The sequence below is a fragment of the Saimiri boliviensis genome, chromosome 1 (assembly GCF_048565385.1).
Source record: "Saimiri boliviensis isolate mSaiBol1 chromosome 1, mSaiBol1.pri, whole genome shotgun sequence".
NCBI classification, from domain to species: Eukaryota; Metazoa; Chordata; class Mammalia; order Primates; family Cebidae; genus Saimiri; species Saimiri boliviensis.
Window position 1 is genome coordinate 241,212,469 of NC_133449.1, and position 72,089 is coordinate 241,284,557.

Sequence of the window (72,089 nt, forward strand, 5' to 3'; positions counted from 1 at the left end):
CCACATACACAAACCCAAACTCACCACCAGCAAGGGGTGCACTTTAAAGGCCTCTGGCATCCCACCGCTACACATGCAGTTTAACATACCTGAAAACCAAAATGACACCTGGGCACGGTGGCTCACACATGTAATCTCAGCACTTTGGGAGGCCAAGGCGGGCAGCTCACTTGAGGCCAGAATTTCAAGACTTAACCTGGCCAACATGGTGAAAACCCATCTCTACTAAAACTACAAAAATTAGCTGGGCATCGTGGCGGGTGCCTGCAGTTCCAGCTATCGGGAGGCTGAGAAACAAGAATCGCTTGAGCCTGGAAGGCGGAGGTTGCAGTGAGCCGAGATAGCGCCACTGCATTCCAGCCTGGGTGACAGAGTAAGATTCTGTCTCTATAGAAAATACAAAGGAAAAAATCAAAATGGCTCATGGCCATTAGCCAAAGGCGGCAGCTAAAACAGCTTGCCTATAAAGATAAATCAATATACATAGCCTCAACATCTCTAGACAAGCTAAGCCATCAGGTCATGCAGGATTCTAAATTTATCTAACACTAATAGGCTAATAGGCTGTCTTACCGAAATGACCACTCTGAGCACACAGCTTATTCACCAAATGGGGAGTTAACCCTCTTATAAATGGGAGAAGGCATTCTACCTGCTGTTGAAAGACAAAGTGACAGTTTTCATTGTACAAAATATCCTAGTAAAAAGCTGAGTTTGTGGGGGCTGGGGGCAAGGCAGAGCAGCTATGACTTACTTGGATACTGCAAAATGTTTAATATGAAAAGCCTTGACTAGAGTTAGTGCCACAAGACACAAAGATTACCCAGTATACAAAACCTTCCCTTTTTTGGTAGTAATCTTGAACCCTGGAAAAGCCAACTAACACCTTTCGGTTATAGAATTAAGGTGTAAATACACAGATAACTGTTCCAGAAATAGTTGAAATTACTACTCAACAGTGGCAAGATTTTAAGGTTTTTATTTTATTAAAAATATAGCAACATAATAGCAGCATCATTTGATAAATCTTTACTAGTACCATTTAAGACTAGTCCTACTCACAAATAAACACCACCTATGCAGCATGTTTATGTTTACATTTCAAACTCTTCCCTTGATAATCTAACACTGTTCTATTAATCTAATCAATATTAAGGAGGTAATTTAAGCATTAAGTTGATCTACACAGCTACACAGTATACTCAAATTTCATACTTGAATCTACCGTAGAAATCAGGAATTCTTTATTCCCCAACAGTGTGTTACCTACCAGTACCCTCAAAATGGTGGAAATCAACCTCTTCTTTCAGTATTTTCATGAATTTAACTTACACATATGCTTAAGAAATTATCTGTCTAGCAAATAAAAATAAACCAAGAATGGGACTCCTACTCCATACCAATCCTGGAAAAATAAAATTTAGAGGTAAAATATGTGAAATCTCCCAAAAGCTGGTAATTTTCAAAATTAAAATGTTAACTAGATATAAATTTAAAAATCAGGTAACAGACTTAAAACCTTTTATAAACATTGTATTAAGAAATGCTGTATCTGATATAAACTAATTGTAACAAACTAATTGCTAGAAACTATAAAAGTACCTTAGAATGGAAGAGAGCTAGTTATTAGTTACTAAATCCAACTGACCGAATATAATCAAAGTCATAAATGGCTTTAGCTTTTATTTTTAAAATAATGCATTGCCAGGTGCAGTGGCTCACGCCTGTAATCTCAGCACTTTAGAAGGCTGAGGCAGGTGGATTGTTTGAGCCCAGGGGTTTAAGACCAGTCTAGGTAACATGGCAAGACCCTGTCTCTACAAAAAAAAACTTAATTAGCTGGGCATGGTGGCACACGTCTGTGGTCCCAGCTATGGGAGAGGCTGAAGTGAGAGGACCAACCATGCCAGAAAAGGTCAAGACTGCAATGAGTTGTGATCAAGTCACTGCACTCCAGCCTAGCTGTCTCAAAAGAAAAGTAATAATAATACTGTATTACTCTTCAGGCAAAACCACCAATAAAAGTGTACTAAAAACAAACTCACCCACAAACCCAAGATTAAGTAGGGAAGTCAATTTTATTTTAAAATTTTATTACATTTATACTAAACTCCTGCTTCCAGAAATATAATTTAGCTCTTTTAAGAGCACTAGCTTTTAAAATTTGAAAATAATCTAATTTTAAGTGAAAATTACATTAGTAAATAAACATGAGAAAATAATATATATGTAGTGAAAATAAAAAATATTTAAACACAAGAAACACATGTGCACTGCACTGCACATTTACTTTGTGGGAATGGCTCTACATTGTAACACACCCAGTTAATATCAGATACTGTCTTCCAATGAAAACATAAGAAATGATTCACTGAAATTTTAAGTTATTCAGTGGCATCCCTCCAAAGGGATTAATTTTAATTGCTAATTCAACAATAATTAAATCATGCTCTTTATTTCTAATAGATTGAAAAAAAACTTAGAGGCCTATTACTCTACATTATAATTCTTGAATTTACATAGTATATCTTTCACTTGAGAGGGGAGTTAGATCAGGGTTCTAAGTTTTAAAATAAAGATAGCAACATATACATAGGAATTACTGAAGGTCTTGAAAATTATTACTATCACAAAATAAATTCTCTTGACCCCTCCCCCCAAAAAAACCTTTTCATTATAAATGCCAGTGTTTATTTTTAATTGAGCATGTCAAAATTTAAGCCTCTGGCACTGCCGAAGATCAACGTAGCAGGTATTGAACCTCTTTGAAGAAAAGAACTTGAAACACAGGGAAGATCACAAGCTGACTAGTGTTTGCAATTATAAGCTAATTAGATTAAATAGAAAATAAGACGATAACCGCAGAACTTCAGGATTTAAGTTTTGACACAAAACTGAGGCACTAGCTTATGAACTAATGCACCATCTTATGTTACTAGTTCAGTGTGTGTTGCTGAAAAGCAAGAAAAAGAGTACCAACAGAATTTGTCTACAATGATAAATAGCAACTACAACTTAAGGAACAGAGTGTACTCTGTCTAATCAAGCTAAAAAAGATAAAATTACAGAAAGTATCAAGCATGAAATAGCTGTCTTCTTGGCCTTACCTCAAGTTTACCTGACAACAACTACCTGGGATTTATTTAAAAAAAAAAAAAAAAAAAAAAAAAAAAAAAAAAAAAGTCTTAAAGAAAAAAAAATACCCTGAAATAATAAACAAATGAAAACATATGAGCTCTTATAAGTGAACAGAGAAAGTTATGTCTCACACACACGTGCACATGCACACACACACACACACCCTCTAGACCCCAGAATGCCTTGCTTCCATAAGCCCATGTAAGAAAATGTCAAACCCCAATAACAATCTGATTTCCCCTTCTCCAGATCTCTTGTATCTCAGATCTCCCTCTTAGCTTTTACAAATCAGTGTTTCAAGATTATAGTTAAGATTACTTTAAAGCTGAGTAAGTATCAGCAAGGAAAATAGCAGCAGGAACCAAATTAAATGTTAATTACCAACATAAAAAACATGTAAGAGAGTCCAGAGTACAAGAAAACACACATAATTTAAATGACTTGTTTTATAGACACCACACAAACACACACTCTCCATGTCACAACCATCTCTATACCAACTAAAACGAGAGCAGGATAAAACTAAAATGCTTTTTTGAAATGCATAAACAAATATTTTCCTCTAAAATACTTAGCTTTATTAGAGAAATGGTACTAAAAATAACAGATTCCAACATTTGCTCTATTTCTACTTATATATCATAAATAAGACAGCTGTTGATGCAAGACACACTCACAATCTTTCCATATGCACCCAAGCATTCTTTTATCAGAATAAGCTGTTTACCAGCCAACCGTATGTGGTTGAATGATTAAAATGACCATCTATCCTTTACATAGTAAAGCATCTTCCAAAATTTTAATGTACACAGTGACAAAAAGGAAAAACAAATAAAAAATAAAAAACAGTCATTCTGAACACATGAAGAGTGATTAAGCAGCTTCATAATCGAATCAGGCATCATTACTTGCAATAAGGGCAACTCTTTCCATTCCCCACCAAATACTAGTTTCAATCTTATTAACATTAAAAGAAAACGCAAATTGAAACCAAGTAACTAACATGCTACTCAGGTTTTTAGATCTAAAAAAGTAACTCTTCCCATGAGGTAAGGCAACTGAGTAATCTGATTGTATTAGATTGCATTAAAATAATTATACTTAATTTTTTAATAACTAATTAAAACGTATTACTTTTTTGGAAATACAACAATGAGGGGTTCAGAAACCACAAGTTATAAGCACTGGGGGAAAACATAAGCAGTGTTGTCACTTTACTATGTGCATACTTTCTGTAAAAAAGTGGGCCTAAAAATGATGGATGACCTTTATCTTAAACTCAAGTACACATATCCTTAAACATAAAACAATAACCTCCCAAATATTCCTAAGTCCTTCTTTTAAGTACAATTTCTGCACATCATTTATGAAAAGATGATTGAGAGGTAATAAGGCCATCCACTGTAGACAACTAAAGAGTTTTCTTCGATTTAAGGAAAATAAGAAAATGTTTCATTTTCAATTATTACAGTATAAAACTGATGGTCCCAAAGCTGCATGACTCTAAAGTCATTCTTGAAAACAGGACTTCCTTCTCATATTAGGTGAAATAAGCAGCTCTTCTGACATCCACTTACACACTTCTCTATGGGTATGAATGAAATATCCATCTAGATTCCGTATGAATTGAGAATGACTAGCACATATAAAATTCTAGAAAACAGTATACCACATTGTAGAAGGCACTAAAGCTTCAGCTTGTGCTCCCATAGCCCATTTTCAAAAGCCAGTTTCCTTTTTATAAGGGCACCTTTGCCACCTACAGCTGACAAGACACACTGCAATATTATTCATAATAAGCTTGGAAATGTCAAGAAAATTTAGAAAGAAATGCTCACTTTGCGGGTAGACCCAATTATTCTAAACACTGAATACTAATTCATCATTATTAGTATTCAACATAGTTGCTCTTCCTTTTGAAAGAGAACAGTAGCATGCATTGTCAGTTTTTTAATCCACTTATTTAAGCAATTTTAATCTGCAAAACTATTTTAATGAAAAATTGTCCTAAACAGTGAGCAAAAGAAAACACAATAGTGAGAATTTAACACAATCACTGTAAGTCCTGTGAAGTAAATGTTAAAACTTCTTACATACTTTGCACTTACAAGGGTGTGTATATATTTGCACCAATTTCAAGCACATCATCAAACTGTGTATACTGAAATTAAAAAAAAGAGTAAAACAATACAAAATTCAGTAACTAGCATTTTTTTTTAAAGAGCCTCCAATGCTTATCTCCAGTCTTTAGGGATAGTACAAACTTGGTTCTTTGATGTTCAATATATTTGCAATGGTTCTTGGCAAACACTAACAAACCACACGACAAGTGTGTCGGCCACCATGGAAATGCACAGATTTTAGAAGATGAGTTTGGGTAACATCTGTTATTTTCATGATGTCCATGCTTTATTTTCTTACTCAATAACAAGATGGTCACAAAGTCATCTAACAACTGGAAGAGCTGTTAGATCCTATCCTTACGCTTAACTAGACTTCTTTCCTGTTTACATCTTGTTGAGAGAATTAAAAGCTTTGGATTTGATTCCAGCATTGAGTGCAGAGGTACACTTGTCGGTCCTATACTGCTTCTGTTTTGGTAGAGAGGTTTTCTTCATTCAGCTGACAATTCCCATTGTGCTGTACTTTGTTTTCTTCAGTCCTTGGTGCATCCTTGTCATCTACTTCTTTGCTCACACCTGAATCTGGTTCTTTATTGTGCTCCTTCTCCTACAATGAGTAATTAAGGTATGCATTTAATAGTTTCCTCAAGAACTGCCTGCTATTATGACAAAAATGTGAAACTTTATCTTTTGTGAATTAAAAAACTGGGTATCATTTTCTCCCATTATGTTTTCACATAAAAGGAATATGCAAACACCATCAATCTGCCCTCTGTATTCTCATGAAAGATCGACAATCCATGGAAATTAAATTAGAATAGGTGAACAGAAATTTTAAGCAAGTGCTCAATACATGCTGCTACAGGACTTGAAAAAGTGGGACAGATCTGCTGAAAGAGTGAAATAATTTCCAAGGATACCAGGATAGATTTTCAATCTGGAAACCAATGCAGCAAAAATAAGGAAATGTAGAAAAGGAAGTCATATCCCTCCTGGAAAAGACTGTTCAAGAACACCCCAATTTCTATCCTCAATTTAAAAGAGAATTAAATGAGAACAAACAGTGCCTGGCACATAGTTAATGCTTAATAAGTGTTATCAATGTTATTGATGATGATCATAAACCTCTATCAGTATGACAGTACATAAATCTGTAAGATAGATGCTCCAAAATTCATAATTTCCAAATACAAATATACTTTACCAGTGTTAAGTAATTTAACATAATTCACAACTACTTAAAATATTTATCCTAACATAATTCACACAACTACTTATTCATCCAAATGACAAAAAAGCTAACTTGGTAGAATTTGGTTTTCCATTAGGTATTCTAACCCAACAAACCTAATGTTAACTATGTATTATAAAACCAGTAACAGAAAGTCTTTTTAAATTTGCTGAAACATAAATTGAGGAAAATGGCATCAGGCAGAAATCCCAGCATCAAATAAATTTGTTACTGTTGATTCCTTAAATTTTTCTTATTGCATGCCATGCTATGATTCTCTAAAATAAGGAATGCAATTGTTATACTTTTAACTGGCTCTTATCTCTTCAACATTTATTTTAAATGACCAATTAAATATTTTTAAATGCTAACAATGTACAAGACACTGTTCCCCAAAGAGCTTTCAGTCTAAAACCATTTGTATGCAATAAAGAACAATCTCCAGTGCCAGACACTGAATGACTGCTGCTTACTTTAAGAGAAGTACTGTTCTTCTCCAACTTCTCCTTCCCATCTCTGTCATTAGAACTCTTCCTTGTAGACGTTGAACGTTCTCTCTCTCGTCTTTCATTGATGTGGTCCCTTTCTTTTTCTCTCTTTTTATCCTTCTTATTTCTGCTGTAAGAATATTGATATGTCAGTTAAATCCTAAGAAATTGAAGCTCTATTATATTCTTGACAAAACATCCTTTTCTAACACTGGATATCTAAAATAATACACTGTTAATAAGCATTAACAACAAACTGGTTTGCAAAGTAACATAAATGAGTCCTACAACCTGACCTACTCCACCCTTAGCCCAATTAGTTTTTTAAGGATACACAAGTCATTTTGTCAGAAGCCACCGTATATTCTCATAAAACACTGTTTGGTATTGCCTATTTAATAGTTTTCAAATATTCCAAGATTTATGTTCTGAAATAAGGAGAAAAAAGAAACAAATGAATATGTATCTGCCTCATTTTGCAAAGAGAAACAGGAAAGACAATCAAATGACTGGTCAATCACACAGGGTGAATCGGAACAAGGTAGAAGGAATGGAAACAGGAGTGACATTTTCTGAATGTATCTTTTTGTCTAATTTTAGTTCATAAGAGAAAAGTTTTTACTCTCCCGTATAACACATTTGTTCCAAAAATACAAATATGGCCTTCATCTTCAGTATCCTAAGCCTTCCATCATTTTCACAAAAAACAAAAACCTATAAGCAAATAAACAAAAGACCCCTCTGCTAGAAAATCAACTAAAAAGCTATAACCAATTAGTAAGGCAGTGAATTAAAAAAAATATATAGAAATAAGTAACTTTCCTATGTACAAACCTAACCTCCAATTAAACATAAGGAAAAAAAGACCTGATTTCCAACAGCAACAATAAAAATTCCTAGGAATTAGGAAATGCATAAAACCTATTCGAAACAAACACTGAAACATTCCTGAAAACACTAAAAATGGCCTGAATAAGATGTGCCACATTACTTGTCTATGGCCATACCACCCTGAACATTCCTAATCTCATCAGATACACCACATTCCTGGACAGAAAAGACTTGTCATCATAAATCTTGATTTATTAATAAACCTGTTTATCACTTTTCCCTAAGTTAATTTATTAATCTAATGCAATTGTAACACAAATCATCAATAGGTTTTATTTCTGGAACACAGGCAATGGACTCATGTACGAATGGAAAAATAACCACGAAAGGAAAGCTGACCATCCTCAAAAAAGCAATGATGGATACAGAGAGGAGGCCTTATCAAATACTTAAAAATACTGTATAATCTCAGTAATTACAAGTGTGGGACACTGGCACACGACTGGCCAAACCAATCCATCCAAAACAAACAAACACAGAAAAATATAGCACATGACAAAGGCAACATATCATATTAATGTCACAAAAATGAGTTTTTAACAAACAGGTATTGCAACAACAGGAACACATTTGTAAAATAAAACTGAAACCATATTTCACATTGTAATAAGACTTTAACCAAAGATTTAAATGCAAAATATAAAACTACAAAAGTACAAGAATAGGAACGTTCTATTATAATCTTAGAATAGGAAAAGCTTTTTATCATTTTTTGACTCACATAAGAAGTCATAAAAAAGTTATTTTAAAAATGAAAAATCTTTGGCCGGGCATGGTAGCTCATGCCCATAATCCCAGCACTTTGAGAGGCCGAGGCAAGCAGATCATGAGGTCAAGAGATGGAGACCAACCTGGCCAACATGGTGAAACCCTGTCACTACTAAAAATGCAAAAAAAAATTAGCCAGGAGTGGTGGCACGTGCCTGTGGTCCCAGCTATTCAGCAGGCTGAGGTGGAAGAATCGCTTGAACCCAGGAGGCAGAGGTTGCAGTGAGCCAAGATTGCGCCACTGCACTCCAGCCTGGCGACAGAACAAGACTACTTCTCAAAAACAAACAAACAAACAAACAAACAAACGAGAAAAATCTTTGTAAAAATCGAGTCTCACGAACAATTTTTTAAAAGAAACATTACTTCCCCAACCTAGCAAGACAGGCCAATACTCAAGTCCAGGAAATACAGCGAACACCGTAAAGATACTCCTCAAGAAGAGCAACCCCAAGGAATGTAACTGTCAGATTCACCAGGGTTGAAATGAACGAGAAAATGCTAAGGGCAGCCAGAGAGAAAGGTCGGGTTACACACAAAGGGAAGCCCATCAGACTCACAGCAGATCTCTCAGCAGAAACCCTACAAGCCAGAAGAGAGTGGGGGCCAATATTCAACATCCTTAAAGAAAAGAACTTTCAACCCAGAATCTCCTATCCAGCCAAACTAAGCTTCTTAAGTGAAGGAAAAATTAAATCCTTTGTGAACAAGCAAGTACTCAAGAGATTTCATCACTACCAGGCCTGCTTTACAAGAGCTCCTGAAAGAGGCTCTACACATATAAAGGAACCAGTACCAGCGACTCCAAAAACATACCAAATGGTAAAGAGCATCCACACAATCAAGAATCTGCATAAACTAACACGCAAAACAGTGGGCCAGCATCAAAATGGCAGTATCAAATTCACACATAACAATATTAACCCTAAATGTAAATGGACTAAATGCCCCAATTAAAAGACACAGACTGGTAAATTGGATAAAAAGCCAAAACCCATTGGTGTGCTGTATCCAGGAAACCCATCTCACATGCACGGATACACAAAGGCTCAAAATAAGGGGATGGAAGAAGATTTACCAAGCAAATGGAGAGCAAAAAAAAGGAGGAGTTGCAATTCTTGTCTCTGATAAAATAGACTTTAAAGCAACAAAGATCAGAAGAGACAAAGAAGGACATTATATAATGGTAAAAGGATCAATGCAACGAGAAGAGCTAACCATCCTAAATATATATACACCCAATACAGGAGCACCCAGATACATCAGGCAAGTTCTTAATGACTTACAAAGAGACTTAGACTCCTACACAATAACAGTGGGAGACTTTAACACCCCATTGTCAATATTAGACAGATCAACAAGACAGAAAATTAACAAGGATATCCAGGACTTGAACTCAGACATGGACCAAGCAAACCTAATAGACATTTACAGAACTCTCCACCCCAAATCCACAGAATATACATTCTTCTCAGCACCACATCACACCTACTCTAAAATTGACCATGTAACTGGAAGCAAATCACTCCTCAGCAAATGCAAAAGAATGGAAATCATAATAGTCTCTCAGACCACAGTGCAATCAAGTTAGAACTCAGAATGCAAAAACTAACTCAGAACTGCACAGCTTCATGGAAACTGAACAACTGGCTCTTGAAGTTGACTGGATAAACAATGAAATGAAGGCAGAAATAAAGATGTTCTTTGAAACCAACGAGAATGAAGACACAACATACCAGAATCTCTGGGACACATTTAAAGCAATCTCTAGAAGAAAACACATAGCAGTAAGTGCCCACATGCGAAGCAAGAAGAGATCTAAAATTGACACCCTACCATCAAAATTGAAAGAGGTAGAGGAGCAAGATCAAAAAAACTCAAAACCTAGCAGAAGAAAAGAAATAACTAAGATCAGAGCAGAACTGAAGGAGATAAGAGACACAAAAAACCCTTCAAAAAAATCAATAAATCCAGGAGCTGGTTTTTCGAAAAGATAAACAAAATAGACCACTAGCCAGATTAATAAAAAAGAAAAGAGAGAATAACCAAATTGATGCAGTAAAAAAAGGTAAATGGGATATCACCACAAATGCCACAGAAATTCAAACCATCATCAGAGATTATTACAAACAACTCTATGCACATAAACTAGTAAACCTGGAAGAAATGGATTAATTCCTGGACACTTGCCTCCTCCCAAGCCTAAACCAGGAAGAAGTTGAAACCCTGAATAGACCAGTAACAAGGTCTGAAGTTGAGGCAGCAATTAAGAACCTACACCTAAAAAAAGCCCAGGTCCAGATGGGTTCACAGCCAAATTGTACCAGACATAAAAAGAGGAGATGGTACCATTCCTTCTGAAACTATTCCATATAATCCAAAGAGGAGGAATCCTTCCCAAATCATTTTATGAGACCAACATCATCCTGATACCAAAACCCAGCAGAGACTCAACAAGAAAAGAAAACTTCAGGCCAATATCCATGATGAACAAAGATGCAAAAATCTTCAATAAAATACTGGCAAACCGATTGCAACAGCATATCAAAAAGCTTATCCACCATGATCAAGTAGGCTTCATCCCAGGGATGCAAGGCTGGTTCAACATATGCAAGTCTACAAATGTAATCCACCACATAAACAGAACCAAAGACAAAAACCACATGATTATCTCAATTGATGCAGAGAAGGCCTTTGACAAAATTCAACAGCCCTTTATGCTAAAAACCCTCAATAAACTAGGTATTGATGGAACGTATCTCAAAACAATAAAAGCTATTTACGACAAACCAACAGCCAATATCATACTGAATGGGCAAAAACTGGAAGCATTCCCTTTGAAATCTGGCACTAGACAAGGATGCCCTCTCTCACCACTCCTATTCAATATAGTACTGGAAGTTCTAGCCAGAGCAATCAGGCAAGAAAAAGAAATAAAGGGTATTCAAATAGGAAAGGAGGAAGTCAAATTGTCTCTATTTGCAGACGACATGATTGTATATCTAGAAGACTCCATTGCCTCAGCCCAAAATCTTCCTGAAACTGATAAACAACTTCAGCAAAGTCTCAGGATACAAAATCAATGTATAAAAATCACAAGCACATTCCTATGCAGCAATAACAGACTTAAAGAGAGCCACATCAAGAATGAACTGCCATTCACAATTGCTACAAAGAGAATAAAATACCTGGGAATACAACTAACAAGGAACATAAAGGACCTCTTCAAGGAGAACTACAAGCCACTGCTCAACGAAATAAGAGAGGACAGAAAGAGATGGAGAAACATGGTTCATGGTTAGGAAGAATCAGTATTGTGAAAATGGCCATACTGCCCAAAGTAATTTACAGATTCAGTGCTATCCCCATCAAGCTACCAATGACCTTCAAAGAACTGGAAAAAAACACCTTAAACATCATATGGAACCAAAAGAGAGCCTGCATAGCCAAGAGAATTCTAAGCAAAAAGAACAAAGCAGGAGGCATCACACTACCGGACTTCAAACTATACTACAAGGCTACAGTAATCAAAATGGCATAGTGCTGGGACCAAAACAGAGATATAGACCAATAGAACAGAACAGAGGCCTCGGAGGCAACACCACACATCTACAACCATCCAATCTTTGACAAACCTGACAAAAAAAAGCAATGGGGAAAGGATTCCCTGTCTAATAAATGGTGTTGGGAAAACTGGCTAGCCATGTGCAGAAAGTAGAAACTGGATTCCTTCCTGAATAAAATTAACTCCAGATAGATTAAAGACTTAAACATAAGACCTAACACCATAAAAACCCTAGAAGAAAATCTAGGCAAAACCATTCAGGACACAGGTGTAGGCAAGGACTTCATGACCAAAACACCAAAAGCATTGGCAACAAAAGCCAAAATAGACAAATGGGACCTAATCAAACTCCACAGCTTCTGCACAGCAAAAGAAACAGTGATTAGAATGAATCGGCAACCAACAGAATGGGAAAAAATTTTTGCAGTCTACCCATCTGACAAAGGGCTGATATCCAGAATTTACAAAGAACTAAAACAGATTTACAAGAAAAAAACAAGCCCATTCAAAAGTGCATGAAGGATATGAACAGACACTTTACAAAAGAAGACATACATGAGGCCAACAAACATATGAAAAAGTGCTCATCATCACTGGTCATTAGAGAAATGCAAATCAAAACTACACTGAGATACCATCTCACGCCAGTTAGAACGGCGATCATTAAAAAATCTAGAGACAACAGATGCTGGAAGAGGATGTGGAGAAATAGGAACATTTTTACACTGCTGGTGGGAGTGTAAATTAGTTCAACCATTGTGGAAGACAGTGTGGCGATTCCTTAAGGACCTAGAAATAGAAATTCCATTTGACCCAGCAATCTCATTACTGGGTATATACCCAAAGGATTATAAACCGTTCTACTATAAGGACACATGTACATGAATGTTCATTGCAGCACTGTTTACAATAGTAAAGACCTGGAACCAACCCAAATGCCTATCGATGATAGACTGGATAGGGAAAATGTAGCACATATACACCATGGAATATTATGCAGCCATCAAAAACGATGAGTTCGTGTCCTCTGTAGGGAGATGAATGAACCTGGAAACCATCATTCTCAGCAAACTGACACAGAGCAGAAAATCAAACACTGCATGTTCTCATTCATAGGTGGGTGTTGAACAATGAGAACACATGGACACAGGGAAGGAAGCACTACACACTAGGGTCTGTTGGGGGGAAATACGGGAGGGACAGTGGGGGGTGGGGAGTTGGGGGAGAGATAGCATGGGGAGAAATGCCAGATATAGGTGAAAGGGAGGAAGTCAGCAAATCACACTGCCATGAGTGTACCTATGCAACTATCTTGCATGTTCTTCAAATATACCCCAAAACCTAAAACGCAATTAAAAAAAAGAAAAAAAAAGAAACGCAAACTGAGAATATTTATAATCATATCACTAAACAATAAATTCCCTAATATAAGAGTCCTTCAAAATAGAAAAGGAAACAAAAAGGCCCAACAGAAAAATGGACAGAGTATACAAACGATTCACAAATGGTTGTCAAATGTCAAATGTATGAAGTCGTCACTTTATTCATAATTGTTTAAGAGTGCAAACTGGCTGGGCGAGGTGGCTCAAGCCTGTAATCCCAGCACTTTGGGAGGCCGAGGCGGGTGGATCAAGAGGTCAAGAGATTGAGACCATCCTGGTCAACATGGTGAAACCCCGTCTCTACTAAAAATACAAAAAATTAGCTGGGCATGGTGGCACGTGCCTGTAATCCCAGCTACTCAGGAGGCTGAGGCAGGAGAACTGCCTGATCCCAGAAGGTGGAGGTTGTGGTGAGCCGAGATCGCGCCATTGCACTCCAGCCTGGGTAACAAGAGTGAAACTGTCTCAAAAAAAAAAAAAAAAAAAAGAGTGCAAACTGCTGCCAACCCTTATGCAGGATAATTTGGAAATATCTCTCAAAAATTACAAACATGCTTATCATTTAACCTAACAATGCCATTTCTTCAGATTTTTTCCTACACGCATGCACACTAAAAATGACTTAAGTCCAAAGCTATTCATTACAGCATTATATAATTTATGGTAGGAAAATTCAAAAAACCCATTCTACTTTCTACTATAGCCTACTTTAATAACCAAGGTACTGCCATACAGTGGAAGTCTATGCAATTACAAAAAGGAATTGAAGAAGCTCTCTCTGACCTGGTAAGTTAAGTGACAAAAAGTCTTTCTGGTAGTTAAATGACAAAAGCAAGTGCACAGCAGTGCGTATTTTTTGTTGCTTTTTATATTAGAAAAACATGATACATTCTCATATTGTATCTATATGTGAAACTGGAAGCATATACAAAAAAAACTAAGGAAGTCATTACTTATGGGGACAGTGTAGATGAGGACATAAGTGGAAATTAAGACTTCCTGATATATGACATTTTATCTTTAATTTCTGAATGATGCAAATGTATTATTAATTTAAAATATAAAGTTTAAAAAGTAAAGAGACAAATTTAAATTTTTTTAAATATTTCTTGCTTTCTGTTGTTTAGTTTTAGCACAAGCTTCCAACCTACCTCCTAGGGGATGGAGATCTAGAAGACTTCCTTTTTATAGTTTTTGATGTTCTTGGCGATCTGGAAGAACTCCTGCTCCTCCTCCTACGCCTTTCCCTGAAAGCCAAAAATACAACATTTTTAAAAACAGTAATTGAAATAAAGGGCAATTCAAATATACAAAAGCAAAAGAGTCCTTGATACTCTCATATGAACAGTATTCTTTTTTTTTTTTTTTTTTTTTTTTTGAGACGGAGTTTCGCTCTTGTTACCCAGGCTGGAGTGCAATGGCGCAATCTCAGCTCACCGCAACCTCCGCCTCCTGGGTTCAGGAAATTCTCCTGCCTCAGCCTCCTGAGTAGCTGGGATTACAGGCACGCGCCACCATGCCCAGCTAATTTTTTGTATTTTTAGTAGAGACGGGGTTTCACCATGTTGACCTGCATGGTCTCGATCTCTCGACCTCGTGATCCACCCGCCTCGGCCTCCCAAAGTGCTGGGATTACAAGCTTGAGCCACCGCGCCCGGCCTGAACAGTATTCTTTAGAAGCCAGTTTAAACTTATATTCTTTATGAACACATTCAATCACGTAACTTTAGAGTGGGTCAAATTCAGAACCATATATTTTACAGACTGATTAAAATGTCATCTAAGATTTCATATTAGGAAGGGTGGAGGACCTCCTCCTTTTCATTTGGTTTATTTGAACAACAATTTCTTCAGTAGAAAAAAATATTAATGGTGTTTCTGCTTCTCTCAAGTATGTTCTTTCTCAGCAGCTAAAACATGTTTTGCTTACCAAATCTTCTGTCCTGTATCTAGCTCCTTGCTGCCCTGCTATGGATTATAACAAAGTAACAGACCCTTTTCAAGAACTGAAACATAAATTGGCCTATAAAATGTGAACTTTCTCTATACCCAATTATTTATAATGTCTATTTAAAAAGCATTTACATTACTATCATTTTAGAGAGAAATTGTTTTGCCCTCCAACCTCTTATTTCATTAATGTTGTTCTATTAATCTAAAAATTTAGTGCACAAGTTGCACTAAATTTAAGCAAAATAGTTAAAATCTGGGATGTAAATATTACTGGAATAATTACAAAGATTACATTTTCATTATTAAAAACCATTTTGCTTAGCAGATTAGCAAATGATACATATTCTAAACTACTTCAACTCAGAAACAATGAACTTCGTTAGGTCTGTAATTTAGGAGAGATGGTGTGAGGATATATCCAATGATCTCACAAGGGGTTCTGATCATCAGTGACCACACAGCTGAAAAACAAAATCCTCCGGAATTCATGTTACCCTTAGCCTCTCAGGAAACTGATTCTGAGATTAATGAAATATTTTGTCCAAGTTTTTCATTTTTTAAATAAAAAGTATTCACACGGCATGTATAACAGATGTTAAAATACAAAGCTCGAGAACTTTGAGAACACAAGTTAATTCTACCTCTACTTAAGACTCTCTCCTCCATTACCCACTTTTTTTTTTTTTGAGACTGTGTTTGGCTCTTGTTACCAAGACTGGAGTGTCATGGCGAGATCTTGGCTCGACGCAATCTCCACCTCCCAGGTTCAAGCAATTCTCCTCCCTCAGCCTCCTCAGTACCTGGGATTACAAGCATGCACCACCACGCCCAGCTAACTTTGTATTTTTAGTAGAGACGGGGTTTCTCCATGTTGGTCAGGCTGATCTCGAACTACCAACCTTAGGTGATCCACCCGCCATGGTCTCCCAAAGTGCTGGGATTACAGGCGTGAGCCACCGAGACCGGCCCCCATTACCCACTTTTATTCCCAAGGCATTACAAAATTCTATTTCCTAAGTAATGTGGAAATTAGATACATTATTTCATTAAATCAATGCCATTCTCTTAACAGCTCAGCCTAAGAACCAAAAATACTTTCTTCATAACATGCAAATGTCAGTGTATTCCAGACTTTAAGATTACACAAAGTGGCTCTGCCTTAATCAGACTAATTCTTTTACTTATTTGTTCAGAAAGCACTATATGCAAGTAGATGTCTAATACCTACTAGCTGATAATGAGAGCAAAGTTGCCATAGACAGCAGCAATCTAGACAATTACTTGAGAAAGAAATCATATGAACAACTAGTGTTAGTCAGATTTAGACTTAAATTTGAGTTATACACCTTACCCAGATACGTAACTAAGGTCATATTACTTAACCTAATCCGTTTTTTTCACTTGAAAAATGAAGACAATTAATAATTCAATTCTTGGCCGGGCGCAGTGGCTCACGCCTGTAATCCCAGCACGTTGGGAGGCCGAGGTGGGTGGATCACGAGGTCAGGAGATCAAGACCATCCTGGCCAATATGGTGAAATCCCGTCTCTATTAAAATTACAAAAAAATTAGCAGAGCATGGTGGCACACGCCTGTCATCCCAGCTACTCGGGAGGCTGAGGCAGGAGAATTGCTTGAACCCAAGAGGTAGAGATCGCGCCACTGCACCACAGCCTGGGTGACAGCATGAAGCTCCATCTAAAAAAATAATAATAATAATAATAATAATAATTCAAGTCTTATGACGTTGTTGAGGATTTAGGATAAAAATCTATAATGTGCAAAGCACAGAGTCTGACACAGAGTAGGTACTCAATAAATATTATTTTCTCCTTCCCTTGGTCACCTTTATTGACTAACTTTTAAGCATTAAAATTTTTTTAATATCACTTTCTTTAAAAATATAAATTAGGAGACAATGTTAGAAATAAAAATATTAACTAAACTATTTTTTGAACAGTTAAACTATTTTCCATTTAGTAAACAAATCAGAACATCTGAAAGGCAGAAAAATGCTAAAAGATAAGAAATTATAACTCCTGGCCGGACGAGAGGACTCAAGTCCATAATTCCAGTACTTTGGGAAGTTGGGGTCAGGAGTTTGAGACCAGCCTGGCCAACATGATGAAACTCCGTCTCTACCAAAAATACAAAAATTAGCTGGGTGTGGTGGCACATGCCTGAATCCCAGCTATTCAGGAGGCTGGGGCAGGAGAATTGCCTGAATCCAGGGGATGGAGGCTGCAGTCAGTCAAGATCACACCACTGCATTCCAGCCTGGGTGATGAAGTGAGACTCTCAAAAAAAGTTTAAAGAAAAAAAAGAAAGAAAGAAATTTTAACTCTTTACTAAGCTCTTCTGAAAGCATGAAACACTGCAAATTGCTGAACCTTCATGAACTAATGTCAGTCATCTTTTATTCTCAAGGCCTCAGATATTACTGAAGAATATATTTGAACTAGGTGTGATGACTCATGCCTGTAATCCTGGCACTTTGGGAGGCCAAGGAGGGCAGATCACTTAAGGTCAGTAGTTCAAGATCAGCCTGGCCAACGTGGTGAAACTCCACCTCTACTAAAAATACAAAACTTAGCTAGGCATAGCGGTGTACACCTGTAATCCCAGCTACTCAGGAGGCTGAGGTATAAGAATCACTTGCACCTAGGAGACAGAGGTTGCAGTGAGCCAAAATCACTACATCGCACTCCAGCCTGGGCAACAGAGCAAGATTCCATCTCAAAAAAATAAACATAAATATTTAGGAATTAATGTGAACATGTGAACTTTCCTCTACACCAAACAACTTTAAATGGCCAAGAAAAAAATTAAACATTTCCATGACATCTGAAAAGGGAAATTCAAGTTATTAAAAAGGAATTAAAATAGTATTTGGTGCGGTGAAAGGTAAACTAACAATTACAGAAACACAAAAACGTGTGACACAGAATCAATAAAAATAGCTTTGCAGTAAAGGTGCAGTTACAAGGCTCAAACTGATACCCACAGCAAAGGAGGTTACATTAATTCTTCAACTTGTGGTTCAATGTGCTGAAATCCAGCTGCAATGTTTATTTTGAGCCTTTTTTTAACAAAACGTACTATTGCTTTCAATTTTATGCTTCTGAGGTAGTTTTTAAAAGTAAGTACCAAGTAGTAGTGAGAGAATTCTCAAACTTAATCTCTAAAATAAAGGAAAAGGGCTACTATACTTCTGATACAAAGCATCAGCTTCCTCATGTTTTAATACAGTGACAATAATCTTCTCCCAGGACTGTTGTCAAGATTAAGTAAGGTGACACAGAAAAAAGTCTGCTGACATCATGTCTGGCATATAGTAAAGTGCACAATAAATGTCTACGATTATCTTTTATTACCTAGTCAAAGGCTAGTATTAGGAATAAACTACTTTAAAAATGGGAAACATATATTCCTTTATGTCAAATTATTTTCTATTATAAAAACATCTTTAAAGTATCTTTAAAATTTGCTTATATATTTAATATTTTTAAAATAGTGTAATACAAGTTAGGAGCTTCCTTTTATAGTCATGGTATCATCTTAAGTAAGGATGTGGGGTTTAGATAATCAAATCTCAAGGTTGTTCTCATTTTACAGCTGGTACTATGGCAACCTGCTGCCACCTGGTGGTAGTATACCTATAATAAACTGAAATAACAGTTTCAAGGAAAAAAATCTAACCCTTAAAACCGACCAAATAAAACAGAATCAAAATTTATGCACTTAACAAAATAAAAGTTAAAATTAACTTAGGTGACAAAGAGGACTAACACTGCAACTTTAGAAATCATTTTGCATATTAAAATTTATCACACCATTCAAAAAAAGTCCAGAAAAAGCCTAAGAGGCAAATTCGTAATGTGTCTCTTGTTTGTTTTTGGGTTTTTTTTTTTTTGAGACAGAGTCTTGCTCTGTCACCAGGAGCCAGGCTGGAGTGCAGTGGCACAAGCTTGGCTCACTGCAACCTCCGCCTCCTGGGTTCAAGCAATGTTCCTGCCTCAGCAACCGAAGTAGTTGGGACCACAGGCGCGTGCCACCACACCCAGCTAATTTTTCTATTTTTCAGTAGAGACGGGGTTTCACCATGTTGGCCAGGATGGTCTCAATCTCTTGACCTCATGATCTGCCAGCCTCAGCCTCCCAAAGTACTGGGATTATAGGCTTGAGAATGGAGCCCAGCCCCTAATGTGCTTTTTAAAAAAGTATCTTTCCCTGCCATCCCACCCTCTAAGAAAATAACAATTACTAATATTCTATTACAATAGTTGTTACAAAGAATAGCTAAAACTTTTCAAATAATGTAGGACAGTATCATCTGTTTCTCCACAGATTCAAATGGCACTTCCTCTGCTAGAGAAACTTCTACTCTGAAATTAGAAGAAAATGTTCTTATATTACTTTACAGGTTCCATTTGCATAGAGTAACTTTTCTCCCTCCGTAAAAATCTGTTCCCAATTGTCATCAGCAAACCCCTTGGTAAAAATTAAGCATTATCAAACCTGCTGGAACTACGAGATCTTCGCGATGCATTATAACTCCTGGGTGGTGTTCTGGATTTTTTATCCTTCTTTCTTTTTTCATCTATCTCTTTGGATCTGTCTTTTTCTCGTTCCTTTTCTTTGTCCTGCTCCTTTTCCTTCTCTTTGTCTCGATCCTTTTCATGCTCTTTTTCCCGTTCTTTCTCTCTGTCCTTTTCCTTGTCTTTTTCCCGGTCCTTTTCCCGTTCTTTCTCCCGGTCTTTATCTTTGTTTTTACCCCGTTCCTTTTCTTTTTCACGTTCCTTTTCCCTCTCTCTCTCCTTTTCCCTCTCCTTTTCTCTGTCTTTCTCTTTCACTCTTTCCTTTTCCTTGATCTTCTCTCGAGTGTCTTTTCTCTTGTCCCTTTAAAAACAAAAATAAACAAATTTGTAACTAAAATAATTCTACCTCCTAAAAAAAGACCTCTCCAACAATTACCAACACAAAATAATTTATATTAGCTACAAACATTTACATATAAATTTTTAAATAGCTCAGGTGTACAAGAAGCTGCTAACAAGGCTATTGTATGACACAAGCTGAATTGAGTAGTCTGGAAACCTCATGGGTCACAAAGACATCAGATTCAAATCAATGGCAATCAATATTAATCCCAGATTACTAAAACAATAAGACAAAAAGTTTAATTTCTCTCATTAAAAATCTAAACCACAACAGATTTTTAACAAATGAAGCCAATTAAAATATTATCCCTTAGCATTAACAGGACTCTGAGGAAAAAGAAAATTATTTTTTATTTATTTAAAACTCACCGTGAACGTGAACGACTCCTTGACTTCCGTCTCTCCCTTGATTTAGAGCGTTTTTTATGTGGGCTCTTAGATCTACGTCTGTCTTTCTGTCTTGAACGTGATCTATTATGGGATCTACTCCTAAAGAAAAACAAATTGTTAGAATAGCAAAACTTATTCTTAGAATTTCAACTTTTTTTTTTTTTTTTTGAGACGGAGTTTCGCTCTTGTTACCCAGGCTGGAGTGCAATGGCGTGATCTCGGCTCACCGCAACCTCCACCTCCTGGGTTCAGGCAATTCTCCTGCCTCAGCCTCCTGAGTAGCTGGGATTACAGGTACGTGCCACCATGCCCAGCTAATTTTTTGTATTTTTAGTAGAGACGGGGTTTCACCATGTTGACCAGGATGGTCTCGATCTGTTGACCTCGTGATCCACCCGCCTCAGCCTCCCAAAATGCTGGGATTACAGGCTTGAGCCACCGTGCCCGGCAGAATTTCAACTTTTAAGAATTAACAATCTTTCCAACAAGAAACTTTAAAATCTGTCCTAACAGTATCTAACAATATTTTAAAAACTTCTCTTAAATAATACTTTAGTTATAAAATCTGAAATACGTCTATTGGAAACTTTACAGGGTATTTCCTTGTCTAGAACAGAGACAGAAACAAAGAATTTAACAGTTATTTTGTATATTTTCAGACGTGGCTTTCTTTTGCTAGTCATTTTATGCCTCAAATTAGTATAGAAGATTTTTCCCTATTGACTTGCACATAATCTGGTCTTAACACATCATGACAGGGAGTAGTGGTTACATGGTTCAATAGTTCCTGTGAATGTGTACTGTTTGTCGTAACAAACAATAAGAATGTATAAGGAAACAGTAATAATGACAGCACTAGTGTGACAGGAAAATAAAAATCATTACTTGTAAGTTAAAACTAGATATAATAAGATATTGGATTTGCAATGCCTTGATTTCATAGCAGTAACTATAATCATAACTAACGGCTGAGTATCCTTACCTGAAATGCTTAGAACCAGAAGTGTTTTGAATATCACATTTTGGGAGATTTTGGAGTATTTGCATTACACACACACACACACACACACACACACACACAGAGAGAGAGAGAGAGAGAGAGCCGGTTGAGCATCCCAAACATACAACTGAAAAATCCAAAATGCTCCAAGCAAGCATTTCCTTTGAGCATCATGAAAGTGTTCAAAAAGTTTTGGATTTTGAAGCCTTTTGGATTTCAGATTTTCAAATTTGAGAGTCTCAACCTGTATGAAAAGAAACCTTTAACTGCAGGAAATGTTTAATTGCAGGAAAAGTAACTGTTATTCCAATTTTGACTAGGCCCCCTTTCTCACTGAAAGAATTTTTTGACAACGTGGTTTTTTTTTCATAATGAGGTATCCTAGGAACTACTTATTAAAATATAACAAAATAGATGCACACAACTTAAAATAGCAAAGTGATTAGACTCAACAGCTTTGGAGTCCGACAATCTGGCTCTGAACGTCACACACTACCTGTGAGAACTCTGGCTAGTCAGTTAACCTCTCCAAGCCTGAGTTTCTTCCTCTATAAAGTGGAGTAGGAATCATACCTACACCGCTTAGGGCTGTCATGGGGATTAAAACTGATGATATATGTAAAACTGTGCAGTATTCTCTAGCACAGAGTAAATGTTTAAAACTCTTAACTCTCAATGCCATCACCATTAAAAGTTAACATATATGTAAACTTTAAATTATAACCTTATGTATGCATTCCAAGGAAGCTGAATGAACTTCCATAAGTATGCTTTATACAGTTAAAACTCATCTTGATAGTCATGTTTTAATAAATTAAGTTAGAACAAATACCAGTAAAAGAAATACATATAGCTGGGCCGGCACTGTGGCTCATGCCTGTAATCCCACCACTTTGGGAGGCCAAGGCAGGCGGATCACTTGACGTCGATCAGCCTTGCCAACATGGTGAAACCCCATCTCTACTAAAAATATAAAAATTTGCTGGGCATGGTGGTATGCACCTGTAGTCTCACTTACTCAGGAGGCTGAGGTGGGACAATCACTTGACCCCAGGAGGTAGAGTTTGCAGTGGGCCGAGACTGGGCCACTGCACTCCAGCCTGGAAAACAGAGTGAGACTCTATCTCAAAAAAAAGAAAAAAAAAAAAAGAAAAGAAAAAGACCATGCTTGTGGTATGCTTTGAAACCAGGAAAACCTCCAGACAATAACAAAAATCCTGGATTTTTGTTTTTAAACACATTTTTCAATTAGTCAAAACGTTGACTAGAACATTAACCAACATCATAAATCAAAATTCCAATAGCTAATTTCCATTTAAACTAGTCATCTACTATTTGTCTTTAAAAATAATACACAATTGGCCAGGCATGGTGGCTCACACCTGTAATCCCAGCACTTTGGGAGGCCAAGGTGGGCAGATCACAAAGTCAAGAGATTGAGACCATCCTGGCCAACATGGTGAAACCCATCTCTACTAAAAATACAAAAATTAGCTGAGCCTGGTGGCATGCGCCTGTAATCCCAGCTACTCAGGAGGCTGAGACAGGAGAATTGCCTGGGAGGCCGAGGCTGCGGTGAGATGAGATCGCACCACTGCACTCCAGCCTGACAAGAGTAAGACTCCATCTCAAAAAATAATAATAATAGTAATAATAATATACAACTGTCTTCATATCATAAATATTTTTTAACCTCATTTGTTTCAACATACCACGTTATTTTTTTATTTTTTTTCCAAAGACCCCAGATAAGAAATCACATACATTTTTAATACAAGAAGATAATTCATAGCTTGCTGAAATCTTTATCACTAGTAATTTAAGAGACATGAGGGTTAAGGAGTAGATGTTAAGGCAAAACTGCAAAACTGAAAACACTATTAGTCCATTTACAGCTCCCCACATAGGGTAATCTTGTAAAGTGCCTTTGCTTCTACATACTTAATAAAAAGTCTTACTATAAGATTTCTATTTTAACTTGCCCTTGCTTAAAATATAATCTGCTTTCCTTAAAGCAATGTTTTCCAGCTTTAAACAAACTTATTTTAAAAAATTAATAATAGCCCTCATAAATACATTAATAATAAAAAGCACTGATCACTTGGCTTCCAACCTTACCCTCTAGCTGAGCAAAAGACAGTGCCTAAGAGTAATTATTACATTTTAACTGTGACATTAATATTTTCATGTCAATCTTACCCACTAGTATTTTTCTAATTAAGAATGCTAAAAGTAGGTCAGGTGTGGAGGCTCAAACCTATCTCAGCACTTTGGGAGGTCGAGGTGGGGAGATCACAAGGTCAAAAGATTCAGACCATCCTGGCCAACATGGTGAAACCCCGTCTCTACTAATGTACAAAAATTAAACAGGCATGGTGGCACACGTCTCTAGTCCCAGCTATTCAGGAGACTGAGGCAGGAACATTGCTTGAACCCGGGAGGTGAAGGTTGCAGTCAGCCAAGATTGCACTACTGCACTCCAGCCTGGCAACAGAGCAAGACTCTGTCTCAATCAGGGAAAAAAAAAAAAAATGCTAAAAGTAGTCAAGAGCAGATCTAATCTAACTAAAGATTTATCATTAGTAGCTCTCATTTGTAATGAGAAATTGTATTATTCTGAATACAAAATCATATTTTTAAATTAAACTGTAAATAGGCCAGGAACAGTGGCTCACGCCTGTAATCCCAGCAATGGGAGGCCGAGGCAGGTGGATCACGAGGTCAACAGATTGAGACCATCCTGGTCAATATGGTGAAACCCCGTTTCTACTAAAAACACAAAAAATTAGCTGACCATGGTGGCGCGTGCCTGTAATCCCAGCTACTCAGGAGGCTGAGGCAGGAGAATTGCCTGAACCCAGGAGGCGGAGGTTGCGGTGAGCCGAGATCATGCCATTGCACTCCAGCCTGGGTAACAAGAGTGAAACTCCGTCTCAAAAAAAACAAAAAACAAAAAAAAAAAAAAAACAGAATTGTAAATAAACAGCAACTTACCATTATGTTGTCTCAAAGTTCATTTGTAAATCAGCTGTTTTCCATTAAAACATTATAAAATGTCTTATAGTTCCTGTGCTAATCTATAAAGGTTATTTGAAATTATAACAATTATAGTACTATCCATCTTTTCTATGTCTCAATAAATAAAACAGGCATCAACACTTGGACAAAATGGAAGCATACTTCCCTAATCCTAGACAAGGTCACAGTGACAAGAAACCCCTTCCTCTCTCTTACCATAAAAAGGGGAAGGAACAGGGAAAGGTTGTGGGGAAGGGCTGGGAGGCAGGAAGCATGACTCTAGAAGCATGTGAAAACAGTGAAAAAGTAGAAGGTGGCCCTTTAAGTTAAAGGGTTCCTGCAACCCACACTCCTGCTAAATCTAATAGGTCAGGGAGAGACCCAAGGGTATCAACTCCCACTAGCACAGGAAGGAAAGTCAAGAAAGGCTTATCAGCCCCTCCCTGATTTCTGGGGGATAGCAGATCCTTCCAGGTCAGAATCTTTAAGTTGTATTTTTAGGTAAGGAATTTTTTTTTCTCATTTAAAGAGAAGTCACCCTCTTTTGTATTTGTTCATGAACTTAAGGCTACATGCTTCCACATGTATGCAAAAAACTAGAATATGCTGACAAAAATATGTATGTAAGCACACATGCCAGTTAAGAACATATACCATGCCTGTAATCCCAGCACTTCGGGAGGCCAAGGCAGGAGGATCACTTGAGCTAAGGAGTTTGAGACCAACCTGGGCAGCATGATGAAACCCAGTCTCTACAAAAAACACAGTTAGCCAGGCATGGTGGTACACATCTGTGGTCTCAGCTACTTGAGAAGCTGAGGTAGGAGGATCACTTGAGCCTGGAGGAGGAGGTTGCAGTGAGCCGAGATCATGCCATAGCACTCCAGTCTGGGCAACAGACTGAGACTGCATCTCAAAAAAAAAAAAAAACCAAATCCACACAATTTCTAATGCTACGTGGACATTTTGTGTATATTTGTTTAGACAGAGCTACACAAAAATACTCTCATAAATAAGAACGCTAATCAATAAATTTCAATTTAGACTGTATAACTCCTCCCCCACTAACCCTTGGTGGGGAGAAATATCTGAATATACTTAAAACAAAAACCTTAGACAGCAAAATTATTTGCTGTAATTTCAAAAAGCACATAAAACTTCACATAGATCATCAAAAAAACAACAATGTTATTAATCATCAAGTTTTGGCTTGTTCCAGTCTTGGACATTAGCTCTCTCTTACAATCAACACAATATGAGATTCGGGTCATTGGTCTTCCTCAGAAAGGAAGTTGTAATATTACTCTTTAGCCTAATTTTATTTTTCCTTGATCTCCTTTACCCTCACCACGTCCTGTGAACATATGGAAATATCCATAGTCTAGTACCACTGCAACTTCTGTTCCACCTTCCTTTCCTGACACTGGCTTCTGCTGCACTGCCTTATTTCTTATACATGCAACAACCTCCTTCACTTGATTCTGAAAGTGCCTTACGGTAAGACCTTGAATAAAGACAGTAAACCATATTCCAAAGGAGATTTTTGCAAAGTAAGAATAGACAAGTATATACCAGATACTAGAATCTAAGAAAGAACATACTATTTTCCGCATTCTTTGAATCTCCTTGATCAACAACAACAACAACAAAAGTAAACTAAGCCTGCTGGTGAAACAATATACAACAAACTGGTTCCTTTTTTCCCTACCCCAAATCCTTTCTCCTTCTTTAAAACCCCTAACAACAGACACAAATACTCTTCCCTCCTGCTCTCTCAAGAGATACATATGTACACGTAACATCCAATTAGGATCCACTATACATCCTTTCACATTTCAACAACAGCCCCCTCCATACCTTAAAAAAGACAACAAAATTTGTAACTTTACTAACGATCTTTAGGGTACTTCCAATCAAGATGGTACTGCCAAGTTTGCATTTTGAGGTCCCCTTTATACCAAAGACAAAGAAATGACTGATAAAGAAAATTAAAAGGATAAAGCTATGATCGAAAATAAGACAAACACAGCTTAAGCAAAGTACTACAACTGAAGCCAAAACTGCAAGTTACTCCTGTGTTTCAGGTCCAAAAGTGGGCAGAGGAGGCTCTTATCACCAGTAATACCAAGGACTCAAAATGTTCCACTGGATACACAGTACTGAAAATAGGGAACTGCTTGAAACTAAGATCTGGGATGGTGCTCTCCAGACCTGGAGTGGACTGGAAAAAGAAAACAAAAAAGCTGCAACTTAAATATGTTCCCTTTTCTCAATATGAAGAATGACAACAACTTTAGTCACTTCTATATAAGGACTAGTTTACTCCTAGAAAAATCTGGAAGAGAGTATCTCTGGACACAAAACTAACTTCTAAAAATAAAGATAAGTCACATATTTAAAAATTAAGTATCATCAGACAAAATTTTATTCTCAACTACAGTATTACAATTAGAACAATACTTAATGGTAATCACACTTCAGGTGTACACTACTGAAATTTCTAAATTCTGATATTTTGACAAAAACTCAAAAATTTTTAATATTTTAAATACAAAACTAAAATAAAATTTAAACATAACAGCAGAAATTCTCACCTGTGTTTTGATTGTGATCTTTTCCTTCTAGAATGGGATTTTGAGCTAGACCTGGATTTTGAGCGAGTATGGGAACGAGATCGACCGCCTTTTCTTTCATTGCTCTTTCCAGACTCTGAGAGGAAAAAACCACTTTGCAGTGTAAGCTCAGAACAATTAAAGATCCCAGTTAATAATCAGGCACAAGTGGAATGTACCACATATAGTGCAAGGGGCCTACTCTCTGTACATCCTCCTCCTTCAGAAACATCCAAGAAAGTCATTGCATAAACTCGTTGAGTGCAGCCACCCTGCAGCAGTACATATAAACCAGATGATTATAAACAGCTGTTCGTAATATTTTGTTGCTGCCGTAACGTACGATTATAACATGTCTGTAATTCCTGTGACAGTGATTTTAAGTCCTTTCTCCATTTATTCTGCTAGAATTGAAGCTTAAATTCTGAGTGTTGATTTAGAAAACGTGCTCAAATGTAAACCACCTAGACGTTTTTAGAATGGGTTTTAAAATTATTTTCATTAGCAAGACAAAAGTTTGAATAGGTGTTCCTTTTTACCTTGCTAAAACATAGTATCTGTATTTTTTTCTAAATCATGGGCTCTCTTTTCTATTTTTAAAAGTAAAATTTTGAGGAAAAGTAAACCTGCTTTATCATAAAATTTTACATGTATTTACTCTTTTTTTGCCTTACAATAACATTTTTGCTTTCAGCAAATCACCTTTGAGCACTGATTTTGCTATGAAAATACAGAGCTGATTAGCTCAGACTAAAGCGCCTCAATTCAGTGTCACGGGAAAGGATAAGATTTGTGCTAAGTTGTTTTTTCACATGAGTATGCTACTTACTATTTCTTGAGTTTCAGTCTTCTTGTTTATAAAATGAAGTGACTGAACAAAATAATTTCTAAAATTCCTTCCAATTCTAAGATTCTATGGTCTTTAAACTATGACTATGTAACAATATTATGGCCTTACCTGGTTCAATAGCTGCTGAGATAAATGATTGAGCTTCTCGTACTCGCTTCATTACTTCTTCTAACTCCTTAGCTGCAGCCTGAGGTGTCATCTCAGGGGGTTTTACTATTGCATTGTTGGAGTGATTTATTCTAAATTAAAAATATTAGCATATCACAAATACACACCACATTTTATAAAACATGAAATAAATGTTTACATGACACACATATTTATAAATTTGAGGACATCTCAGAAGCACATTAAGAATGATATAGCTAAATACAGAACAACCAAAAGCAACCTCAAAACTATGATTAATCTCTCATCCCCATTTCCTATCATTCCTTGCTAATACAACCAAAAGCAGGGAAAAAAAAATTGAACCCTAGCTAACTTAATTCAAACAGACTAGATTAAGTGCTTTTCCACTGCTTAAAATTAAAATAGATTAAAATGTTGATACCAATATGAAGATGAATCATTTCTACTTTCAGATCAAAAGATCTTAGTGATATCCTGTACACTCTAGAAGAATGAAAGGAAAGCTATGTGTATGTTATTATATGATGTACACCTTTTTAACCAACCTTGAACCATAGCTGAGTCAGAAACAGCTTTGAATGTGCAAGGCATCTGATAAAACTCTTCCTCTACAGGTAAGACTGACTTCTCTGATGCACATGAATGGATGTTATGTGTCTTGCTTTACCTCTTCCACACTTGGAAGACAAGTATCCACTAAAAATAGTTACTTATCCTTTAACAGAAAAATCCTATCAAATTGTGTAACTCAAGCACTTTATGAAATTCAAGCAAAACTACATTTGCCTCAATAATCTGCATGAAAATAGAATTTCTGATCTGGAGTATCTCGAAGGCTGTATCAACATTTACCAACAAGGATTTAAGCAAACCTTAAAAGTCAAAACGTCTGGTTTAAAACATTTCTAGGCACTTATAATTTCCTTCTGTAGATTTTGAATTTACCAGCTATTACTGGAAGTACTATAATGAAATCCATATGTTAAGTTGCTCAATTAGTCTAAGGTCATAACGTAAAACCAACCTGACTTATTAGGAAAAAGACCTATAACCATTATGCAGGGTATATAAATAATGTAAACATTGAATTAGACCCTAGAAAACAGAAAATGAGAAAATAAATGTCTCTAAATAAAGGAATTTAAAGACTAAAATGGTAAGCATCACAGGTATTTCATTTATACTTAACACAAAGTCTTCCTTTCCACAAATTGCCAATTACTATTAAAAAGAAAAAAAAAAGCCTTAATTACATCAAAAATACTTTAAATTTTTTCAAAATCATTAAAATTTCTTTGTTTAGGATTTCTTACTTCAGTGGCCTGTCTCCAAACATAACTCCATTAAAAGCAAGGGCCCTTGGTACAGAATTTTGGTCTGCAAATTCCACAAAAGCAAACCGAGTTGGCTGAGTCTCATCACCTGCCATCCGCACAAACTTCACTTCTCCAACTTGTTTAAAAAATTCAAGTAGTTGATCAGCTGTCGTTGTCTAAGGAAACAAAGTGACACTTTGATAAAATATATGCATTTTTTAAAATCAGGTAAATATTACTGTATCCACTGACAGGATTTTTAAGAAGAGAAAAAGAATAAGGGCTACTGTTTTTTTTCTTCTTAAATTAGTTACCTGGGAATTCAAATTTCCAACATAAACCGTTCTCCTAATTTCATCTATTTTGGAAGGATCCACATTTCCCATAAGTGGTGGCTGTGGTATCTCTCCGAGTGTTGCAATGTTGGGGTCTAGTGCTGCTGCTGGTATAGCTCCCAAACTGCTAAGTGAAACACCAAGCTATTGAGAGAAGGAAAAAAATAACGCAAAATATATATTTTCTATTAGTTTACAAAATCACCATTCTCTAATCTGGAAAAGAATGAACTAACTCAACCAGAATGAAAGGAGACTAGGAACTCCAAACTTTAAGTATATGTCTGACTTATTAAAATAAAGTCACATTCATTTTAAATGTAATTTGAAATATATTTTTTGTCTGGATATTTTAACCACTTTTAAACTTGACCCTAAAAGCAGGCAGTTTCTCATTATTTGAGGTAGCTATGTTCTATAAAGTTTCCACAAACAATGAATTATTGAATATTAAACAATTATTCCCAGGGAAAATACAGGGTGAAATTCCTACAAGCCTCTGGTCACATTTACATTAACTAATAAAATGTTTAACCTTATTTTATATGTGCTTCTGTTTAAAGACACCTTACTGTTATATATTGTCAGTTCATTAACACTGAACTCACAGCCGGCAGCACTATCAAATGAAGCTTACCTAATACATTTATTTAATATTTTCACCATGAGGTACTTCACAATCTTTCTGCATTTAGGAACACTACACAGCACTTTAGCACTATACTAGTGGGCCAACATTTACAGCAAAATCACCAACAAAAAGCACAATTCAAAAAACATAGCCACGAACAGACTGCATGCCTGTTTACAGCCTGAGTGCCAAAACAAGAAGACTTTGACCTCCTATGCAAACATGCATATAGACGGACTCAAATTTTTCATCACTCTGTGTATGACCACAAATGACCACAAAAGCACTGCAACCACTGATTTGGGGATCTCAAAAAAATTTTTACCTACTAAGTGAATTCACAAATACAGAATTCAAGAGCTTTCAAGAAAAAAAGACACTCTTTTCATTTCTACTTATGCTATTTGAGAACATAATGATCGTTAATGACCATATATACAAATACAGTATGAAACTACTAATATTCAACAACTGTTAAGTAATGGCACTTCCTAAAGGTGAAAACACAAGTTTATGAAATCAACGTCACTTATTGGCACAGCAGCCAATCGGATCTTTCTAAAACATGTTAAATCATGTCATATCCCTGCTTAAAACCCATTAATGGTTTCTAATTACCTTAAGAATAAAATTCAAACCGCTTTGCCCTACCATAATGTGTCCTATCTATCCCCTCCAATTTCAAACACTCATGATCCTCACTATACTTCATCCATACTGACTACCATTCTGTTTTACACCCAAGTTCAATTAAAAAACATTTCCCCCAAAAAATCAGAATGCAGGTCTTTAGCATAGCAATGTTATGTAAAACTACAAATTTATAATTTTGCACTTCATAGTTTCAGAAACCACTTTTACAATCTAGATAAATTAACCATAAACACATAGCTTATTTATAGTTCACTCCCTATCCAACACCATAAAGCTGGATTCAACTTCCAATTTAGACAAGCTTTATATTTTGTTTTAGGTTAGGTTTTGAAGAAAAATGGTACTTCTTTAAATATGGCCAGAATTTTTTTAACAAAAACCAAGAGCCAGTAATAGTAATATCCTTTTTTAATCCCACTTGGAAATCACAAAGGAGGCATTAATAAGTTATGACTTAATTCTGCATAGCTAACAGAAAAACATTTTTGCCATGTTTTCACCTTGTTATATTCTCTCAGTATCAGACAAAGGTTTCTCTGAGATACTTTTCCCATTATCAAAGTTGTGGATCATTTCACGGATTTTAAAGAGATTTAGTCCTCATTAACTGAGAAATAGTTACCTAGATCCTCCATGCTATCTAAAATACTGAGTTTTAATAACTGATTTTCTAATGAATAATAGAGTTCTCAAATTCAAATGAATCCCTACTTCAGGAGTAAACCCAAAACACTGCTGAAGTCAATGATAAAGTAGAAAAAAACTTTATGATTTCAAATCCTCTCCATTAAAAAAAAAAAAAAAAATCCAAATGCAAAATAATTTTCCAAGCTCTCTATTCAAATGGTCACACAGTTTAATGTTCACCTCTTTCATAAAAGGGCTTATATACTTACAGTAGTCAAAGGATTTGGGGTTGGTATCGGAAGCAGTCCTGCACCAGGCATCAGACTTGTCATGGTTGGAGCAGGAGCCAATAAAGAGAGGGCTTTGGATTCCTCTGGGATTTTACCTGCAGAGGCAAGTTCCAAACATTACAGAAAGCAGAAACACCACACAAACTTTACACTATGATTTTACAATTACCCTTGCAGTTAAAAAATAATAATAAAAAATGAATCTATCTATCAGATCCATATAAAGAAATAAATAAGAACTTAAGTCTTTCCTTTTATCCTGCTCTACTAGGAAAAATAAAAGTGAGCAAAACTTCAAATATTAACAATCTCATTAATGGAATATTATTTTAAAAACTGAATAATGTAGACAATTATTTAACACTTTGAGCTATGGGTCACCTGTACTGGAAACTTAATGTTCATGAACCAAACGATATCAAGCATGGACGCTTTCCCAGGACGGTGTTTTCGCGGTGATCGAAAGTTGTGTTACACATGACAACCGTTCGTGTTGGCTGCATCACTAATAGCACACAGAACATCAGATACAGAAAAGAAGAACATTTTTTAAAGTTTAATCCCCAGAAATGGCAAATAACCAAATTAGTCAAAAAAAGAAAAAGAAAAAACAAATATGTGCGAATTGAAATTTGTTTCTTAATGAGTGCCCCTATTCTGTTACTGAAACTACCTATTTGTGATGCAAACAAATTCTGATAACCCTCCAATAGATTCCATTTAATTTCAAATAGAAAACAAAAACTTACTTGACATAATCAACTTTAATGTAAAAGGAAGCCTATATCCATACAGCTAATCAGGCATCTCACCACCATCAGCGATGCCTAATGAGGAATTCAGTTCCAAAAAATATGCCTTGGGAAACTGCTAAAAAAATTTTTAGGGGAAAAAAAAAAGTTCCCTTTTTCAGAAAACTTCTTAAAGTACTAACTTTCAGAACCAATTTATGTATACTTAACTAAAGGGGGAGCTGAATGCATTAAAGCTTGCTTATAAACATTTTAACTGTCCAATAACAAGAGTAGCACTAAAATAATCTAACACTAAGAAGGGAAAAAAAACCCTACAACCTAAAAAAATGAAAAACCTACTCTGAAGTAAGTATGATTTGTCATATTCATTGCTGAATTCTAATCAATTACTTCTGATAAGGACTGCAACTTTCACGTTATTTTTCCTTATCTTCTTAGGCAAAAAAATAAAATTCTTAAATAGTTGACTACATGTGGATATATTTAGAACACTCATGTGCTAGCTGGTGAAGCATTTCCATTATTAATTCTCCAAAAGTGTTTTAAAAGACAATGCACAAAATCATGCTAAACTGAAATATAGCATATGCAGTAAATTTCCACAAGCACCATGCCTTGTTTCAGTTGTAAAAATTTATATGAACAACCAGATGTGTAAAGTAAATCCCTAAACAATATTATCTGGATATATCTCTAAACATGGATGGAACTCAATTCAGAATTGAAAACTTGATTTAAATAATAGCTATGCCTTATTTATTAGGAAGCAAATAAAAATTACATTTTATTAGTTTTAGCAAATGCCTACTACTTTCTAACTTTACAGCATCTAGGTTTATATTACTTCACTAATTTCAAAACCAAAGTTATTTTATTATTTCAGTATAAATTCTGGAGATCAGATTTCTTAACATGCATAAACAAAAGGCAGGCAGGCCTTATTGAAAACGTCAAATAACAATAATCTGTTTTATATGTATTAGTTACTGGTATTAACACATGTATTTATGTATACCCACATATAGACTATACTGTTATATTGATTTCACCTGTTTTTTTGTTAAAAATTTTGTTATAAATTATCTTAAAAGGTTTGTAAAACCTGAACATTCTTGGCGAGGTTTTGAGATAAACTCCCATCTTCACTACCTTAATATATGCACCTAAAAAAGCTAAGAGTTCTAATCTAGTAATGCTCCAAATTTAATATTACTTGTCCATTAATAAGCAAAACTTCCCACTGAAGACAGTGTAGAAAGACTACACGAACAAAAAGGGTATTCAACACCAGTCAAAAGTTAATTACTTAGTATTACGAAATCTTTCACTTTTGACTTAAAGTATCAATAGGTTGTCAGACTCTCTCACTGCCTTTCACAAGAGTAAACTACTATAAATGTGTAACTCCGCTGTTAAGCACATTTTCAAATAAATTAACTGTTAATTACCATTCTAATTACTCTATATACTTATTCTAATTACCTAATGGTAATGGTGACAGTACTTTAAGAAAAATCTCCATCACTTAATTTCCAAGATAGAATTCTATCAAATTTACCCTCCAAATAACAGAGTTTATAAAAGTATAAAACAAATAAGCATTTAGCATTTTTCCCAAACTATACTCCTCAAAGTCACTGAGGAAAACATCTCTCACAATATTAAAGTATTAGTCCTAATCTCAAAATCCATTTAGAAGCTAGTATCCTCCAAAGAATATTCAACAAAAAAATTCACGCTAACAAAAACACACATGCAAATAAGTAAGTTTCTCAAATATCCATTCCCCACATAGGCAATAAAGTCTTCAATAGGTCAAGGAAATGTTATATAATAAATAACCATCACAAAAATAAAAGGCTCTTCTCTGCTCCCAGATTGTTACATTTACTTATTTTCCTTGATGATTTTGTATGCATAAAATTGCAGGGGGAAGGACAAAAATTAGGAGCTATCAGTTTTTACGAGAGATGTAGGTTAGGGGGGAAAAAAAACTAGAAAAATGTTGTGCTGAGATCAGAAAGTGTTCCTGAGATACTTGGCAGTGTTTTAATGTTTAAAGAACAAAATGTACCTTATCAGTCCATACACATGAATTAAGACTCACACTGAGCTTCACAACACTGTATCCTAATTTACCGCATGAAAATTTGCTTTATCTTAAGGTTGAACTCTGCTAATCACCTCCCAATATAATTTGCAACACGTTATGAACCCTTAATGAAATACCATTTACAAAGAACTGGAAAACCAGCTCACAAGTTAAAGTGAAAGAGATTTAACAAAACAAAAACAAAAACAAAAACAAAAAAAGGGACAAAATAAAGAAAAAGAAATGAAATTAAAGTAAAACAATAAAAAACAGAGACAGGGCGTCCATCTTCTGCGGTTCAGACTCCGATCTCATTTCCCCAATGAAGGTTTCACTTGACGGCAGGTTTAGTGGCATGGCAAACAATGCCTAACTCAGGCAAGTGTAACAGGTCTGCCTTGGCCAGTCTAGTCATCTAATAATGCACAAATATCACATAGAGAAAACATACAAAACCAAATTAATAGTCAAAATCCATCTACCAGAAAATGTGGACATAAAGTTATGACTGATGATTAGGCTGACACCCTTGTTATGTTTGACCTTATCTTTTTCTACGTGTTAACATTTATAAAAAGAAATCTGAAATGCACGCAACAACAAAAAGAGGTCATATTTGGACAAGTATAATGAAAGCATATTTTATTTTGAAATGGCATGCTTTATTAACAAAGGCTAATGCTTAATATGCATGAAATTGTTACACATCAAATGTTACTTTTACAGCTTAGGATATTCTCACATTACTGTCTGCACTAAAAAACAGCAATTCGAAGAAACTTAAAAAGCTTAAATTTTTTCTATGGTATTTCTCACTTATGTGATGATGCTGTTTGTTCAACATCAAGGAAAGGATGTAGCCAGTGAGGTCAACAGAACACTGCTTGCTTACAGCACCATAGCACATCTTCCTCTTATAGAACTTACTCCACTGGAATACTTTTCTTTGGTTATTTCACACTCACTCTGCTATCTTTTTTAGTACAATAATGCAATATTTCTCTGCTTGTAGTGCATAATCTGACTTTTAACAGCTCACTGTGAAATCCTCCAGGCTCCATAAATTCATCTCTGCTGTATTTAATACAACTAATGAAAAATGTGTATCTGAATGTTTTACCAGTATCAATTGTAGGTTAGTATTTTAAAGTATTTACTTACTTATAACTAAATTCCAATAAAAGTATGCTTAACTTTTCATGTTCAAAAACAGTAAAACTGTCCAAGTTGTAATATTAAAAATATTAAACAGGTATATCTGAATGTGCATTTATTCATCTCTATCAAGTAAAATAAACAAAAGGGACATCTACATGCCCATAATCTTGAACAGTTATAACAAACCACAGTAGGACTTCTCAGATACACGAAAGATTCTATGGGAATACAGTAGGTCCCAACCAAGCAAAACTGATAAAATTCTTCCTTCCAATTCAGTAACATGCTAATAACATAATAAAAGATCCTATGTTACTGGTGGTATTAATTTTCTGATATAATTAATATTCTAGTTTAATCAACCTTTACCTGATTTTTTTTTTCCCCATGCAGTTTCTCAGTATGAAATTTCACTACAAAGTATGTAGAACAAAACCATTAACCAGCTCCTTTCCCACCTTACCAATTTGGGGCTCCGTGTAGTCTTACAGATCAGCAGATAAGGATATATTTAGCCAATAATTAACTTTAATCCATTTTTATCTTTCCTACCCACTCTAACCCCCAAGCATGGGAAAGACACTTCCAAATTTATCTGAAAAATATTGAGAATTTCCTATTCTGGGACTTCAAAAATACCAGCTTAGTACTCACTGTATTAGACTGTAATGTTTTTGACATCCCAGAGCAGGCATTCTGAAATAAACATAAAACCTCAAAAGTACAGCAAACTGCTTATTATATAGTTATTTTAATGTTAGCCTGACCACTAAAAGAGATTTTAAAAATTACATATGAAAGCCCATCAAATTGTTTCCCATAAACTTTATATAGTTTCAAACAGTTCAGTTACAATCATCCACCCAAGAAAATCTACTTAAAGACATTTTAATTTATAATAACCCAATTCTAAACTCCTGTACGTATGCTAGACAGTGCTCTGAATAAAAGTTAATTACACACCAGAAGTGTCAAAATTCAGCACAGTCTATTATACATTAGTGGCTCTGTAAACAGAAGTTACTAAAAAATATTAGTAATAATTAGTTCTTAAAGCAGTTTAAGTCATAAAATTTAACGGATACTGTAAGGCCTTCACTCCAATTTTCAACAACTACCTCCTTGATGGAGGCTTTAGAAAATTGCTTTCCTCTTTTTTCTCGTACCCCTCTTGCCCCTTTTTGAGGCCAATAAAAGAAAAAAATAAATTCCAGTTGCATAGCAAACAATTACACTGAATATAAAATAATGATCTCATAATAACAATTAAGGTAAATTACCTTAAGAGTATACTTAAAAGTATAAATTACAAATATTTTTCTTATAAATATCACTTAATCCCAATTTGCCAAAATGTGTACAGTTTTCATTTGTAACAGTATTAATATTGAACACACAAGGTAAATGCTTTTTTATGCATTTAAAATAATTTCCCATATCAACTTTTTTTTTCATTTCAGAAAGCTTTCTCTACAATCTGCAAATTGACTACAGAAAGCCAAAGCAAACCAGAAGCCAATTTATGAATGTTAAGTTGTAAAGTCTCAAATGTACGTTACTCATAAATTAACCATTTTAATATTACTACTAGGTAAAAATGTTTACCTTCTCCAAACTTCATTCTTACTTTCACACATACACCAGAGTATTGTCTACTTGCCAATTTCTAGGAAAGCTAAAGGCAATAACAGACAGGACAGAAATTAAAATAACAGGAAAAAAAGTGAGATACCAACCTTCTGCACAAGGAACAACTATCAGAGCTCTGTCAATAAAAACCGTGTTAGTTAGATGCTGGGCCACGCCAACACTTGATGGATCACGAAACTTAACATAACATACTTTGGAGGAAAAAGCAAGAGGTGCGTTGCTGCAAGATAAAAAGAAAAACAATTGGACTAATAAACATTTGCTTGGTCTTATCATTTTCACCTAAAATTTCTTTCTTCATCTTTACATAATCTTACAAAGTTAAGACTTTAAAATTTTTTGTTGTTAAGAATCATTAACGCATAAAATAGTGAAATTTACTCAATTAATGGTGATTTGTCTGCCAAGACAGAAGGCAATCTATGTAGACCTACTGCCTTACTTGTCAAACTTGGAACTCAAATCAATCCTTAATCCAAGTGAAATGTTAAAAAAAAAAAAAAGCTAATTTAACCCAAAAATATCAAATGTAGGCAAAAATCCATTTATAAAAGCTCCAATCCTCAAGATTTCAAATTTTATCATCATTCCAACTCTTCCTAAATGTTATTCCCAAGCCTCAAGATTACAAATTTTATCATCATTCCTATTCTTCCTAAATGTGATTCCCAAGTGTTTACATCACTAAAAAAAACTTCACAACAGTCTTAGAAACAATCAGGTAATAGGGAATTTAAATTAAGGTCTTTTGCATACACCAGAACGCTTCAAGATAGTGATACAATTTTCCAGACAAAAAGTTTTACAAACAAAATCTTATATACTTTATAGGCACAACAGCATAGACTCTAACTGGTCCTACTTGATTCAGTTCAATCCAGGCAGGCCTGTAGTAAAAATGAACCAGACATAACACAAATCAAAGAAATTTTTCCTATCACGAATACATCCTGATAGATTCGAAAATATACTATCCTCATGAATAACCATTTTGTCAGCCTATCCTTAATTACTTTTCATTAAAATCTGTAATTGTCTTTAGCATGAAAAAAAAAAGACCCAAACTGTATATATGTAATCTATAACATAGATTTTTTTGTTAAAATCTATTTAAAACATTTAGGATTTTTCACACTGAAAAAAACAGATTACTTGAAAAATATATGACTTAATGGTAACATACTTTCATTCACAAAACAGAAAAGAAAATTGATTACAATTTCAGAACTAGTAAATGGCTAGTCACCTAATTCCAAACTTCATGCAACCGTAATCATTCAACTAATAAAGAATCTTTAAACCATTATGATTTATTATTATTAAATTAGCAGTTCTACAAACAGTTGTTTTTAAAAATAAAAAGTCCAGATTTCTCTGTAATTCTTCACGTTCAGGAACAAAATCCATCTTTAAACAATGTAGAATAATCACATTAATAATGGTTAAATGTATATATTTATGCTATTAACCAAACACTGTGATAAAATGTACCTGCATTTAGAACTTGAAACTACTTACATTATTAACACAATTAGTAAGGTTAATTAAAGTTGAAAAAAAAAAAAGTACCTCTTAGCATCCAACTCGCTTTTGCCTAAGGTCATCCCATTCAGGATTCACACCAGCCCTCACCAAAAACCCTTCCGTACACAACCCAACACCTAAGTCAAACCACTTTTGTATACTGACACTGAGGTAAACATATGCACAACCAGACTTAACTCACCACCTTTACATGACCAAATCGCCAATTCAGGCCTCTTGTGAGCTCTAGACTCCCAGATCCAAGTGCCTGCTGGAATATTACAGCTTGATGGTCACTAAATAAGTCCAAAACACATTTCATCATCCTCCTTCCTTACCAGGCTTGCCCTCTTGTCCCCTATATTCCATATCTCAGTAAAAAATACCGTCATATCGGCCAGGCGCGGTGGCTCAAGCCTGTAATCCCAGCACTTTGGGGGGCTGAGGCGGGTGGTTCACGAGGTCAAGAGATCGAGACCATCCTGGTCAACATGGTGAAACCCCGTCTCTACTAAAAATACAAAAAAAAAAAAAAAAAAATTAGCTGGGCATGGTGGCGCATGCCTGTAATCCGAGCTACTCAGGAGGCTGAGGCAGGAGAATTGCCCGAACCCAGGAGGCGGAGGTTGCGGCGAGCCGAGATCGCACCATTGCACTCCAGCCTGGGTAACAAGAGCGAAACTCGATCTCAAAAAAAAAAAAAAAAATACCATCATATTACCCAAGCCTGAAGACTGAAATCACTAGTGTGACCGTCTTAAGCGTTGCCCACGAACTACTTCCAAAGCTCTTTCTAGGTACACAGTAAAATTCCATTTTTCTGTTCCTTTAAGTAAGGTGTGGCCATGTAACCTGCTTTGGTCAATTATGAGCAGAACTGACTTGTGTCACTATTCTGAAGAAGCTTTAGGGACCACTGTTTGGCTCTTTTCCTCTGCCACAATGACTGGCAACATTCAAAAGACGGTTGGCTAACTCATCAGCTTCATTCCAGAGTGAATAACCGCAATGAGTAAAGTTCCCACCCTCAGGAATTTAGTCTAAAAAATAATATTTCATCAGCCAGCCACGGTGGCTCATGCCTGTAATCCCAGAACTATGGGAGGTAGAAGCAGGTGGATCACCTGATATCAGGAGTTCGAGACCAGCCTGGCCAACGCAGTGAAACCCCATCTCTACTAAACATACAAAAATCAGCCAGGTATGGTGGCACACGCCTGTAATCCCAGCTACTTGAGAGGCTGAGGCACAATAATCACTTGAAACTGCGAGGCAGAGGTTACAGTGAGCAGAGATCACACCACTGCACTCCAGCCTGGGCAACAGAGTGAGACTCTGTCTCAAAAAAAGAAAAAAAAAAAACTGTCAAACTGCAAAGATTTGAAGTTGTTGCCAAAACTCTTATTGTCACTGATAAATTACCCTCGACCTTTCTGTCCTCCTCATCCAATTAATCAATAAATCCTGCTTAGAGTATCTTCTAAGTATTTGCCACGTTAAGTTTTTCATCATTCTCGTATCAATGCCTTAATTCAGGCCCTCATTGTTTCTCATGTGGATTACTAAACAGCTCTTAACAAGTCAGACAGCACCCAACCTCAAATCCTTATTAACGGTCTTCCACAAAAGCTTCCACAGTGATCTTTCTTAACGCTAAATCTCATGTATCATTCTACATACTAAATTTCCTTTAAAGTACTATTCTGTTCTTGCCTCATCACGTAGATGTACCCAAAAATTTTACCTGTGGTTCCCACAACACGTCACGAACATCTGGGTCTTCATATATGCTATTGCATTTGGTTACGATGTCCTCTCTAACTCCCATTTTGAATACTAATTCCACTTTTCTTCAAGGCTCAAATTTCCAAGTCTTCTGGTAAACCATCTTATGATACCACAGTGTTAGGAACACCCTCCTACATGTGCTACCAAGACATTCTATATTGCTTCAGCACAGGCCTTTATCACGGTTTCCTTATGTGAAACCCTCAACAGATCCTGTAAGCTTCCCTAGCCACAACTGATTAGTCACCAGTCTCAAGGGCCCATTTCCCTGGCTGTCCAGCAACCTATAATTTGGGAAGTCAGGCTTAACCAAATGGGCTAGAACAATCAATCAGGTTCTCTCTCTTGGACTGGAAGATGACTTACAGTAACCTGTAAGCCAGATAATGACTACAGAATAGATATACAAAGAAAGTAGACAGAAACAAACTGAACTGATAATAAATACTGGAGAGAAAGAAGCAGATAGTCACCTTGATTGCTGATATCCTTGCGGTTCCCAGTCCTAGTTCCCATGAGGCCTGGTTGTACTACCATCTTTATTTTTCAATGTAGTGAAATCTTTCTTTTTAATATTAATGTCTCTTCTTGAGCTACACTGGGTAACACTGTTTTTGTCGTGGTAACCAAAAACAAACTGTGATTATAATAACCTACTAAAGCCCTAGCAATTGCAACAGGAATAACTCTTTTGCCTCTGAAATCTTCAAGAGCCTGACAGATACGCTGAAGCAACATTTCCAAAATTGACAGATGCATTTGTGAAAGAATGTAAACCTAAGTAATCACCAGTGAAAACTAAAACCACATTTCCAAATACCACTAGCTGAAATCTACTTCATTTCCAATTTAAAATATCCACAGGAATAGGAATTTTGAGTCTGGTTTGTCACGCAACCACATGTGAAGACATGCCACCAAGATTTCAGAAGCCTGGGAACTGGTTTAAAAAATGTTGGTCTGTTCTGAAAAGCATTATCATAGAAGTATGGATACTAGGTATGGCCACTCCATTGATTTAAGCAATTTTCTTTTTTGAGACAGAGCCTCACACTGCCACCCAGGCTGGAGCACAATGTCACGATCTCGACTCACTGCAACCTCTGCCTCCTGGGTTCATGCAATTCTCCTGCCTCAGCCTCCCAAGCAGCTGGGATTACAGGTGTACACCACCACACCCAGCTAATTTTTTGGATTTTTTTTTTTTTTTTTTTTTTTTTTTTGGGACGGAGTTTCGCCCTTGTTACCCAGGCTGGAGTGCAATGGCGCGATCTCGGCTCACCACAACCTCCGCCTCCTGGGCTCAGGCAATTCTCCTGCCTCAGCCTCCTGAGTAGCTGGGATTACAGGCACGTGCCACCATGCCCAGCTAATTTTTTGCACTTTTAGTAGAGACGGGGTTTCACCATGTTGACCAGGATGGTCTCGATCTCTCGAACTCGTGATCCACCCGCCTCGGCCTCCCAAAGTGCTGGGATTACAGGCTTGAGCCACCGTGCCCGGCAATTTTTTGGATTTTTAATAGAGACAGTTTCACTATGTTGGCCAGACTGGTCTTGAACCCCTGACCTCGTGATCCACCCGCCTCGCCCTCCCAGACTGCTGGGATTACAGGTGTGAGCCACTGTGCCTGGCCAATTTTCTTACTCTGCATTACTAATTACCTTCCTTAAAATAAGTATCAACTTACATTTACTTCATACAAATGCAAATACTTGAAATTTTCAGGATAGGTAACACTATTTTATTTTGACCATTATAAACTAAAATTATTGGAGTGGCAGGCCAACATACAGATAGCTCAGCAAACAAATGTGTACTTGCTTGTGCCCAGGAGTTCAAGACCAGCCTGGGCAACAGAGCAAGACCTTCGGGGGGGAAAAGATAAAAAGGGATGATATATTCCATTTGGTCTTAATGTATGCATCTACAGAAACTGGCAGGCTGGTACAGCGGCTCACCCATCTGTCATCCCAGCACTTTGGGAGGTCAAGGTAGGCAGACTGCTTAAGCCCCGGAGTTTAAGTCCGGACTATGCAACACGGTGAATGCCCATCTCTACTAAAATAAAAAAATAAAATTTAAAAAATCAATTTAAAAAAAGAAAGTAGCAGTACCCAAATTTAGCAGATTTTAGTTTGACCTTATTTGTTGACTTAAGTTTTTTTGTTTGTTTGTTTTTTTGAGACGGAGTTTTGCTCTTGTTACCCAGGCTGGAGTGCAATGGCGCAATCTCGACTCACCGCAACCTCCGCCTCCTGGGCTCAGGCAATTCTCCTGCCTCAGCCTCCTGAGTAGCTGGGATTACAGGCATGCGCCACCATGCCCAGCTAATTTTTTGTATTTTTAGTAGAGACAGGGTTTCACTATGTTGACCAGGATGGTCTCGATCTCTTGACCTCATGATCCACCCGCCTCGGCCTCCCAAAGTGCTGGGATTACAGGCTTGAGCCACCACGCCCGGCAAGTTTTGGTTTTTTTAAAATACAAAAATCGATTTTAAAAAAATTAAAACTTCTCACTGGGTAGTAAATGCAGAAACCAAAGAACCAGCTCTCTGGGCATCAATTAAATTTATTGGCCCTAACTGGTTATTTTGTCTTTTATTAAACATAATGATACAATATTTTAAAAAACCAATGAGGTCATAATGTGTCCAATATTTTATTAGTACATTAATATACATCCTTTAGAGGACCTATCAAAAAAGATACAAGCCAAAATATGAGCAAATCATACAGTATCATGTACAAAAATATTATTTGATGCATAATAATGCACAGGGCTTATAATATAACAGAGTTTCTTCACTGTTAATAATATAACAGGGTTTCTCCACTAGGCTTCAGTGGCCTTATGGCTAGCGCAATTCCTCCTGTTTAAGACTTTCTTATGACTTGCTAACATTTACTCAATAAAGGCCAACAGGCCTTCCAATCATTGATGACAATCAAAAATATACACCTCCCAATGTTTCTAGCTAAAACCCACTAATTTGTAATACAAAGAAAAGCAATCAAAATATCCAATAATAGAATTTCAAAAACACAATACACTAAGAAATTACTAATCTTTAAATATCACTATGAATAAAACAGCAATATAGAAAATGCTCATGACAAATTACAGTAAGTGAAAAGTTTAAAATCACAGTCTGTGATTCCTTTGATTACGCTATTACAATAAATGCATGTGAAAATGACTGCAGGGAAATACACAGAAATGGAGAAAAGCTTTGACAGGTAGAATCACAAGTGCTGTTTCCTTTTCTCTATTTTCTGTAAAATGGCTACAGTGGTTATGCTAATTTTTAACTAAAAAAAACTTAAATAAGTAGTTGACACATTTTTCCATTCTCTCTTAGAACTTTTGAAGACCAGAGAAGTGAAGGAAATCAGGAAACCAAAAAACTCAACACAGGAAAAATGTCTATTGTTACAAATCAGGATAGGTCTACCAATTTCAGGGTTTAGTTACTAGGGGGACATGGGGAGCTTATAGGGTGCAGATAATCCTGATCTGTGTGCTGGTTACAGAGGTATGTTTACTTTGTAAAGATTCACCAACCTTCGCTTATGATCTGTGCATTTTTCTGTAGGTATATTAAACCTCAATGAGAAATTTACCGAAAAAACAACAAGGATTTCTTACTTGTGTAAGAATGTTTTCACAAGCTATGAGATTAATTTATTGTACAAAAAGTGAATAGTAATTCTACATATTTATCAACTGGCAGCACAAAAAAAAAGGATGCCAAATTACAAATAAGAATTCTTAATGCTTACAGTGAATGTCCACAAGAATTCCTTAACCTTAAAAAATTCTTAATGTTTAAAAAATAAAGATGAAAACCACTTCATCATGCCAAAAGAATTAAATTTAAAATCTGAATTTTCCTATTAGCAATGGAAGTCTTTTTTTTTTTTTTTTTTTTTTAAGAGAGATAGGGGTCTCACTTTTTACTTAGGTTACAATCAAACTTCTGGGCTCAAGCTATTCTCCCACCTCTGCCTCCTGAGTAGCTGGGACTATAGGTGCATACCACTACACCTGGCTCAATCATAGAATTTTAATGAGAAACTACTTTCACATTCTATTGAAGAAATATTATTTCCAATTTTAAAACGATTAACTTTCTACTCAGCTTCCAAAGATGTCATAAAATAATTCATGTGACACTGCAAAACAATGTATTTTCAATACAACTACCACTATTGTATATTTATCCATTTCGGCCCAAATTTGCAAACACATCTTTTAATTTAAAGACCAGGCAATGACAGCTTCATCATGAAGCAGAAAACTTGTGAATAAAGCATGTCAATATTGCTACAAAACAAGAATGAGGAACCTAGTATTGCAGTGAGGGAAAAACTAAGGATTTTGCCTGGCCTATATATGTTAAATTTGTGCAACAATTTTGCTTAATGTGTTAGTTTAAGCAAACTATCTTACTCTTCCATATGTTTCAGAACCCTTTATTCTCTTTGACTTTTAAACTCCAAGTAATAATACCTGATTTCAAAAAGGCACCCCATTATGTCAGTTAATAACTGGCCAGGTGTTGTCACCCAAACCCAAGTTTCTTTTTTTTTTTTTTTTCCTGAGACGGAGTTTCGCCCTTGTTACCCAGGCTGGAGTGCAATGGCGCGATCTCGGCTCACCGCAACCTCCGTCTCCTGGGTTCAGGCAATTCTCCTGTCTCAGCCTCCTGAGTAGCTGGGATTACAGGCACGCGCCACCATGCCCAGCTAATTTTATGCACTTTTAGTAGAGACGGGGTTTCACCATGTTGACCAGGATGGTCTCGATCTCTTGACCTCGTGATCCACCCGCCTCGGCCTCCCAAAGTGCTGGGATTACAGGCTTGAGCCACCACGCCCGGCTCCAAACCCAAGTTTCAATCAAATAAATGATATTACGTTGGTAATGAACATTCCGGGGCTGGGCGCGGTGATTCACACCTGTAATCCCAGCGCAGCACTCTGGGAGGCCGAGGCAGGCGGATCACGAGGTCAACCGTTTGAGACCAGCCTGGTCAACATAGTGAAACCCTGTCTATACTAAAAATATAAAAATTAGCCGGGCAGGCCGGGAGCGGTGGCTCATGCCTGTAATCCCAGCACTTTGGGAGGCTGAGGCGGGCGGATCACGAGGTCAAAAGATCGAGACCATCCTGGCCAACATGGTGAAACCTCGTCTCTACTAAAAATACAAAAATTAGCTGGGCATGGTGGCACGTGCCTGTAATCCCTGCTACTCCAGAGACTGAGGCGGAAGAATTGCTTGAATCCAGGAGGCGAAGGTTGCAGTGAGCCAAGACTCTGCCACTGCACTCCAGCCTGGCAACAGAGCAAGACTCCGTCTCAAAAAAAAAAAAAAAATTAGCTGGGTGTTGTGGTGCGCACCTGTAATCCCAACTATTTAGGAGGCTGAGACAGGAGATCCCTTGAAGCCGGGAAGCAGAGGCCGCAGTGAGCCGAGATAGCGCCACTGCACTCCAGCCTGGGTGACAAAGCAAGACTCCGTCTCAAAAAAAAAAAAAATCTGTAATATATTTCTTCTACCTATGAGATTCCTTATTACCACAGCCTTGAAAGCAAGATTTACAAAGGTTCATGTACAAAGTATTTTATTGATTCCAATGCTTGCAGGATACGGCACTCCCCCAAATACTTCTTAATTATTAATTAAAGAAATGTTCTGAGAACTTTGAGATGGCTGAAAGCATTTCCAAAAAGTTAAAATAAAAGCATAATGCCAATGGTTAATCAATCAAAATGTATGTGTGTGCACTTATGCAGTATTCTCGCCAAAAATGTATACCCGAATCTCGTCATGAAGATATAAAGATATACATAAATAGATATACGCATTTATCTCCATGTATCTCATCTATATAAACTCAGATTATGGGTCATTCTACAAGACAAAATGAACTACAAACAAAATGTCAATGTCAAGAAAGACTTTAAAATATTTAAAAGGTGACAGTGTACTGTTCTAGATTAAAGGAGATAACTATTAATACATGCATTACTTGGAGTATTCAACGGAGTCTAATTATATACTAAATCAAAAGACAAAAAAACATTATTAGTGTAACTGGGGAAATGTTAATAATCAACTGTAGCCAAAAATAGACAAATGCTTGTGAAGGGAACATGGGTGTTCAATGTTCTTCTCTTTCAACTTTTCTGTATGCACGAAATATTCCAAAACAAAAAGCAGACCAAAAAAAAAAAAAAAAAAACTTAGTAAATTTTAAATATTCACACACAACTTTTACATAGCTATGCTGTAGCACTGCTGTAACTTACAGATAGAAAACTAGGTCTAAATGCATCGCTACGAAATAGATCAAAATTTTTTTAAAAAAGAAAGAAATCTTGGGCAACAACTACCCTTTCCCTCAAAGGATTTTAAAATAACAAAAAACGGAGGATCTTGATACTGTAAGATCTACTATTTTTTTAAAAAAAGGTTTACCCGTGCAAGAATGTGAACAACCTGCAAACCCCTTGCGAGTTTTCTCAATAGGTAATACCGTACGAGGGAAATTTCACCATTCCAAAACACACTATCTGGGAAGTGGCTGCGAGCTGTGAATGCCAGCCAAGATCAGGACTTCAACAAAAGCACACGGCAAGGAATAATCCTGCACCGACTCACACTTTTTCTGAAAGGTTTGGGACAGTGTGACCTTTCAGGAGGAAAATTTAATCTGTTGCCAAAAGGGCGAACAGACATGATCTTTGGGAACATGGATGGGCTCGGTTAGATAAACCAAGTTTGTGCGACCGTCCTGGGGAACAAACACAGCCCCAGTTCCATTTTGTCATCAGCAGCAGGCTTTCTCGTCGGCAAAACGGCCTGACACCAAGGCCTTAAGAACTGGACAGTGGCTCAGGCGCGGCCTCCGCGATTTTCAAGAGTGAAAAAACGCTGTGAGGCGATTGCCATGAGGGCTGTTCCGGGCCCACCTGCGGCCATCTTAAGTTCAGGGGTAAAATAAGACGGAGGGGGCACGGAATTTGAAAACCCGGTAGCGACCACAAGTCCCGTAGGAACGGAAAGGGCACCACTCTAAATCCTTGGTAAGGGCTCCGTGCAGTAGTTAACCCCACAAATCCGACTAATAAGGCAAGCAGGACGGCGAAGCCCCGGTGCCCTAATCAAATATGGGCACCAAGGTAAGCCCGGGCGATCACGTGACAGGCACCGCGCGCCCGCGTCCGCGCTCTCCCCCACGCCTCAGCTCCCGAGGTCTCTATGGCGCCCGCGCCCCTCCCCCAGCCGAGCTCCAGCACTTACTCCGGGGGGTAGAGCCGCAGCTCCTCGATTTCTCCTAGGAAGGAAAAGAGCGTCCGCATCTGCTCGCTGGTCACCGCCGATGACAGATTCGTCACCTGAATTACCGACGTGGGGGTGAGGCCGAAGCCTAAGCCCAAACCGAAGCCGGCGCCGGTGTTCATCCCGATCCCGCTGCCGCTGTCTTCCCGCTCCCCAACGTCTACGACGCGTCAGCGACGGAGCCGGGAAAGCGGAGAACGCGCGGGCGCGAGCGCGCTCCCGTTGGCGAATTCACAGCGCCGGGCAGGTCTAGCCGCCCATTTCACAACTCCCCTGCTCCCGGGGCTGCGCGCGCCAGCCGGAAGCGTCGCCCCGGCAACCCGGCCGGTCTCGCGCGGCTGCGGCCTCGGGCTCCCGGGTCCCCGGGGCGATTGCTGCTGCTCTTTTCTCCGCCTAGATTTTTATCGGTGTTTTTGTTTTCCCCCAAAGCCGATGCGAGTCTTGTGCTCCTATCTCCCGGGTTCCTTCCTGTCTCGGACTGGCAAACCAAGCGGCCTGGCTTGCTGGTGCGGGGCTGTAAAGGAAGAATGACTCTTGGGCAACACGGAAAAACACTTGACCGAACTATAGGGCATCTTTATCAGATACAGGCACCACCCCAACTCCAACTATTTTTTTTTAATTGGCAGGCGTCCTAAGTGTGAAAAAACAGACAATTTTACAAAATGTGTAGGTTCCGATTGAATGAAGAGGCAGCAAGACGAAGGCTGTGCAGTCGTTGATCACCTGTATTTATTCCCTCGTGCCACAGGTGTTGGTGTTTTTTTGAGCGCTGTGGCCCAGGCAGTATTAGGCAAGGGCACATAACAGACAGTTACAAACGGTCCACATAGAACTTGCAATCTAATGAAAGGCCAGTAGCAACAGGCCAGGGCAGCTGCTCCCAAAATGCCCTCCGCAGATCCCTAAGGGTACCCAGACCTTGTCAGTAGGTTGGCAACGACAAAATGCTTTTCATAATAATATTGAGTTCGTTGACCTTTTTCACTGTGTTGACATTTGCACTGGTGTAAGATTAAACTGCTGACACCTTAGCAGCAATCAAGGCAGTAGCGCCAGTCCGTACTGGTAGCTGCATTTTGTATTCTTCACCTCCACTCACATACAACATATAAGGTTTCAGAATAGGCTGGTTTCACTTTAAAAATGTCCTTCACAAAGGACTAAAAATTATATTATTTTTTTCAAATCCACCCTGGCATACACGTCTTTTAAAGCATATGTGTGAAAGAATGGAAACCACTGCCACTACATGCCCAAATGATATGGTTGTCTCTGTAAAAAGCACTAGTGTAATTGTTGGAATTTTCACTGAAAAATACAAAATTTTGTTACACTTCTATCCACCAACTTGAGCTTGACAGCTTTCCAGTACTTAAAGACTTTTCTACTAAAAGAAACCTGATATTAACAATTTATTTTTGGCATTATATAATGAAATCTGTCAACATTTTTGTGATCTCTACAACTTAGTAGACACCTATTTTTAAATGGCCAGTGGGTTTCATTACAAAGGCAAAAAGCTTCTTACACATGCAAAATAGACTGATGGATTTCAGTGGTAATTAATGAGGTTTCGGATTCAGTCTACATTACAAGGCAGGCTAAGAAACTACCATATGTAAGTTTGGTACAGTATCAAAGAATAACATCTAGAACTATCTGGGAAAGCTATAATATAGTTTTCCTTTTTCCAACTCCTTACCTTTATGAGATCAGATTTCCCCCATGTCGTTCAACCAAAACATACAACAGATTGAATACACAGAAAACTCATGATCACAAAGAAAGAAACAGCAGACACTGAGGTCTACTTCAGGGTGGAGGGTGGGAGGAGGGAGAAGAGCAGAACAAATTACTGAGTACTGGGCTTAATACCTGGATGATGATAATCTGTACAACAAACCCCCATGACACAGATGTACCTATGTAACAAACCTTCACATGTACCCCGGGATAATCCAGCTGTCTTTTATTAAGACAGACATCAAAGAGGTTTTAAAAATGTAAAATAATGCCACTCTTCTCATCAATTTTTTTGGAAAATATTTTATCATAAAAATGCATCACTTTTGCCTTCAGTCTGTTTCTAAGGAAAAAAAATCCATCATTTATATTAACATAATGGGCTTATAATTATTTTTAAATGAATTTCAAAATATCAAATTTCTTTGGTTTAATTTCGAACATAGATAGAAATAAAAGCATTTTAAAGTCAGTGTAAAGGGGCTGGGCTCAGTGTCTCATGCCTGTAATCCCAGCCCTTTGGGAAGCTGAGGCAGGTGGATCACAAGGTCAAGAGATCGAGACCATCCTGGCCAACATGGTGAAACCCCGTCTCTACTAAAAATACAAAAATTAGCTGAGCATGGTGGCGCTTGCCTTTAATCCCAGCTACTCAGGAGCTGAGGCAGGAGAATTGCTTGAACCCAGGAGGTGGAGGTTACAGTGAGCTGAGATTGGGCCACTGCATTCCAGCCTAGTGACAGAGTGGGACTCCGTCTCAAAAAAAAAAAGTGTAAAGGGATCCTAAGACCAAAATGTTTGAGAACTATTATTACCATAGGGATAAGCGTGGGGGAATTCAGAGCACACAGGAGGGCCTCTAAAACTTAGTTCTAATGGAAGACTTCCCAGAAGAAGTATTGCTTGAGCTAAATATTGAACAAACAGGAATTAGCCAGGCAAGGAGGGAAGGAGGAGCAGTACAGGGCATTCCAGACTGAGCAGGTAGGATACACAAAGGCAAGGAGTTGAAAGAGAGCTCAAGGGAGGTCCAGAAGATTCAAAGTCTAATGTTTCTGGGCTGGGAATGACTAGAGATACATGCAAAGGAATAAGCCTTTATTTTTGCATTAATACCCATGCAAAAATAAGTGTATTATTTGTCATGGTAGAGGTTACTTTATCATAAGCTGGGAGCCACTGAAGACCTTGGAGCTGAAGAGTGACCACAATCAGATTCATGTTCTAAAATGACTGGCCGTGGGCAGTGGCATACCCCTGCAATCCGAGGACTTTGGAAGACTGGAGCAGAAGGATTACTTGAGCCCAGGAGTTTGAGACCAGCCTGGGCAACATGGAGAGAACCCATCTCTACCAAACAAACAATAACAACAAAAAATTAGCCAGGTGTGGTGGTGCTTGCCTGCACTTCCAGCTACTGGGAAGGCTGATGGATTTCAGTGCTTAACTAATGTGGTTTCAGATCAGTCCACGTTGTAATGCAGGCTAAGAAACTACCACATGTAAGTTTAGTACAGTATCAAAGAACAATATCTAGAACTACCTGGAAAGGCTATAAAATAGTTTTCCCTTTTCTAACTTCTTATCTTTATGAGATCAGATTTTTCCCTGATATTTCCAGAATATTCAAAGTCTATTATTGCTGGGCTGAGGTGAGAGGACTGCTTGAGCCTGGGGGTTGAGGCTACAGTAAAAATGGGTTGTAATTGTGCCACTGCACTCCAGTCTCGGTGTCAGAGTAAGACACTGTCTCGTAAAAGAAAGAAAGGAGGGAGGGAAAGGGGGAAAAAAGTGAGGACTGTCCCTGCAACCTGGAGATACAATGGAAAGGGTACAGATTAGAGGCAAAGAAACTGGTTAGGTTATTGTAATAATCTGAAAAAGCTATACTGATGTCCTGAACAAAGGTAAGAAGAGGTGGTAGTAATGGAAAGCAAGGAACAGCCTCAACTTTGAGAATCATCAAACTCATTTGATGAGAAAAGAAATAAAAGTTGTCCACTTGGAAAACTATTTATGGACATTCACTCAGTTTTAGCTACCATTACTGATGCTTTTTGGTCCTCCTGAAGCCTAACCATCGATCTCTCAGATTAACAACTAGTTTTGAACAGTTCTTATCAGAATCAGCCCATGGGCAGGTTACGACAGATTGCTGGCCCCATCTCCAGAGTTCTGAGTTCAGTAAGTCTGAAGTGGTGCCTGAAATTTTAAATTTCTAACAAGTGCCTAGGTAAGTTCCTCCTTGTAATCTGCAAACCCCATGTTGAGAACCACTGGTTTGGAAAGTGGTAAAAGCAGTATACTTAATGAACTTAATCTACTATTAATAATGAAGCAGATAGAGGAGTTTAGATTTATGTCTTGGGGGATTAAGTAAAGTGCTATAATTTTAGATCCAAAAATATGAAGGAAGAGCAGCGTTGGGAGGAAAGAGCAGAAAATATTGAGATGCATTATGGACAACATTCTGAAATGAAACTTGGAAAAATGTCTAGAAATAAGATATAGCACTTGCTTAAGATTGAGAGGAGATACAGACACACCAGGAAAATTTGTAGCAGGAAAAGTGCTGTGAAGAACATTAAACAGACAAACACAACAAACAGCCACAAAAAAAAAAAAAAAAAAAAAAAAAAATCAAGCCACAAAGAAAACGGAGAGGGAGAATAGTCACAAAATTTAAGGAAAGAAAAAGTTTTTGGTTTGCGGGGGTTGTTGTTGTTGTTGTTTTATAGAGATGAGATCTCACTACGCTGCCCAAGCTGGTTTCAAACTCTTGGGCTCAAGTGATCCTCCTACCTCAGCCTCCCAAAGTGCTGAAATTCCAGGCATAAGCCACCATGCCTGGCCAGGAAGAAAACGTTTTAATAAGGAAAAAGTGAGAAACGGGGGGGGAAAGAATAGTGAAAAGTGTCAAATTCTGCAAAGATGACAAGATCAGGGAAAAAAATATGCCCATTTGTAGAGACACTGTGACTTCTGAGACAAAAGCGACATGAACATGTGTGAAGAAGAGGCAACGGTATACCTCTATAAATCTCTCAGGGAAACTTACCAACCCTGCGCCCATCCCAGCCCTGCCACTCTGGCCAATGTGACTGTTCTACCATGGACTTCTGAGATAAACTTTAAAATTCCAACCTCTGGTGGGTGGGTGGGGGGGGGGGTGTCAAAAAAAAAAAAGAAAGAAAGAAAAACTAAAAATAAATAAATAAATAATAAAAAATTAAAAAATAAAAATTCCAACCTCCATGCCATGTTCTGCTTCCAAACTCTGTAATCATTCTCATGGCTCCAATTTTCAGCTATTTCTTTATCTTCAGGCCTCTTGATTTCATCTGCTTGCTGAACCCAACACCTTCAAAAACAACCTAATAGGACCAGCAATGGCAAAGTTTCTGTGGGGAAAAAAGAAAGAGCTCCTCACAAGAAGGTTCAGGTCCGTAAGAGCCAACCAGCAACCAAAAATTCCAAAAACTAAACTCCAGTAAATAAAGTAACAGAAAAAAAAAAAAGAGAAAGATATACATTACAGATATTAGGTACTTACTAGACTGAGAAGCAGGAGGTGACTTTGGAGAGAGCAGTTCTGGGGAATAAAGGCACAGGAAGAGGATGCTAGATAGCTGGGAAGGTATGGAAGGTAAATGTGAAATGTACTTACAAGAAGAGGTTTTGATGACTGTTAGTCTTGTTTTGCTTTTGAATGGGTGGGATCTGCTGTCAATCTACTTTATGGAAGCTATGGAATCCAAAAGAAAATTTTGATAATAGGGAATAAATTAGGACTAATTTCAGGTAAGGAAAGATCTGTAAGTAGTCATATCTTTGAAAGAGGACTGCTGATTATATTCTTTAAAAGAAAGCTAAATAGGTTAGTTATACCAGAAAGAATCAGAAAGAGTGAGAACTGTGCATACATAAGTGTGCATGTGTGTGTGTGCATGCACATGTGTAGTGTGTTTTGGACTAGCACTTTGCTAGAAATGCAGAGAAACTCTTTGTCTTCTTTTGTGCTAAACCACGTGACCTTTGCCTTTAGAGATCTAGAACTTTCAATTCATGATGTCTCTAGTGGGCTAGCTCTGGAAGCTTATCATTGACATTACTTTTTATTACTAAAAGAAATGACTCTGACTTAAAGAGAAAAAAATATACACAATGATGGCAAAGGTATTTCATGGGGTGGAAGAAATAGTTGCACAACCAAATCTTGATTTGGGATGTGACTAAGGCATGTTTAGAAACCTTAACAGACTTTGACTACATAAAAGAAAACAAAATATATAACAAGACTAAGATATCTAACAGATGTACAGGAAAAATTGCAGAAATCTTAGAAAGGGAGGTGACCGGGGAAGCTCTAAAATTTTAGCAGCAGACATTCATAGACCACCTCAAGTGTGCTGTTGATAAGGTAAATCAGCTCCAGTAACACCCAGCTTCTGCAAGCACAGATCTGCTTTTTGTCTCTATCTATACATTTGCCTCTGCTGGAAAGTATATGTAAATGGAATTACACAATATATAGTCTTTAGTGTCTGGCTTCTATCATTGAGCATGTTTTTCAGGTTCATTCATGTTGGAGTGTGTGTATCAGTAGTTTATTGTTTTGTTGCTGAGTAGCAATCCATTGCTGAATATTCAACATGTTGCTTTTTATTCATCAGTTAATGGACATTTGGATTGTTTCCAGTTTTGAGCTATATGAATTATACCATTGCAAATATTCACATACAAGTCTCAGTTCTCTTGGGTGGTTATTTATGAGGGGAATTGCTGAGTCATATGGTAAGTTTAACTTTTTTTTTTTTTTTTGAGACAGGGTCTCCCTCTGTCACCCAGGCTAGAGTGCAGTGGCTCTATCATGGCTCACTGCAGCCTTGACCTCCCGGGAGCAAGTGGCCCTCGCATCCTAGCCTCCCTAGTAGCTGGGACCACAGACACATGGCACCACCCCTGGCCTAGGTTTAATTTTTTAAGAAACTGCCAAACTGTTTTTGAACGAGCCTGTACCATTTTACATTCTCACAAGTGATGTGTGAGCATTATACTTGCTCCATATCCTTACCAACACTTAGTATTATCATCCTTTTTGATTATAGCCATGCTAGTGGGTATGTCATAGTATCTCATTGTGGTTTTCATTTGCATTTCCCTAATGGCTAATAGTGTTCAGCAACTTTTCATGTGCTTATTGGCCATTCATACATCCTATCAGATTAAATGTCTATTCAAATATTCAGATGTTTTATCATTTTCAAATTGAGACATTAATCTTTTATTATACAGTTTTAAGAGCTCTTTGTAATTCTAGTTGCAAATCTGTTATTAGACATATGACTTGAAAATATTTCTGCCCAATCTGTAACTTGTATTTTCATTTTTTAAATGATGTCTTTTAAAGAGTAAAAGGTTTTTATTTTTATGAAGTTCAAATTATCAATGTTTTATTTTGTGTATTATGTTTTTACTGTCACAACTAACCAATATTTGTTTAATCCAAGGTCACAAAGATTTTTTTTTTTGAGGTGGAGTCTCCCTCTGTCGCCCAGGCTGGAGTGCAGTGGTGCAATCTTGGCTCACTGCAACTTCTGCCTCCAGGGTTCAAGCAATTCTCCTGCCTCAGCCTCCTGAGTAGCTGGGACTACAGGCATGTGCCACCACACCCAGCTAATTTTTTTTTTTTATTTTTTAGTAGACAGGGTTTCACCGTGTTAACTGGGATGGTCTCGATTTCCTGACCTTGTGATCCGCCCACCTCAGCCTCCCAAAGTGCTGAAATTACAAGCGTGAGCCACCGCGCCTGGTCAGTTACAAAGATTTTATCCAGTGTTTTCTTCCAGAAATTGTATCGTTTTAGCTCTTATATTTAGTCTTTGATCCCTCCTTAATTATATTTTGTGTATGGGTCTATTTTTTTCCCTTCTTATAGTATCAAGTTGTTCTAGCACCATTCATTGAAAAGACTATACATTCCCCCATTAAATTATTTGGCACCTTTGTCAAAATTCAATTGACCATAAGGTGAAAGATTTATTTCCTGATACTCTTTGATACACTGTTTTACTGTAGTTTTATTAGTTTTAAAATTGGGTAGTATAAGCCATGCAGATTTTTTCTACTTTTCCAATTGTTTTAGCTATTCTAGTTTCTTTTCACTTTCTAGATCTGCTCATCCATTTCTTAAGAAACCCTACCAAGATTGTGATAGGGATTGCATTGAATCCATAGGTCAATTTAGGAAGAATTATCATTTGACAATACTGAGGCTTCCTGTCTGTGAACACAGAATGTCTATTTAGTTAAGTCTTCTTTCAGCATTGTATTCTACTGGTTTTGCACTTCTTTGCTAAATTTATTCCAAAAGTATTCTTTTTTATGCTATTGGGAAAGGAATTGTTTTTTAATTTTATTTTTAGACTGTTTGTTAGTACATAGAAACCTACAATTATTTTTGTATATTGATCTTTGATATGGTTTGGCTTTGTGTTCCCACCCAAATCCCATCTCAAATTGTAATCCCCATGTGTCAGGGGAGGGACCAAGTGGGAGCTAATTGGATCATGGAGGTGGTTTCCCACATGCTGTTTTCATGATAGTGAGTTCTCACAATAGCTGATGGTTTTAAAGCGTGGCACTTCCTCGTTCTCGCACACACTCTTTCCTGCCACCTTGTGAAGACACCTACTTCCCCTTCCACCATGATTGTAAGTCTCCTGAGGCCTCCCTAATCATGCAGAACTGAGTCAATTAACCCCTTTTTTTTAAAAAAAGTAAATTACCCAATCTCAGGCAGTTCTTTATAGCACTGTGAGAATGAACTAATACAGCAAATTGGTACCACTGAGAGGGGAGTACTGCTATAAAGATACCCAAAACTGTGGAAGCAACTTTGGAACTGGGTAACAGGCAGAGGCTGGAATAATTTGGAGGCCTCAGCAGAAGATAGGAAGGTATGGGAAAGTTTGGAACTGCCTAGAGACTTGTTGAATGGTTTTGACCAAAATGCTGCCAGTCTCTTTGCTAAAGTATAGCAAGAGTGATCTTTGCTTCAATTTCCAATAACTTCCTCATCTTCATCTGAGATCACCTCAGACTTCATTGTCCACATCACTATCAGCGTTTTGGTCAAAACCATTCAACAAGTCTCTAGGAAATTCCAAACTTTCCCACATCTTTCTGTCTTCTGAGCCCTCCAAACTGTTCCAACCTCTGCCTGTTACCCAGTTCCAAAGTCGCTTCTGCATGTTTGGGTTTTTTTTGTTTTTTTTTTTTTTTTTTTTTTTTTTTGAGACGGAGTCTTGCTCTATCGCCAGGCTGGAGTGCAGTGGTGCAATCTTGGCTCCCTGCAACCTCTGCCTCCTGGATTCAAGCGATTCTTTTGCCTCAGCCTCCCAAGTAGCTGGGACCACAGGCACGTGCCACCATGCCTGGCTATTTTTTGTATTTTTAGTAGAGACGGGGTTTTACCATGTTGGCCAGGATGGTCTCGATCTCTTGACTTTGTGATCCACCCGCCTCGGCCTCCCAGAGTGCTGGGAATGTTTCGGTATTTTTATAGCGGTACTCTACTCTTTTTGTCCTGAGACATTGCTAAACTAGTTCTGGTAGGTTTTTGTTGATTCTTTTGGATTTTCTACACATGGGATCACGTGGTCTATCAACAGGAACAGTTTTCTTTCTTTCCTTCTAATTTGTAAGCCTTTTTCTTTTCTCATCGCATTGGCTAGAACCTTCAGTACAATGTTGAATAGAAGTGTTAAGAACAGACATACTTATTTCTGATCCTTGGGGAGAACAATCAGTGATTCACCATCAAGTATGAAGCTAGCTCTATGTTTCGCTGTTGTTGTTGTTTCTAAGACATAGTTTAACAGGTAAGGAAATGCCCTTATATTCCTTGATTATTGAGAGTTTTCATCATAAATTAATGCTGGATTTTTCAAATGCTTTTTCTGCATCTACGGTTCTAACATGATTATGTGATATTACCAGGATAAAGTCCACATGATTATGATATGTAATCTTTATATGTTGCAAGTATCTAATTTATAGGTAATCTATACTTTGTTGGCCAAAAAGATTTAAAATACATTATTATTATTTCAATTTCTGTAATGTCAGTAATGATATTCCCTCTTTCCATTCTTTTTTATTTTTTTGAGACAGGCTCTTGTTGTCACCCAGGCTGGAGAACAGTGGCATAATCATAGCTCACTGCAGCCTTGAACTTCTGGGCTCTAGACATCTTCCCACCTCAGCCTCCTGAGTAGCTGGGACTACAGGCGTGTTCCACCATGCCCAGCTAACTTTAATTGTTTATAGAAACAGGGTCTCACTATGCTGCCCAAGCTGGTCATGAACTCCTAGCTTCAATGATCTTCCCACATGGCCTCCCAAAGCTTCTTTCAATCTCAATATTGGCAATTTGTGCCTACTTTTTTCTTTGGTTGATCTAGCTAAAGATTTATCAAATTTGTTGATCTTTTCCAATAAGTAACTTCTAATGTCACTGATTTTCTCTGTTTTTGGTTTCTATTTTATTGATTTTAACTCTGATTTTATTAATTTATTTATTTTTGAGACAGAGTTTTGCTCTATTGCCCAGGTTGGAGTGCAGTGGCACGATCTCAGCTCACTGCAACCTTTGCATTTCTCCTACCTCACTCTCCTGAGTAGCTGGGATTACAGGTATGCATCACCACACCTGGCTAATTTTTGTATTTTTGGTAGATATAGTGTTGGCCAGGCTGGTCTTGAACTCCTGATCTCAGGTGATCCACCTGCTTCAGCCTCCCAAAGTGCTGGGATTACAGGCATGAGCCACTGTGCTCAGCCTGACTTTATTATTTCTTTAGTTCTGCTTGCTTTGGATTTAATTTGCTCTTTTCTTTCTAGTTTAAGGTAGAAACTTACATTATTGAGACTTTTTGTTTTCTGATATTGTCACTTAATGTATATATTTTTCCTCTAACCACTGTGAGAAATACTTATTTTATTTCTCACAGTTTTGGGCAAAACTTCTTAGAAGTCGATGTCTCACCAGAAGCCTATGATACAGATCCAAATTTCTTTTTGTTATTGATTTATAATTTGTGCTGGTTAGAAAACATACTACGTATAATTTCAGTTCTTTTAAATTCATTGAGACTTGTTTTATAGCCTAGCATATGTTCTATTCTAAAGACTGTTTTGTGTGCACTTGAAAAGAACGTGTATTATGCCGTTGAGGGGAGTGTTCTTCAACTGTCCCTCAGGTTGACAATGTTGCCCAAGACTTTTATAACTGTGTATGACATGCCGTGCAGTATCCTAGCACTAGAGAAGCTGTCCATGCTGCAGAAGCATGGTGAGAGGCAAGCGTGTACACTACAGGGGCTATGTTCCGGTGAAACCATGCGTTCTACTGGAGCTGCCCAGTGAAAGACACCACAACCAGGAAGGAAAATCCCTTCCTGTTGCAATGATTCTCCTGCACCCTCTACTGACAGATTTTGACATTGTGCCATTTGGCAAAGAAAAAGTATTTAAAGTACTCATTCATTTTCACAGAGCTGACATTCAAGGGTGAATTGGGAGCCGAGAGGCAGTAGACACATAACTGAACCTGTCTCCCCTGTGGTGTGTGGCCATTAATGTCCCTACTAGGTTTAAAAAAAAAATTCTCTCGTGTTTTAATGTGCTTCCTAGGTGTTGTCCCTCTGCATAACCTGGCAGTCAGCTACTGCGCAGTCTGAGGAAGTACCAAAATTCCTAAAGCCAATAGGGTTTCCAACCCCTGGCAATGGGTGCATATGCGAGTTTACTAGTACATTCAAATTCAGGCAGTTTTGAAGACTGGACTGGGACTTTGGTCTTACTTCTTTTTAGGCCCTGCCTGGTCTCCTTGCACATGCATACAGTCTACATCAGCCAGAGACGTGTGGTGTGGAGAGCTTGTCGAGTCTCTCTTGGTTCTCTTATTGCCAGAATATATCCCTGTTGTATTTCTTGCTAGTCAGTGGGTCTTCCACTCATCCCAACCAGAACCAAAAACTAAGATTTGTAGAACTGTGGACCTGTCCCTTTCATTTCCTATCAAGTTTGCTACTTTTATTAAGTACACTATTGGGTGGTATTTTCTGCCCTTTGTGCCAGAAGAAATCAACCTCCTTTGGCAGTGAAGCTGCCAGGCTCCACGGCCAGTCCTGGAACCTCCCCGCCATTGGAGCATGGACTGGGTTGGGAATGCGGTCACCCCCAGGCAAGAACCCCACAGACTCCCACTGCTTGTACCTGAGGTTTAACAGTATTTTATAAATAAGCACTTCTCATTTGTCCACCTTTAGTCAATTTTCCAGAGCGCTTAAGTGTCTGGTTCTAACAGTGTCACCCAGTTGTTTATTAGGAGAGCATTTGCTAACCTCTTTACTTCACCATGGCCGGAAGTGCCTGCCAGGGACTTTAAAAGGAACATTATGGACAACTTAAAAAGGGACTTTAAAGGGGCATTTAGTCACCTCTGGGAATAGTTTCATGATAAATACCTGTCATTTATATGAGAGTCCTAAGGAGGACCCTGCCATATGAGCAAAGTTCTAGAAAGCTGAATTGTGGATTTAAATAACACAAATTACTCTCATGACATGTCAAATTTTCTATGATTTACAAATGAAGGAACTAAAGCACAGAGAGCTACTCAACAAACATTTGTTGAGCATAGAGTATGTCAGGCACCATTCTCAGTGCTGGGGACACAACAGCAGGCAAAACAGCCCCTGCCTTCATGGTAACATTCCAGTGAATTAAATTCCAGAGGCTAAGAAGCTTGTCCAAGGTCACCTCGCCATTGAGTGATGACTCCAGTCTGTTTGACTCCAAAACCCTTTTCACTTTTCCACGTTGCCCCCTCAGTAATAACTTAGGTGGGAATAATGCTTTTCAGTGAACTTTAAACAGTTCAACCTTATTTAATCCTCATATGAAATCCATGAAGTAGAAGTCTTAATGAAAGCTAATCTGAGATATACCTGAGTAACTAGATCTTGAATTAGAAAAGTTTTGAATTTTAAAAATTTGTGAAGTAAATTTCATGTGAACTTTTCCCTTTGTACCCTAAGTGAAGCCAAACTATTTCACAAATCAAACTTAAGTTTCTCTACCTCTAGAGGCAAGAATGTATTTGTTTGAAGCAGAGAAAACCAAGTTAATCACTCTAGAAACAGAAGTTCACTGTGAGGTTTTTAGACCTGAGTTTAATTAAGACCTAATTATTTTTAGCACTGAATTAACTAAGAGTTTTTATATAAGGAATTGAGATGCGGACTAGAAAAAGAGCAGTAATGTTTTTTTCTCTAAAAGTAACATTTGTAGGCCAGGCATGGTGGCTCACACCTGTAATAGTAGCACTTTCAGATGCCGACGAGGAGGATCACTTGAGCCCAGGAGTACGAGACCAACCTAGGCAACAGTGAAACCCTGTCTCCACCAAAAAAAAAAAAAAGAAAAAGAAAAAGCTGGGCATGGTAGCCCGTGCCTGTGATCCCAGCTGTTTGAGAGGCTGAGGTGGGAGGATTGCTTGAGCCCAGAAGTATGAAGCTGTAGAGAGCCATGATCTAGCCTGAGCAACAGAGTGAGGCTCTGTCTCAAAAAAAAAAGAAAAAAGAAAAGAAAACATTTATAAAATCTGATTACAAAAGTAATATATTTTTGGGCCAGGCACAGTGGCTCATACCTGTAATCCCAGTACTTTCTGAGGCCAAGGAGAGAGAATTGCTTCAGCCGGGAGTTTGAGACCAGCCTGGGCAACATAGTGAGATCCTGTCTCTGAAAAAATAAAAAATAAAGTAATACATCTTTGATATTTTAAAAAATATATAGAAGCACTAAATAATTCACCTAATATGTTACCACTCAGAAGACTTATCATTTTGTTGTATGTACATTTAGTCTTTTGTGTATGTGTGTATATATTTATATTAAACAGTTTATATATATGCTGTATATATATTTTAAACAATATGTGCCAGTCCCCTTAGTGGGGATCTTTTCTTAGTGCCCATCTTTTCTCTGTTGTCTTTCTCTCTATAGGCAAGAGTTTCACTCTTGTCGCCCAGGCTGGAGTGCAGTGGCATGATCTCAGCTCACTGCAATCTCTAACTCCCATGTTCAAGTGATTCTCCTGCCTCAGCCTCCCAGGTAGCTGGGATTACAGGTGCTTGCCACTACACCCAGCTAATTTTTGTATATTTAATAGAGACGGGGTTTCGCCATGTTGGCCAGGCTGGTGTCAAACTCCTGACCTCAGTTTATCCACCCACCTCGGCCTCCCAAAGTGCTGGGATTACAGGCATGAGCCACTGCGCCCTGCTGTGAATTCTTATAACCTCTCAGAACAAGATATAAAATATATTCAGCATCCCAAAAAGCTACCTCATGTCTCTTCTACTTAACTCCCCAGAGATAACCATTATTTTTACCTCTGTCACCACAGATTAGTTTGGCCTGTTCTAGCTATTCATTTAAAGGAAGTCATGCTCTTTTATGCTTAATATTGTGTTTTTGAGATTGATATATTTTGTTGTGTTATAGGATAGATATATGCCTAACTTTGGAAGAAACTGCCAAAGAATTTTCCAATTGGTTGTACCATGTCGTATTCAACAAGCAACATTTGAGAACACTCATGGGCAAAAAGAAAGTCTTAGATGGAAAAGTTTTTTATTTTTCTTGGGTAAATGCCTAGAATTTCTGGATCACATGGTTAATTCTTTAATTTTATAAGAGTCAAATTTGGAAGATGGACATGTGAATGTGGCCGTGTTTCTGTATCTCTGTGCTGCTTCTATTAACAAGCGTGGTATGGAAGCATGGGGTTGTTTGTGGTTTTCCTTCTCCCCTCCCCTCCCCACTTCGCTTCCCTCTCTATTTTCTTTTGTTTCCTTCCTTCCTTCATTCCTTCTTTCTTTCTTTTTTGAGACAGGGTCATGCTATATTGCTCAGACCACTCTTGAACTTGCCTCAAGCAATCCTCCTGCCTCAGCCTCCCAAAGTGCTGGGGTTACAGGTGTGAGCCACTGCTGCCTGCCCATCATTTGTTTGTGTACCTCTGTAAAAGATCTCAAGGACCATGCTCCAAATGTGTTGAGAAGAGGGACAGGGGTATTCATTTTTATCAATATAGATGGAGCATGGCTCCATAAACATTCTGGCAGCAGATTCCTAGTCCCTAGATTGTAGCTATGGTATTATAGTTTGTTCCTGGATGTGATGGGTTTTGTGGGGGTTCCAATGCCTGGAATACATACAAGGTAGTGAATTTCTAGAGCCAAGAGCAGCAGGAGCAGCTTTCAGATTCAGCAGCTCATTACCTTGTGCTAGAGACAGCGCTTCCCTAAGTAGGCTAGTTTTGTTACATTGTTTTGAGAACCATTCCAGGGAGGGGCAACATAGAGCCCGATTCTCCAGCCCTTGCAGAGATTTGTAAGCCCCACTTTCCCTATACTGAATTCCTTTCTGCTGAAAATAACATATATTAACTATATACTGAACATAAAGTGAAACAGAATGTCTAAAAATAATAACAATTGGCTAAAGAAAAGCAGATGTCATGATCTTTGTATTGGTTAAGGCTGAATTCAGAGCAAGAAGCAATAACAATGAAATAGAATTATTATATACCTCAAATATATAAAATCAGTCTTGTTCACAATTATACTGGAAATTGAAAGCCACAAGTTTACTTAGTACCTAATGAGATTCTTTAGTGGAGAAGTTGTTGACCCAAAAACCTTTGAAAATCTGAAGCACTGGGTTTGCCCTCTATCTTTAAATAGAAAATAAACAATTAACGTTAAAATATGTTATATTCTGTTTACCTTTTTTTTTTTTTTTTTTTTTTGAGATGGGATTTCACTCTTGTTGCCCAGGCTGGAGTGCAATGGCGCAATCTCAGCTCACAGCAACCTCCGCCTCCTGGGTTCAAGCAATTCTTCTGCTTCAGCCTCCCGAGTAGCTGGGATTACAGGCATGTACCACCACGCCCGGCTAATTTTATATTTTTAGTAGAGACGGGGTTTCTCCATGTTGGTTGGGCTGGTCTTGAACTCCCAAGCTCAGGTGTGTTTACCATAAATTTTAAGTTAATCCTATACTTGTTCTGTATTTGGCATCCAAAATTTGAGTTTCTAAATGATTTTACTAAAAAAAGAAAAAAAAAGAAAAAAAGACAAAAGCACTCAGAGTTTTCCTGTAATATTCAGAGGTTTGTGTTAAGAAGTATTTTCCAAGGACTACTGACCTGCCCTTGGAGTTATGTAGATTTATTGTAGGTAGCTATATTTGTTAGTATGCTTGTTTAGTGAATTGTTTTGTTTGCAAACAGTTCCAAGTTTGTTGGTATGAAGTTGTTTACTTATTTATTTATTTTTGGGACAGAGTTTGCTCTCGTTCCCCAGGCTGGAGTGCAATGGCTCAATCTCGGCTCACTGCCACTTCTGCCTCCTGGGTTCAAGTGATTCTCCTGCTTCAGCCTCCTGAGTTGTTGGGATTACAGGCGCCCACCACCATGTCGAGCTAATTTTTGTTATTTTTAGTGGAGACGGCATTTTGCCATGTTGGTCAGGGTGGTCTCGAACTCCTGACCTCAGGTGATCCACCCGCCTTGGCCTCCCGGTGTTGTGATTATACGTGTGAGCCACTGCGCCTGGCCCAAAGTCGTTTATATCTTTATAATCCCTTATGCATTCCTAAGATCGCTAATGATGTTCCATTTTTCATTTCTAATATTTTGTCGTCTTTTTACCATAATCAATCTTACCAGATACAAGAACTTAAAAAAAAAAAAAAACGAAATGATAGCTACTCACATTGTAGTCAAATTACTGAAAAAGAAAGATTAAAAAAGTAAAAGCAGAGACAAAAGACATCTTACAGGGAAACACTAATAAGAATAATGCCTGATTTCTCATCAAAATTAATGCAAATCAGAGAGAACAGGGTGAAATTATAGTATTGAAAGAAGAACAAATGACAAACTTAGAATCTCATATTCTATAAAAATGTGATTATAAAATGAAAGTAAAGTGAGACATTTTTATAGAAATAAAAGCTGAAGAAATTGTAGCCGGCAGACCCGTTCTTTAAAATACTTCGCTGAAGTATACAATTCCTTTCTTTCTGTTACTTTTTGGCTTCCATTTTTGCTGCTGAAAGTCAGCTGTCAGTTTATTACTGGCTTAAATGATAACCTGTTGTGAGTTTTTTTCTGGCTGTCTTTAATATCTTCCCTTTTATTATTGTGTTCTAAAGTTTCATAATTATTATGTTATTTTTCTTGCTTCCATTTCATTTGTTTTCTGAATCTGTAGATCTGTGTCCATACAATTTACTTCCCTGAGTGTCCATCCTCACTTTGGTTTTGGCCTGACAGCTGAGTCATTCTTTACCAATTCATAGATGCATTTAGAATTTTCTTAAAATTGTTGTTTATTTTTTTGAGACAGAGCCTCACTCTGTTGCCCAGGCTGGAGTTCAGTGGCATGATCTTGGCTCACTGCAACCTCCACCCTCTGGGTTCCAGCAATTCTCCTGCCTCAGCCTCCCAAGTAGCTGGAACTGCAGGTGCCCACCACCATACTCAGTTAATTTTTGTATTTTTAGTAGAGATGGGGTTTCACCTATTGGTCAGGCCAGTGTCAAACTCCTGACCTCAAGCGATCCACCCGTCTTGGCCTCCTAAAGTGCTGGGATTACAGGCATGAACCACCGTGCCTCCAGAATTTTTTGGGGGAGACAGAGTCTTGTTCTGTTGCCCAGGCTGGAGTATAGTGGTTCAATCATGGTTCACTATAGCTTCAGCCTCCTGGGCCCAAGCGATCCTCCCACCTCAGCCTCCTGAATAGCTGGGATTACAGGCACATGCCACCATGCCAAGCTATTTTTAATTTTTTTGTAGAGACAATGTCTCAATATGTTCCTCAGGCTGGTCTCTAACTCCTGAACTCAAGTGATCCTCCCCACTCAGCCTCCCTAACTGTCGGATGCCTGGTCTAGAATTATTTTCATTGTGAAAGTTAGACCAGGGACCTAATCCATTGCATTAACCCAGATAGAGGTCTCCTTTGGATATTTAATTTCAGCAACCATATTTTAAACATCTTAATGTACTTTTTTGTTTTCTGTTCTTTTTACTATAGCATATCATTCTTTTATAGATGCACAATCTTCAAAATCCTTCAGATATAACTTAGAATTGTTAATTTATTTTCCTTTTTTGTTCTCTTTTCTTTCAGGGTGCTGTCATATATCTTGTGATTCTTTGTTGTCCATTTGTATATATGAATGAAAGACTAATGACTATTATGATTTTCCTCATGTGCTACGTAAGTAAGCCTGTTTCTTCATGGGTCTTTGCCTAGCTTAGAAAGTCAGCTTGGAGTTGTTTACTTACAGAAAGTTTCACTCCGTAAGTTTTACTATTGTGAAAAAGCCGTGAGCCAACCATCAGGCTGAATGCCAGAATGAAAAAACCTTCATGTCTAGAATAAATATGGGGCTACTGGCACTTGTGGCCCAAGAAGGGAATGGGGGTGAGATCAGTTATTCAAGTAGAGACCTTCAGTTAATTTGAACAATCACGAGATGGTCTGATAATGTGTTGTTGCCATGGTAATGCTGCTCAGTACTCCAGGCTCAAACATTTGGTGTGTGTGCATGGCTGAGGAGCCAATGGAGTGAAGCTGCCATCTGTGAGATTATAACAGTGCCTCTGGGTCAAAATCTGCCTACGTGAAACAATCATTTTTTCGCTGACCAGATGAGGCAGGGAGTTGAGTCCTGGTGGAATCTCATTCCTGATACTAAGAGCCTGGCTGCAGCAGCTGGGCATGACCTGTTACACAGACAGTGCCAGATGGGAAGTTTGACTGGGGCAGTACAACTGTAAAACAGTCATGGAGGTGTCCTAAGGCAAGCTCAGGGAGGGAAGACAGACGCTTCCTTTGTCAAATGCTTTTTTCTGGATCAATTAAGGTAATCATGTGGATCTTTTCCTTTATTCTATTAATACAGTGTATTCCATTGATTACTTTCTGTATGTTGGCATGCATTAATCTGTTTTCCATCTTCGTAGCTTCGCTTTCCGGAATACCATATAAATGAAATCATCCAGTATGTAGCATTTTGAGACTGGCATTTTAAATTTGGTATAATGCTTTTGAGATTCACTCTTGTATTCCTGGGGTAAATGTCACTGGGTCATGGTGTCAAATTTTTTTATCATGCTGCTGGACTCAATTTGCTAATATTTTGTTTAGGATTTTTGCAGCTATATTTATAATGGTATTGGTCTATAGTTTTCTTTTCTAAAGGTTCCATTCTCCTCTATTTTTGGAAGACTTTGAGAAGGATTTGTGTTAACTCTTCTTTAATAATTTAATAGCATTGATCAGTGAAGCTATCTGGTCCTAGGCTGTTTTTCTTGCACATTTTTTGATTACTGATTCAATCTCTATTTGTTATAAGTCAAGATTTTCTAGTGACTTTTGTGTGTTAATTTTGTATCCTGTAACCTTGCTATAATCACTTATTGGTATCAGAAGGTTTACTGTTGATTCTTTGGGATTTTCCATATAGACAATCATGTAATCTATGAACGAAGACATAGATTCTTGCTTTCTTCCTTTCCAATCTGTGTACCTGTTCTTTTTCTTGTATTATTGCATTAGTATGACTTCTAGAATGACGCTGAATATCAATGGTGAGAGGGAGGAACATCTTTGCCTTGTTCTTTTTTTTTTTTTTTTTTTTTTTTTTGAGACAAAATCTCACTCTGTCACCCAGGCTGCTGTGCAGTGGCACGATCTTGGCTTACTGCAAGCTCCACCTCCTGGGTTCAAGCGATTCTCCTACCTCAGCCTCCCTAGTAGCTGGGATTACAGGCGCATACCACCACGCCCGGCTAGTTTTTTGCATTTTTAGTAGTGAAAAGGTTTTACCATGTTGGCCAGACTGGTCTGGAACTCCTGACCTCAAGTGATCCATCCACTTCGGCCTCCCAAAGTGCTGGGATTATAGGTGTGAGCCACCACCCCTGGCCTTTTACCTTTTTGATCTTAGCAGAAAGGTATCCAATTTCTCATGATTAAGTATGATGTTAGGTGTAAGTCTTTCATAGATGTTCTTTAAAAAAAATTATAGTGGAAAATTTCACACCTATACAAAGTAAACAGAATGTATAATTATCCTCCATGTACTCACTACCCAGCTTCAACTATTGTCTGCATGTTGCTATTCTTGTTTTAGCTATATCTCCACTCACTTTCCTATCCAGCACTCAACTTGTGACTTTTCTAAAATTGTAATTTATTTTTATTTTACGTAAGATGAAAATCACTTTTTGGTGTACAATCTATGAGTTTTGACAAACAGAGAAAATGGAACCATGTAACCCCACCCCAACCAACGTGCAAACCAAACCAGTTTTATGACCCAAAAAATCCTCCCATGCTGCCCCTTTGTAATCAAAATGTTCCCACTCCCTAGTTCCCGGCATGCATTAATCTGTTGTCCATCTCTATAGTTTCACCTTCTCTGGAATATCATACAAATAAAATCATCCAGTAGGTAGCATTTGAGACTGGCTTTTTAAATCTGGTATAATGCTTTTGAGATTCACCTAAATTATTGTATGCAACAAGAGTTTCTTTTGTGGCCGGGTACAGTGGCTCATGCCTGTAATCCCAGTACTTTGAGAGGCTGAGATGGGTGATCACTTGAGGTCAGGAGTTCCAGACCAGCCTGATCAACATGGTGAAACCCTATCTCTACTAAAAATATAAAAATTAGCCGGGCGTCGTGGCACATTCCTGTAATTCCAGCACTCAGGAGGCTGAAGCACAAGAATTGCTTCAACCAGGGAGGCAGAGGTTGCAGTGAGCTGAGATTGTGCCACTGTACTCCAGGCTGGGTGATTGAGTGAGACTCTGTTTCAAAAAAGTAAAAAAAAAAAAAAAAATTTCTTTTTACTTCTGAATAGTATTCCATCATATGCGTGACCAGTTTGTTTATCCAATAGTTGAATAGTTGAAGACTATTTCAGTTGTTTCCTATACTGCTGATTATGAGTAAAGCCACTATAAACATTTGCATGCAGGGTTTTGTGTGAACGCAAGTTTTCATTTCTCTTACATTGATTTTCTTTTTTAATTTTTAGAGCTAGGCTCTTGCTCTGTCACCCAGGTTGGAGTACAATGGTGCAATCATGATTCACTGCAGCCTCAACCTCCTGGGCTCCAGTAACCCTCCTATCTCAGCCTCCCAAGTAGTTAGAACTACAGACAAATACCACCATACCTGGCTAATTTTTATTTTTTCTGTAAAGGGATCTCACTGTGTTGTGCAGGCTGGTCTTGAACTCCTAACCTCAAGCAATCCTCCTGCTCTGGTCTCCCAAAATGCTAGGATTACAGACATGAGCCACAGCACCCAGCTTACATTGATTGATTTTCAAATGCTGAAATAGTCTTGCATTTCTGACATAACTCTCACTTGGCCATTTTGTAGAATCCTTTTTATATATTGCTGAATTTTTCCTTAAGAATTGGGGACATTTATCTCGTTCTTTATACGTCAAATAATTTTAGATTACATCCTGGGTATTTTGAACATTATGTTGTGATTTATCAAAGTGTTTAAAAATCTCTGGAGACACACACACACAGAGGGAGAGAGAGAGAGAGAGAGAGAAATTGTGTGTGAGAGAGAGACAGAGAGAGAGAGTATGTGTGTGTGAAGTATGGACTGCAAGTTCTGTCTCATTTTCTATGAGTCATGGCTCCAGTGAATTCAGTTTTCAAAGCCTTTGCTCTGATGCATTGGACTTCTCCCATGCTTGTCCCTCTCAGGGCTTAGGCTGGGACTAGGTGTTCTTTTGTTGTGGCTGCTGCTGTTTTTAAATCACAGTTCAGGTTTTAAAGCCTTTGCTATCCTGCTTTGTTGGGGCCTGAGACTTGTAATTTCACAGCCACAGAATTAAAGGGTCCCCTTCTCCAGCTCTCTCCTCTCCACATTTCCCCCACGCTCTCCAGTCCCCAGAGCCCCATTTCTCTGGTCCTCTGGCTAAAAAGATGGGTTTCTCCTGGAGTTGTAGCTGTCTACACTGCCACACAGATTCACATGACTGGAGCGACCCTTAGAACAAAGCAGTGAGAGAGAAAAAATAGTGATGATTTCCTTCATACTTTTTGGACTCAGGATCCCCCTTTCCCAGGTTTTCCAGTTTCTCTGGTCATAAAGATGGGTTTTCTCTGAGAGTTTTAAGCACCCGCACCTCCACCACCTCAGTGCAGCTCTGTGACTGGGACCACCCTTGACATAAAACTGAGAGAACAGGAAAAAAAAAAAAAACAGCAATTGCCACACACTCTCTCCAGCTTGCAGGGGCCCCCCATTTTCCTTTCTCTGGACAGAATAACAGTTTCCCTCAGAGTTCTTGAGCTTATGCTTGTTTCACATCACATCTGCCCTCAGGTTAAAGCTGGAAGGTAGAGTCAGCGGGCAGGAAATGTGGGACTCACTTCTGTACGGGCCATTCTTCAAACTGTGATGGCCCTCTTGTACTGCCTGCTGTTGCTAGCTTTCCAGAGTTTCTTCATGTATCTGACTTGTCTTCTTCTTCCTTTCTTTCTTTTTTTTGAGGGGATTGTTATCTCCCTCTCTTACCTACTTAATGTCAGCACTCTTCATTTCACCTGCCCTTATCTATTTTTAATTTTGACATTTATACTGAGATCTTCCAATCAGTATCTTCAACCCAGACCCTGACCTTAGATGCTTTTTGTATTTTGTTCAGTTTTTAGTTGTAATCTGCGATACAGATAGTCTGTAAACAGCTGACTCCATTTGAAGTAATCATTCATGTGATTTTTTTTTTTTTGTGATGGAGTCTTGCTCTGTCACCCAGGCTGAAGTGCTGTGTCATGATCTTGGCCCACTGCAACCTCTGCCTCCTGGGTTCAAGTGATTCTCCTACCTTAGCCTCCCAAGTAGCTGGTACTGCAGGTGTACACCACCAGGCCCGGCTAATTTTTGAATTTTTGGTAGAGACAGGGTTTCACCATGCTGGTTGGGCTGGTCACAAACTCCTGCCCTCAGGTGATCCACCCTCCTTGGTCTCCCAAAGTGCTGGGATTACAGATGTGAGCCACCGTGCCCCGCCTTATGTGATGTTTTTATTTCACTTAATACCCAAGACAGAAATATTTCTTCTCATAAGGTTTCTCTGGTCCTGTGGGCCAAGTTTTTCTAATCCAGGAAGACAAGCATTTTGAAGCACCAGGCTCTCTACCAGGGCATGGTTCTATTTCCCTCAAATCCCAATGACTGGGGCCACATCTCCAGCCTCATGAGGTTGTTGGAATCCCCCACTTGTACATTCATTCACCACCATGGAAAGCCATGGTGTCTGGCTACCCATACCAGATTCCTCTTTCTGTCTTCATTTCTGGAAGATTTGTGTTCCTCATTCCTTTCTTCATCTTGGATATTCATTTGGGATCATTTTCTTTCTGTTTGAAAGAATCATTTTTAGAATTTTTTAAATTTTGGGTCTCCTGGTAGTAAGTTTTCTAAATTTTTGTTTGTTTAAAAATCTTTCTTCAAGCTATTTCTATTGACTATATGATCCTGTATGGACGATATTTTCT

The 72,089-nt window shown here is 37.8% G+C and overlaps 1 protein-coding gene across 3 annotated transcripts; it reads right to left on the reverse strand.

Moving 5' to 3' along the window:
• Window positions 1-3,163: 3,163 nt before the first annotated feature.
• Window positions 3,164-48,911, reverse strand: SREK1 (splicing regulatory glutamic acid and lysine rich protein 1). 3 transcript variants are annotated; one of them, XM_010336561.2, is made up of 12 exons: window positions 48,616-48,911; window positions 38,076-38,209; window positions 32,314-32,429; window positions 30,112-30,276; window positions 29,795-29,973; window positions 28,458-28,588; window positions 27,482-27,596; window positions 20,849-20,968; window positions 20,058-20,438; window positions 14,738-14,833; window positions 6,966-7,107; window positions 3,164-5,868 (listed from the first exon to the last, which is right to left on the reverse strand). In XM_010336561.2, exons 1-12 carry the CDS (start codon window positions 48,774-48,776, stop codon window positions 5,719-5,721), a joined length of 1,890 nt encoding a protein of 629 aa, XP_010334863.1. In that variant the 5' UTR covers window positions 48,777-48,911; the 3' UTR covers window positions 3,164-5,718. The 3 variants fall into 3 exon arrangements, with proteins under 3 accessions (XP_010334863.1, XP_003925834.1, XP_074241430.1); XM_003925785.4 differs by having other exon boundaries at window positions 6,966-7,110; window positions 48,616-48,909; XM_074385329.1 differs by lacking the exons at window positions 38,076-38,209; window positions 48,616-48,911 and adding an exon at window positions 32,716-37,970 and having other exon boundaries at window positions 6,966-7,110.
• Between the last annotated feature and the right edge of the window lie 23,178 nt (window positions 48,912-72,089).

Coding starts and splice junctions, on each gene's coding strand:
- SREK1 (XM_003925785.4), bottom strand. CDS start 48,776: ATGAACACCGGCGCCGGCTTCGGTTTGGGCTTAGGCTTCGGCCTCACC. Junction 27,597..28,457: donor CTCAGCAGCTATTGAACCAG/GTAAGGCCATAA, acceptor TTTTCCTCTCAG/AGTCTGGAAAGAGCAATGAA. Junction 20,439..20,848: donor AGGAGTCGTTCACGTTCACG/GTGAGTTTTAAA, acceptor TTGTTTTTAAAG/GGACAAGAGAAAAGACACTC.